At 44.1% G+C, this 60,227-nt stretch overlaps 1 protein-coding gene across 1 annotated transcript; it reads right to left on the minus strand.

The window, feature by feature from the left end:
* Window positions 1–8,395: 8,395 nt before the first annotated feature.
* On the minus strand, window positions 8,396–31,734 carry LOC117526337 (zinc finger protein GLIS2-like). Its single transcript, XM_034188405.1, has 6 exons — window positions 31,563–31,734; window positions 30,452–30,645; window positions 29,418–29,603; window positions 26,894–27,027; window positions 22,019–22,148; window positions 8,396–10,937 (listed from the first exon to the last, which is right to left on the minus strand). Exons 1-6 carry the CDS (start codon window positions 31,717–31,719, stop codon window positions 10,287–10,289), a joined length of 1,452 nt encoding a protein of 483 aa, XP_034044296.1. The 5' UTR covers window positions 31,720–31,734; the 3' UTR covers window positions 8,396–10,286.
* Window positions 31,735–60,227: the final 28,493 nt, after the last annotated feature.

Consider the following 60,227-nt stretch of genomic DNA (forward strand, 5'->3'; position numbering starts at 1 on the left):
ATTTTGAGGCTGAGTGTGTGATTTTCGTCTTTGAGGGTCCTTAAAGTTTCTTCCAAGTTGCTAACGCGGCTGTCCAGCTCCGTCATGTGTTCTTCCATAGTTTCCACCTTCTTGAGCATCTCAGCTTGAGAGCATTTCACAGCATCGAGTGTCTTCTCCAGCTTGTCGAATCTCTCATTAATATGTTTTAGACGATTCTCAGATACCTTCCCCCAAATAGGAGGCAGGTCATTCATGTCATCGCTTGTATCGTTGCCGGTAGCAAAGCTGCTAGCGCTGCCGATGCTAACATTAGCAGAGACAGTTCGATGTGACTCGGCGTGGTCAGGTTTCTTAGGCATGTCGTCTCTTAGAAAAAGCTCAGGTGAGACTCCAGAGAATTCGGGAGGTCAAGGAAGCATAAAAAAAATTACTTTAGACTGCCAAAATAATAATTTTCAAGAGCACCACAGAGGAGCCTCCAAAAAACTAGTATACTCCATGCACTGCTCAGTGGCGCCCCCACTCACGCACACTTTTAATATATACCTCAGTCTTAATCTTGATCCAGGACCATCTCAAACCCTGGCACTCTGATTCCTCATTCGGTTTCTCAAGTGCTGCAATCACAGCCTCCATTGACTCTGCAAAGATCACAGCATAGTTCGCAAAGTCAAGGTCAGTAAACCTTTTCTTGCCAACAAAAGCACCCAGGTCACTGGTTTCCACCACCCTACCCAACACCCAGTCCATGCAAACATTGAACAGCATTGGACCCAGAGTACATCTCTGATGAACACCAATTTTTACTGTAAAAAACTCAAAGGCTCTGCCTGCACTCCCTACAGTACTCACAGGCTGGCTAAGATGTTCACGGATCGAATTCTCAGGATGTCCCAGAGAGCAGTCCAATCAACTGAATTGCAAAGATCAACACAAGCTGCAAAGAAGCACCACCCACATTCGTGTTTGTGTCCTATGAGGACTTGCAGGGCTAGATTGCAATAAATGCTTGATTCGTGGGTGTGAAGTCGGACTGTTCCAGTGTCGCCGACTGAACAGTCCCCCCTAAAAGTCGGTCCACCCTGCCTTCACTGCACGTGCATCATCAGCTGTGGTTCACAGATTATCACCTCATTTCTGCTTAAAACTGACTTTAGAATAATTTAAGAGGTTTTATTTTGTCATCTGATGGTTATTAATCACATTAATCCATTTGATCGCTTTGGGTGAAGAGAGTCAGACTCAGATGGTCCTAAATGACGCATGCGCAGTGGAGGCAGGATGGCCCAATTTTTAGGTGCGGACCATTCGGTCTGCAACACCGGCTGCTGAGCAACAAGTAGCTCAAAGTGAATACTGTACTATATTCCCCACTCGTACCATAAATGTTGGGTGTGTGTGTGTGTGTGTGTGGTTTTTTTTATCTTTGATGTCTTTTTAATAGAATGCAGTGGGCCCCAAACCTGGGCTCTAAAGTTTCACCCTAGGCTCTGTACTTATAGTTATCCTAACCAGAGCTGGCATTGTAGCCAAGGACTCTCTTCAAGATGGCGATCGTTCCCTTAATTGCAGACAACTGCACCTCATGTGCGCTTGGGTGACCGGGGATTGCCTCAAGGTATTTCTTCAGGTTCTTCTTCATCAGGCCTGTTGCTCCCACCACAACTGTGCTCGCGCACGCGTGTTCAAGCTTTTTGACTGTTCAGGTCCAAATTGACAAGTGTTGTGTGTTGGGGGGTTTGGCTGGATGTTTTTGTGTTGTTTTCTTTTCTTTGCTCTCCAGGTGGTATGCAAACTGGTTTTTGTCTGTGGAGACGGTGCTGGCAGAAGAATCCTTCACCCTCATCAACATTATTGGCTGCACTTGTGGAGGATGTCCACGTGCAGGCCTAATGACTCGCAGCACCTGTGGATGATGCTCACATGCAGACTTAAGGACTTTCAGCTGAAGCAGATAATTAGATGGCGTTCTGCATTTAAGCCATGAGTGGTTCAAGCAGAATTGCCGGGAACTCGACCTTGTGATGTTCGTTTGTGAGACGCTGAAGACCGCGCCAGGGTTTGACACATCGTGCCTGTGAAGGAGGACGGGTGAGGGACACATGCTGTCAGCACACATCAGAGGTGATTGATTGTCTGAATGAGTGTTAATAGTAATTTGGTATTTTGTTACGCAGTATATTTGAACATTGATGAGAATTGTGCAGCTCGCTTCTCACGGCCGTGGCGTGCGGACTGATGATCCTCCACCTGTTGTGAGAAGCTGCTCATTTACATAAAGCTTAAATTCAGACCTGAATGTGTTGCTGATAGCGTGTGCCTTTGAAGGATATTAGTTGTAGCTGTTGACTTACCTCACCTCTTCTATCCTTCACAGAGTCAGTTTGTCGGATCCACCTGGGGGGTGTTTGGCGGTGAATGTGAGTCCAGAAGCGCCGGGCTTCAATCCCTTTGGGCGCTGGAGAGCGCGCCGTCCTTCACTCCGCCAGACAAACCCTATTTTATGTTGTACACCGAGTATTGCACAAGAGGGGAAAATAAAATTGTTTTGTTTTTGGAACCGCTTTCTGGTTATTTAGCGCTGGGTTCAGTCAGACGCAGGTCCGCTCCTCAACCCGTGTCGGCACATAACAGTAGTTCCCGGCCATTCTAAAATGGACCCAGCGGCAGAAGCGGTTTCGTTTGCCGAAAGAGTCCAAGAACACTTGGAGAAGATATGGGAGCAATTACAGCATCTCGCAAACCAAATTAAACAAACAGATGCCCGCGTTACGGAGCTTGCAGCGCAAGCCGTTCCGCTTCCTGCTGCTCCAGCTGCGGCACCATCGATACCGGTGCAGATAACTCGGTCACCCAGAGATTCGGCTTCCGAACCAATTATTTGTCATCCGGAGTCTTATGCGGGAAACGTTGAAGCTTGTGCTCCGTTTTTGATGCAATGTTCTCTGGTTTTTGCTCAGAGACCGGCTTCCTTCTCTTCTGATGGTAGCCGTGTCTCATATGTGACAAATTTGCTCCGAGGTGATGCCTTAGCTTGGGTCACTGCGTTGTGGAGTAGTAATTCTCCATTGTTAGGATCCTTTAAGGTTTTCTCCCGGGAGTTCCGATTGGTTTTTGACCATCCGGTGAAAACAAATACCGTTGCCCAACGGTTGCTGAATCTCAGGCAGGGGAGGCGGAGTGCGGCGGATTATTCCGTGGATTTCCGAATTTTTTCTGCTCAGTCCGGTTGGAATGCCGCAGCTTTAAGAGGAGTGTTTGTGGATGGTTTGAACGATTCATTAAAAGACGAGCTAGCAGTCCGTGACGAACCAAATGATTTAGATGAGCTAGTATCTTTGGTTATTCGTCTAGATGATCGGATAAAGGAGCGTGGATGCGAGAGAGGGCAGACATCAGAGCGGGTCTTTTCGTCTCGGGGCTTTCCCCGACACAGATCTGGGCTGCCTCTTCTTCGCCCCACTGAGACTCCTCCGACGGGACCTCTGGCTCCTCTTGCAGATGAGCCCATGCAGCTCGGACAAGCTGAAGCCGCCATATTGCCCCGGTCACATAAGCGTCAAGAAAGATAGTGATGATGTATCTCCAGGTGTTCTGGGACAGGCACAATAATGGACACACAAAAAAAAACCATAATTAGTTATGTGGGCTGTTTTTGTTTTTTTGTGAGGGGTTATAAATTGTTTGGGTGTTTAGAGGCGGTTCTGGTGGAGTGAACGACTGGCGGGTCGGAGCTCGGCTGGACTCAGCCAATCATCGGTTTTTATCATTTGAACTTAGGTATTTTCTGTTTGGGATTGGGTCGTTTTGTTTTGTTGTTTTTTATTTCCCTGCTTCCCTAACCCCAACCTCATTTGCCCTAAGACCGTTCGTCTTGTGGGTTGTGGGGTGGTGCAGGTTGGTCACGCTGAGTGTTTCTCAGAAGACCTCTGCACCTAGGGGGGGGGTTGTCAGGGGCGTATTTTTGGGTTTGGTTAGGGCCCGGTTCCTCTCCAGCCCCGGTGGGCCTTTGACCGTTCGTCATTGGTGTTACCGGGGTGTGGTGCAGCGGGAACATACCTCAGTCGGAGGGGTGGGCCGATCTGTTGCCGTTCGCCATTTCGGTAGTTCTGCCCCTCCCGATAGGCTGGTGGTATGGTCGGGTAGGGGCACCGGACGTATTTCCGGTTTTCCGCTGCGCTTCGGGGTTGGGACCGGGTTAGTTTTTCCTGTTTCTTTCCCCAGCTTAGTAATTTTGTGCCGTTCGCCAAAATGGAGCTAACGACTGGCTCTGGGAGTGATCTGGGGTCTTTCGGGGTGCTGGGGGAGGTAACAGGGTTTTCCAGTTGTTTTATTTGCCCCCGGGGTGTTTTAATGAAGTCCGCCGGGGGTTGGATTTTTGTGTTTTTATGCTTCCTTCCAGGTTCCACCTCCAGGGTTGATGGGACGGTCCTCTGGGGGGGGGGGGGGGGAATTGATTGTGGGGCCGACTCACCAAGTGTGGCCGGGTCTGGGGTTCCTGGGTTGTGGGGAGGGGGCCTCCTGGGGTTGATGGTACGGTCCTCTGGGGGGCGCTGCTCCTCCATGTACACCTGGGGACCTCTGTGGGATTCCGGTTTTGGTTGTCTCTACTAGAACTGGCGGTAAAGGTCTTCTGGGGGGGGTTGGGCTCTGCATATCGTTCTGGGGGGGGGGGGTTGGTTGTTTTTCTTTGTGCATTTGTGTTTGTATTGTGTTGTTGGGGCTGTGTTGGGTTTTTGCATTTGGGAGTTTTTCTTTTCTTCCCGGGGTTGGATGGGACGGTCCCCTGGGGAGGTTTTGGGTGGGTTTTGTGTTTTTCTTGTATGTTGGGTTGTATATGGGGCTTTTTTGGGGTTTTGTTGATGCCAGCCGGCCTTCCAGCCACGGTGCCCTGTCCTGCTGTCTGCTGTGGACCTTGGGAGTGTTACGCCGTCTGCTTGCTGTCATGGACCCCGGAGGGAGGTGCTGTTCTCGGGCCTGGTCTGTTCGGTCGCCGGGAGGCTTCCCATTGATGGGGGGTACTGTTGTGTGTTGGGGGGTTTGGCTGGATGTTTTTGGTGTTGTTTTCTTTTCTTTGCTCTCCAGGTGGTATGCAAACTGTTTTTTGTCTGTGGAGACGGTGCTGGCAGAAGAATCCTTCACCCTCATCAACATTATTGGCTGCACTTGTGGAGGATGTCCACGTGCAGGCCTAATGACTCGCAGCACCTGTGGATGATGCTCACGTGCAGACTTAAGGACTTTCAGCTGAAGCAGATAATTAGATGGCGTTCTGCATTTAAGCCATGAGTGGTTCAAGCAGAATTGCCAGGAACTCGACCTTGTGACGTTCGTTTGTGAGACGCTGAGGACCGCGCCTGGGTTTGACACATCGTGCCTGTGAAGGAGGACGGGTGAGGGACACATGCTGTCAGCACACATCAGAGGTGATTGATTGTCTGAATGAGTGTTAATAGTAATTTGGTATTTTGTTACGCAGTATATTTGAACATTGATGAGAATTGTGCAGTTCGCTTCTCACGGCCGTGGCGTGCGGACTGATGATCCTCCACCTGTTGTGAGAAGCTGCTCATTTACATAAAGCTTAAATTCAGACCTGAATGTGTTGCTGATAGCGTGTGCCTTTGAAGGATATTAGTTGTAGCTGTTGACTTACCTCACCTCTTCTATCCTTCACAGAGTCAGTTTGTCGTATCCACCTGGGGGGTGTTTGGCGGTGAATGTGAGTCCAGAAGCGCCGGGCTTCAATCCCTTTGGGCGCTGGAGAGCGCGCCGTCCTTCACTCCGCCACACAAGAGGGGAAAATAAAATTGTTTTGTTTTTGGAACCGCTTTCTGGTTATTTAGCGCTGGGTTCAGTCAGACGCAGGTCCGTTCCTCAACCCGCGTCGGCACATAACAACAAGGTGACATACGCAAAACAAAACGTAAAAAAGAAATGGACGTGTTTTTTCCATTCTTTCAATATGTTTATTGACTTTGAGTCAACGTCACAAACAGCATTATCTGTGAAAATGTTGCAGTGGCTCTGATGTACAAACATCTGTTGTCATTTTTAGTAAAAAGAAAAAAATCAACATTTTACAAAAGTAATGAAAAGTACATTTATTTATACATTTAATAATATTTTTTATATTGTGTCTATTATATATTTCACACAAGGCACTTAGACACCATTGGAATACTGATATAGACGACTGTGCAAACAAGAAAACAAGCTTAATCGACATGATACTGGCCACATGTGGCCATAGTCAAACATTTACCCCTTTGTACTTCTTTTTTTTTTTTTTTTTTTTTATTTAGTGCTAGAGAAAACGTACAATAAGTCCTGCACGTTTTTGTCCACATTGTTCCTACCAGAAGTTGGTCCTCGGTTGGTCGTGTCTGGTTTTTGTAAAAAATTAAAATATAGCAGATCTATTTCAGATCTTTGTCTTGGAATGATTAATAGGATGAGGCTAATTAAGATAAACTGCATGCAAACTTCATCATTGCAAAACTGCATTCAGTTACACCAATGGCCATTTTAGTGGCACTGCAACTTGGAGAAGATCACATGGTCAAACTGTGCATGAATATATCCTAGTTTCACATGTCATAATGGTTATAGTACCCACGATGTTGGGGTTTGGTTCTGTTCAGGTGTTTTTGTGTTCTTTTCTTGTGATTACTGTCCCCTGTCATGTTTGAGTTCCTGCATGTGGAAGTTGTCCTCATCATGTTTCTTTGGTGTGCGTGTGGTACAGTCATCTGTCTGTATGTTACGTTCGTCACACTTGTTTGTGGATGAATGTGGGAGTGAGTGTACGAGCATGTCCTCCTGTGTCGTGTGTGTGTGTGTGTGTGTGTGTGTGTGTGTGTGTGTGTGTGTGTGTGTGTGTGTGTGTGTGTGTGTGTGTGTGTGTGTGTGTGTGTGTGTGTGTGTGTGTGTGTGTGTGGTGAGCATGCCTGTCCCTCCCGTGTGTGTGTGTGTGGATGGGCCATGCACAGTTGCCATGGTTCTGCCTGACAGCTGTGCGTGGTGTTTATAAGTCAGCTGTGTGAGAGCTTTCATTCATCCCTCTGTTCTCCATGTCTAAGTGTTCCTGTCCCCTTGAGTCCCAGAGTGTGATCACCCATGTGATCTTGTCTTCATTTTGCCTCCCCGTGTTTTCTCCGTATCTGTTTCAGTTTTCCCGTAATTATTGCACTTGTGTCCATTATTAGTTTCTGGCTTGTGATGTTTTCTGTTATATTTTAGTTCCATGTTAGTTCCTGTAACAGTCGCACTTTATTTGTTGGTTTAATGTTTCATGATCCGGTTTTATTTTCCACTTGGGCTGTCCATTAATTTTTGTCATATCTGTGTACGCTTTGATTTTCCCCACGTCCCTGCTCTTCTGTTTGCCCTGGTCACACCTGCTGGTAAATATACTCAACAAAAATATAAACGCAACACTTTTGGTTTTGCTCCCATTTTGTATGAGATGAACTCAAAGATCTAAAACTTTTTCCACATACACAATATCACCATTTCACTCAAATATTTTTCACAAACCAGTCTAAATCTGTGATAGTGAGCACTTCTCCTTTGCTGAGATAATCCATCCCACCTCACAGGTGTGCCATATCAAGATGCTGATTAGACACCATGATTAGTGCACAGGTGTGCCTTAGACTGCCCACAATAAAAGGCCACTCTGAAAGGTGCAGTTTTATCACACAGCACAATGCCACAGATGTCGCAAGATTTGAGGGAGCGTGCAATTGGCATGCTGACAGCAGGAATGTCAACCAGAGCTGTTGCTCGTGTATTGAATGTTCATTTCTCTACCATAAGCCGTCTCCAAAGGCGTTTCAGAGAATTTGGCAGTACATCCAACCAGCCTCACAACTGCAGACCACGTGTAACCACACCAGCCCAGGACCTCCACATCCAGCATGTTCACCTCCAAGATCGTCTGAGACCAGCCACTCGGATAGCTGCTGAAACAATCGGTTTGCATAACCAAAGAATTTCTGCACAAACTGTCAGAAACCGTCTCAGGGAAGCTCATCTGCATGCTCGTCATCCTCATTGGGGTCTCGACCTGACTCCTGTTCGTCCTCGTAACCGACTTGAGTGGGCAAATGCTCATATTCGCTGGCGTTTGGCACGTTGGAGAGGTGTTCTCTTCACGGATGATGCGAAGGAGATGTGTTGCACTGCATGAGGCAAATGGTGGTCACACCAGATACTGACTGGTATCCCCCCCAATAAAACAAAACTGCACCTTTCAGAGTGGCCTTTTATTGTGGGCAGTCTAAGGCACACCTGTGCACTAATCATGGTGTCTAATCAGCATCTTGATATGGCACACCTGTGAGGTGGGATGGATTATCTCAGCAAAGGAGAAGTGCTCACTATCACAGATTTAGACTGGTTTGTGAACAATATTTGAGGGAAATGGTGATATTGTGTATGTGGAAAAAGTTTTAGATCTTTGAGTTCATCTCATACAAAATGGGAGCAAAACCAAAAGTGTTGCGTTTATATTTTTGTTGAGTATAGTTCAGTTTGTCTTTAAGTCCCACCTTTGTGTTTGCCATTTTGCCGGACTAACCTTCTGTTAGTCATCACCCCTTATGTCAGTCATCTCCCCTCGATTGGCTGTTTCTAAATTTGTCTCGCTGTCACCTTTATTGACAGTCACTTTTCGTTGTAGTTTAATCACCCTGTCTGTCCTTTTGTATTTTAGCCACATGGGATTTTTTTTTTCATGTCACTTTTATTGTGGACATTTGTTGTATTTTTGGAGTTTGGTCACATTTGTATTTTTCACTGCCACGTTAGTATTACACACTTGACCTTTTTGCACCTAATCTCCTGTGTCTGCTACCTGCATCCTGGGGTCCAATCCAGTCTCTTAGTGGTTCCAACCATGACACATGAGTCAAGAACATCTCTGCAAGTTCAAAGAAACAATGAGACAACTGGCAGCCATGCACAGATCACTTTTCAACTTATATATCAGTCAGATCACTATTTCACAAAACAAAACCCCCCAAAAAAAGACACCCTTTCTTGGAATTCAGTTTTCCTCTAATGAATTATTTGAGTTATCTGCCTTGGGCATGGATTCTAAAGTCACTTTCTACCAACTGGCAACCACCTGTCATGAAAAAGAAGCTCCAAAAGCAAGTAACTTCCAGATAGAAGACCATGTTAAAATCTCCAGATTCCCAGCAGAAATAAACATGTTTACAGCCTGGTACCAATAAGGTTTTGGTCCCTACAGCTAGTTTCATCATTCATGACAACTGTATTGGAGGTGAATTTTTTATATAACATTCATTTAAGCCTATTTAAAGCCATAAAGTTATGAATAATTTGGGGCGTGGTCACTTTGAGTGACAGCTAGTGTACTCGGTCAAATGGAGACAAACATGGTCTGGCCCACAGCAACTAGCAGGTTCTGCTATCTGCAGTGTCCTCAACCGTGTTTGTCCTATCTGGGTATTTTATTACATATATATATATATATATATATTATGGCTTGCTGTGGGGCTAATTGTACTAAAAGACTAAGAAGCCTGTGTTTTCATTAAGTGAAATTTTGGTTTGATTTAATTTGTGTGTTAGTGCAGTTAGCACATTGCTAGCTTAGGGAGATCAGCTATAGTCATAGGGCCATGGATATAGAGGTAATAAGTCAATCATAAATCGAAATACCTGCCCCTAAGCCACCACCCAGTGCACCAAACAAATATTGCATTTATCACCCTAGTAGCCTTAGCTAGCTTGGTAACTTCAAGATAAACATATGTAGCTCCATTTGTCCCGGTCACCACATGCTCTACGTCTTTACCCATTTGGCTGGGAATTAGGCAGTTTTCAGCTCATCAGAAAACCTATGGGTTTGTACGACAAAATAAAATCTTTGATTTTTATTTACCGTCTGTGAGTGTTGACACGACCTTTTGGGAACTGCTTTTTTCACGAGAATAAAGGTCGCAATAGAAGGAGACCCTCCATTATAAATGGCCGAGAAGACACGTGGCTCTTCTCTGTAGTTGTTTTCTTGACATAAATGAAACATTGTTGAAACAAAGACTCAAAAGCCGTGAAACCGCTGACATATGCAGGTTGTAAAATGTTTATGTTGCCCAACACTGACAGCTGTGCTTTAACAAAATAAAATTTCAATTAACTGGGCTTGAAGTCTTGTTTACGGCTCTGCAGGCAGCACTGATCCGTACGTCTGTGTGGGCATACACACAAACAGAAAAACATGACAACACACTCCCTGGATGTATGCACAGTGAGATGTCTCACTGTGCATCCTAGCTGACGACAGTCGGTTTGACGAGAAGAGCCCTGGAGGGAACCACCAACCATGAACAGGGGTCACTAGGTCTGAGGCCTGCTCCTGTAGAAGGGTTCAGCACCTCCTCTTTTTCTTCTTCCTCTTCATCTCCTACCTCTTTCTGCCCCACAGCTCCCAACCCCAACATCGATGCAGCTGAGAGTCCAAAGTGTACCAGGGGGGACTCTGAGAGGCCAAGCGGCCCCGCGGTCCTGCGGTGTCTTCCTCCAAGTGAGAACAGCTGAGCAAAGTAGGGACTCAATGCTCTGCCGTGGTAGAGCGCAGAGAGAGGCAAAGAGGTCCCCAGGCTTCCCAGGAGGGCTGCAGCAGCCCCAGGGATGATGATGTGACCTCCGCCTCCAGCATGCGGTTCACTGGCGGTCCGGTGCCCGTCCAGGGCCGGCCTCAATCCAGGCCTGCTGCGGGCACCTTGCTCTTGAGAAACAAAGTGCCCGTGAGCCTTGATGTGCTTGCGTAGCGAGCTGGGATCTGTGTAGCGCTTCATGCAGCCGACCATCTTGCAGTAGTACGGTTTGTCCACGTAATGGGTGCGCGTGTGCTTGAAGCGATCACTGGAGTTGGAGTAACGCTTGCTGCAGCCCTCATAGGGGCAGATATACGGTTTTTTCTCCTGGAAGAACGACAAAGCAAACAGAAGGTACATATTTAGGACAACTGAGGGAATGATGTGGTCACCGAATAATTTTGGACAAACCTTTGGAGTTGGGACAACTAGTCACAATAGTGTAGAATATATTGGTATTAGAGTTGTTTTTGCCAATATGACAACTTTTTTTGCTGAATAAACAACACAGAAAAAACACTTTGACTGCTGGAAATAGCGTCATTACATAGTTTGCCAGTTGTCTTTGTCATAAGGGTTTGATAACGAAATGTTAGGAATTACTGTCATTTTTTTTCAATGGATAAATCTGCAGATGTTTCTGTAGTGTAAATTTTACACCCTGGTATTGCCCCCAACCCCCCCAAAAATCCTGATCAGTTGGGTTCTACTATCTTTTACTCAGCAGTAGTGGAGCAGATAAGTGTAACAATTGTTCATTTCTGGAAACAAGCACCAAATTTGGCACAAATACATCTTAGACTTTACTCATTTGTAAAAGCACGTTAGCCACTTGAATTTTCAAAAGACAGTCAGGTGGAGGTCAAATGAAGAATTACACAGGGGTCAAAATTTAAAAATGCTCCAATCATATTGAAAACTATACCACATTATTTATCTGATCACAAAGATTGTATTCTGTTTTTATTTACATTTTACACAACGTCCCAACTTCATTGGAATTGGGGTTGTAGAATCCAATGGACGTTGATTTTGTTTGACCTTTACTTTGTTGACAAACATTCAACACAGTCAAAACTATTCCATTTATTAATCCTATTCGTTCAACCAATAATTTGCATCACTTTTTACCAAAATTATAGCAACTTTAACTTTTGACCCCTGTACAAACTGTACTACAAAACTACACTGTACTACTGTACTGACAAAATTTAAAGATTTATCACTCCTGATTACTTAACTTTGATCCCAATCGCTGGCCTTTCATTTTTGAACCACACTAAGGAGATTATGTTTTCACTGCACTGCCATTTTTGTGTGTCTTTCTTTGATCCTGTCATCAGCTCAAAGGAAACAAACTCTTGTGGAAAATTCTCATCTTTGATCTTCACTATCAAGTGAATAATGTTGAAGAAATGGATCTTGATGTTTGTTCCTGATCATTTAAGTCATCAGCAATTCTGATTATACAGTGTGAAAATAAAGACCAGAGACCAAAGGGCAAAAGCAACATGGAGATCAAAGAAATCAGGATCAAAGATTGGTGATCAAACACAAAATCCAGTCCTTGATCCCGACCCATAGCAAAATTTTTAATTTTTTAATTTTTCAATACACTTTGAACCTGCAGTGTTTACAAAACTCCTTCATGCTTAGCTGCATGATTTCACATAGGTGGAACTGGTTTGGCTTCACACCAAATGATAAAGAACAAAGAAATATCACATGCAAAGTTTGCAAGGAGAGCGTCAAGGCAGGTGATGGCAACACAATGAACTTATTCAGTCATCTGAAAAGAAGGCATCCTAAACAGTATAACGAGAGCCAGGCGGCTAAAGCTAAAAAGCCGACTGCGGCTGCAACAGCTGTGTCTAGTGCTTCTCCTAAGCAGCAAACACTAACAGATTAATTTATAAAACTCACTCCCTACAACGGAGGGAGTAAACAGTGGAACAGCGTAACAGATGCGGTGACTTTTAACTTGGTGAAAGATTTTATGTCCTGTATGAACTGTAGGAATGGGATTTAATAAAATGTTAAAAGTGTTGGATCCACGCTATGAGTTGCAGTACTTTTCAAACACTGCCATTCCATGTATGTACACTGAATGCAGAGAGAAAGTTGCACAAAAATTTAAAATGTGCAGTTCTTTGCCACCACAAGCAACCTCTGATCCAGCTGCACATCGGAGTCATATTTTAGCTTAACTATACACTACATCAACAACTGGGAGCTCTGTAATGCTACACTACAGACAACCTATTTTCTGGAAGACCACACGGGGGAGCATATCGCAGCGGGACTGAAACAGACTCTTGAAATGTGGGACATTGAAGAAGAAAAAATGACCTCAATGACAACAGACAGTGGATCTAACATGGTGAAAGCCCTGGATCTGAATGGCTGGACACGCCTGCAGTGCTTTGGCCACAGATTACATCTTGCAATTGTTGAGTTGATGATTAATAAATAATAATTCCAACCAACGCGTGGTGTAATTTATTTAGAAACAAACAGAACTTGTCTCCAAATCCTTAGCTCCTTTGCCCCGAGCAGTCACTGCTTAGCTCCACCCCTTTCCCTTCTGAGGCAGTCGTTTCTATGGATACTGTCAATCAGCAGTTTGTGCATAATCGAAGAAAAATGTACAAACTTTTAACCAACTATAGATAAGTAGATTAGGCTCTTGGGGTTTGGAAAATAAATTAAGCATAACAATTCAAAAATGGCTAAACTATAAACTACAGCTGTTATGTTTATGTTTGGGACTAAATGGACGGGATTCTATATTCTGATAAAATTAAGAACAAAAATAGGCTGTATTTCAGAGTTCTGTTAATGTACATCATAAATGTTTCACAGAAAGGTTGATTAAATGGGCTCAGCTCTGAAGAGAAAAAAAACAAACGTTTTCAGATTTGCATGTGTTGAGTTGACTTTTCTGGTCAGAGTAACAGTAAATTGTAGCTCTTTTTAAGAGGCATTTAATGTTTCATTGCACACTATTCATATTGTTTAATTTAATTAATTTAAATTTAATATAGTCTAATGTATCCGATTACTCAATCGATGAAAAAAAAATCAACACAATACTCTATTACTAGAATAATTGATAGCTGCAGCCTTAGCATGAATTTGTAAACATATGTTTGCATGTAGTTGCCAGAACTTCTTTATTTATTTTTTTTTTCAGCCGAATGGACAACAACATTTGTTTCAGAAAATGGTTCCAAAGATCTACAGATTGAAAGCGTAACTTCAGTTTGCAACAAAGTGGTCGGCACGTTTTCCTTTAGTTGGGAAAAAAAAACGAGGCCTTGTGGAAGCCCAAGCAAGGATGAATCTACCCCAGCTGAAGCTCAAAACAGAATCACCAACTCGATGGTGTTCCAGATTGGCGATGATCGAGAGAATACTTGAACAGGAAAAGGCCATCACCCATGTCCTCAAGTCAGACAAGAAAACAAAACATATGGCTCCCACCTGGCAAGACCTTGATGTCATGGACTCAATTAAAGAAGTCCTGGTTCCACTCCGAGACTTCACCGATGCACTTTCTGGGGAGGATTATGTGAGTGTGTTGTGTGGGCCGCTGAAGAGGAGGTACTGCTGGCCCACCACCACCAGATGGCGCCCTGCTTGGAGTGCGGGCTTCAAGCACGAGAGGGCGCCGGAGCCACTGGGAGTGACAGCTGTCACTCATCCTCAGCACTAGCTGTCACTCATTCATCTCATCACCATCACCATAAAGGCCGGACTGCAACTCCACCTCCTCGCCGAGAAATCAGCTACCATTCAGCAGTACCGGGTCTGACTGCTGAAGACAGCGGCCACCTGGGGCGCAGGGCTTGGCGGCTCCGGTGTTCTTCAGCTCCGTTGGTGGTGGAAGCTGTGTGGGGATCCGGCTCTTCTCTCGCCAGGCGTCTTCTATCGTCGAGCCTGCCCACACTTCACCTGGTGTATGATTGACAGTCCACCATATTGTTATTGTCTGTACGTCGTTGTGCGATTCACAACATTAAATTGTTACTTTTGGCTTATCCATTGTCCGTTCATTAACGCCCCCTGTTGTGGGTCCGTGTCACGACACTCTCACAACAGGATTTCTCGGCCAGCGTCATGGATCCCGAGGGGCGTCAACCATCGCTTGAACAGCCAATGGAAGAGCGAGGTGCACAGGCGCCAGCAGGAGGCGTGTTGGGTGAGCTGCAGCACATCTTAACCACCTTTACCGCTCGGTTGGACTTAGTTACCGAGCAGAGCAGTGTTCTCAATCATAGGATGGAGGCTCTCACCGCCCAGGTGGAAGCGCGTGCTCAGGGCGCTGCTGCAGCACCTCCTCCTGCTGACCGTGTGCCAGAAACAGACATTCCGCTGGTCGTTCGACGAACCCCCCCACCTTCCCCTGAAGCATACATAAGCCCTCCGGAGCCGTACGGAGGCTGTGTGGAGACGTGCGCGGACTTCTTGATGCAGTGCTCGCTCGTCTTTTCACAGCGTCCCGTCATGTACGCAGCAGACGCCAGCCGGGTGGCTTATGTGATCAGTTTGCTTCGAGGAGAGGCACGCGCCTGGGCTACGGCACTTTGGGAGCAGAATTCACGGCTCCTAACGGTTTATACTGAGTTTGTGAGGGAGTTCCGACAGGTGTTCCACCACCCTCATAGAGGCGAGACCGCTTCAAGTGTGCTGCTGTCGATACGGCAGGGGCGTCGGAGCGCAGCGAAGTATGCAGTCGACTTCCGCATCGCGGCAGCGCGAGCCGGCTGGAATGCTGTTGCACTCCGCGCCGCCTTTGTAAATGGACTGTCTCTGGTCCTTAAGGAGCACCTGGTGGCGAAGGACGAGCCGCGGGATTTAGATGGGCTTATCGACCTGGTTATACGGTTAGACAACCGATTAACGGAACATCGACGGGAGCGAAACGAGGGGCGTGGTCAGGTACAAGCCGTCCCTCTTCCTCCCGGGTCCGAAAGGAAGCCGACTTCCCCACGCTCCACTGCCAGGGCTCTCCACGTGACAACAGCTCCCCCTGCTGACGTTGCTATGGAAACGAGCAGGGCCAAAAAACGATCAGATCAGAGACAAAGGAGGCTGATCCGTGGAGAGTGTTTTCTCTGCAGCTCTACCGAGCACACACAGAGAGAATGCCCCAAACGGTCAAAACAGCAGCACTCGTCCTTAGAGACTGGGCTAAGGGTGGGTCACAACACCCACGTGGGGAAACCCCGATGATCTGCACGAATCCCAGTCACGATCCTGAGTGGGGATCTAACCCTTCACGCCCCAGCACTGGTGGACACGGGGTCGGAGGGGAATCTGCTGGATAGCAGATGGGCAAAGGAGGTTGGGCTCCCTCTAGTGGCCTTACCGTCACCATTGTCGGTGCGGGCGCTAGATGGCACCCTTCTTCCACTAATCACACACCAGACACAGCCAGTGACATTGGTGGTGTCTGGGAATCACAGGGAGGAGATTGTGTTTTATGTAACACCTTCTACCTCCCGAGTGATTCTGGGTTTTCCATGGGTGTTAAAACACAATCCCCGGATTGATTGGCCGTCTGGGGTTGTGGTTCAGTGGAGCAAAACCTGCCACCGGGAGTGTTTAGGATCCTCGGTTCCACCCGGTGTGACAGCTAAGGAGGAGGTTTTAGTCCCCCCCAATCTGGCGGCGGTGCCGGCCGAGTACCACGACCTTGCTGACGTCTTCAGCAAGGATCTGGCACTCACGCTGCCCCCGCACCGTCCGTACGATTGTGCCATTGATTTGATACCGGGCGCTGAGTACCCGTCCAGCAGGCTGTACAACCTCTCACGTCCGGAACGCGAATCAATGGAGACCTACATCCGGGACTCGTTAGCTGCCGGGTTGATCCGGAACTCCACCTCCCCGATGGGTGCTGGTTTCTTTTTTGTGGGCAAGAAGGACGGCGGACTCCGTCCATGCATTGATTACAGAGGGCTGAACGAGATCACGGTTCGCAACCGATACCCGTTACCTCTGTTGGATTCAGTGTTCACGCCCCTGCATGGAGCCCAAGTTTTCACGAAATTGGATCTTAGGAATGCTTATCACCTGGTTCGGATCTGGGAGGGAGACGAGTGGAAGATGCCATTTAACACCCCGTTAGGTCACTTTGAGTACCTGGTCATGCCGTTCGGCCTCACCAATGCGCCCGCGACGTTCCAAGCATTGGTTAATGATGTCTTGCGGGACTTCCTGCATCGGTTTGTCTTCGTATATCTAGACGATATACTCATCTTTTCTCCGGATCCTGAGACCCATGTCAAGCATGTACGTCAGGTCCTACAGCGGTTGTTGGAGAACCGGCTGTTTGTGAAGGGCGAGAAGTGTGAGTTCCACCGCACTTCTTTGTCCTTCTTGGGGTTCATAATCTCCTCCAACTCCGTCGCCCCTGATCCGGCCAAGGTTGCGGCGGTGAGAGATTGGCCCCAACCAACGAACCGTAGGAAACTACAACAGTTCCTCGGTTTTGCAAATTTCTACCGGAGGTTCATCAAGGGCTACAGTCAGGTAGTTAGCCCCCTGACAGCCATGACCTCCACAAAAGTCCCCTTCACCTGGTCGGATCGGTGCGAAGCCGCATTTAGGGAGTTGAAACGCCGGTTCTCGACTGCACCGGTTCTGGTGCAGCCCGATCCCAAGCACCAGTTTGTTGTTGAAGTGGATGCCTCTGACTCAGGGATAGGAGCCGTGCTGTCCCAGAGTGGGGAGTCCGACAAGGTTCTCCATCCAATGTGCCTACTTTTCCCGCAGGTTGACCCCAGCTGAACGGAACTATGACGTCGGCAATCGGGAACTTCTTGCGGTGAAGGAGGCTCTTGAGGAGTGGAGACACCTGTTGGAGGGAGCATCGGTACCATTCACAGTTTTCACGGACCATCGGAACCTGGAGTACATCCGGACCGCGAAGCGTCTGAACCCCAGGCAAGCCCGCTGGTCGCTGTTCTTCGGGCGTTTTGACTTCCGGATCACCTACCGCCCCGGGACAAAGAACCAACGATCTGACGCCCTGTCCCGGGTGCATGAAGAGGAGGTCAGGACCGAGCTGTCAGACCCCCCTGAAACCATCATCCCCGAGTCCACTGTCGTGGCCACCCTTACCTGGGATGTGGAGAAGACCGTCCGGGAGGCCCTGACACAGAGCCCAGACCCGGGGACAGGTCAGAAGGACAAACTGTACGTCCCACCAGAGGCCAGGGTTGCGGTCCTTGACTTCTGTCATGGTTCCAAGCTCTCCTGTCACCCAGGGGTGCGAAGGACCGTGGCAGTGGTCCAGCAGCGCTTCTGGTGGGCGTCTATGGAAGCTGACGTCCGGGAGTATGTCCAGGCCTGCACCACCTGTGCCAGGGGCAAAGCCGACCATCACAAGGCCCAAGGCCTCCTCCAGCCTCTGCCTGTGCCTCGTTGCCCCTGGTCTCATATCGGCCTGGACTTTGTCACGGGCCTCCCGCCGTCCCAGGGCAACACCACCATCTTAACGATAGTGGACCGGTTCTCCAAGGCGGCCCACTTCGTGGCCCTCCCGAAGCTCCCGACGGCCCAGGAGACTGCAGACCTCCTGGTCCACCACGTCGTGCGTCTGCATGGGATTCCAGCAGACATTGTCTCAGATCGTGGTCCTCAGTTCTCCTCCCAGGTCTGGAGGAGTTTCTGCAGGGAACTGGGGGCCACCGTCAGTCTCTCGTCTGGGTACCACCCCCAGACGAACGGGCAGGCAGAGCAGACGAACCAGGAACTGGAGCAGGCCCTCCGCTGCGTGACCTCCGCGCACCCGACGGCCTGGAGTGACCATCTGGCCTGGATCGAGTACGCTCATAATAGCCAAGTTTCATCTGCCACCGGCCTCTCCCCGTTTGAGGTGTGTTTGGGGTACCAGCCCCCATTGTTTCCGCTAGTGGAGGGAGAGGTCGGGGTGCCCTCGGTCCAGGCCCATCTGAGGAAGTGCCGTCGGGTGTGGCGTACCGCCCGCTCTGCCCTGCTCAGAGCCCGGACGAGGGCTAAGGCCCATGCAGACCGCCGGCGTTCCCCGGCCCCTGCATACCAGCCCGGGCAGACGGTTTGGTTATCCACAAAGGACATACCTCTGCAAACGGAATCCCAGAAGCTGAAGGACAGATTTATAGGACCCTTCACCATCGTGAAGGTCCTCAGTCCAGCCGCAGTGAAGCTGAAGCTGCCAGCTTCACTGTGGATACATCCAGTATTCCATGTCTCCAGACTCAAACCCTGCCACACCTCTCCCCTCTGTGCCCCCGGACCGGCGCCGCCACCTGCCCGGATCATCGACGGGGAGCCGGCTTGGACTGTGCGCCGACTCCTGGACGTTCGTCGAAAGGGCTGGGAGTTCCAGTATTTGGTGGACTGGGAAGGATATGGACCCGAAGAACGCTCCTGGGTGAAGAGGAGCTTCATCCTGGACCCGGCCCTCCTGGCCGAATTCTACGCCCGGCACACGGACAAGCCTGGTCGGGCGCCAGGAGGCGCCCGTTGAGGGGGGGGGTCCTGTTGTGTGGGCCACTGAAGAGGAGGTACTGCTGGCCCACCACCACCAGATGGCGCCCTGCTTGGAGTGCGGGCTTCAAGCACGAGAGGGCGCCGGAGCCACTGGTAGTGACAGCTGTCACTCATCCTCAGCACCAGCTGTCACTCATTCATCTCATCACCATCACCATAAAGGCCGGACTGCAACTCCACCTCCTCGCCGAGAAATCAGCTATCATTCAGCAGTACCGGGTCTGACTGCTGAAGACAGCGGCCACCTGGGGCGCAGGGCTTGGCGGCTCCGGTGTTCTTCAGCTCTGTTGGTGGTGGAAGCTGTGTGGATCCGGCTCTTTTCTCGCCAGGCGTCTTCTATTGTCGAGCCTGCCCACACGTCACCTGGTGTATGATTGACAGTCCACCATATTGTTATTGTCTGTACGTCGTTGTGCGATTCACAACATTAAATTGTTACTTTTGGCTTATCCATTGTCCGTTCATTAACGCCCCCTGTTGTGGGTCCGTGTCACGACACTCTCACAACAGAGTGTCTCCTATGTGAAGCCTGTCCTGCATCTTCTACATAACAATCTTCTGAAACCAGAGGACAATGAAACAGAGCTGACAACGGAAATAAAAACAACAATAGATAAGTACCTCACAGAAAAGTACCAGGATCCTGCTACTGATGTGCTGTTGGACATGGTATCATTTGTTGATCCCAGATTTAAAACCCAGTACATTAATGCCACAGAGAAAGAGCAAAGACTGAGCAGAGCTGTGACTGAGCTGACTCTTCTCTACCTTCAAAAGCCACCATCTGTGATGGTATGGGGGTGTGTTAGTGCCCATGGCATGGGCAACTTACACATCTGTGATGGCACCAACAATTCTGAAAGGTACATCCAGGTTTTGGAGCAACACATGCTGCCATCCAAGCAACGCCTTTTTCAGGGACGTCCCTTCTTATTTCAGCAACACAATGTCAAGCCATATTCTGCACGTGTTACAATGGCGTGGCTTCGTAGTAAAAGAGTGTGGGTACTAGACTGGCCTGCCTGCAGTCCAGACCTGTCGCCCATTGAAAATGTGTGGCACATTACATTAAATTTAAAGATTTATCACTCCTGATTACTTAACTTTGATCCCAATCGCTGGCCTTTCAGTTTTGAACCACACTAATGAGGTTATGTTTTCACTGCACTGCCATTTTTGTGTGTCTTTCTTTGACCCTGTCATCAGCTCAAAGAAAACAAAATCTTGTGAAAAATTCTCATCTTTGATCTTCACTATCAAATGAATAATGTTGAAGAAATGGATCTTGATGTTTGTTCCTGATCATTTAAGTCATCAGCAATCCTGATTATACAGTGTGAAAATAAAGACCAGAGACCAAAGGACAAAAGCAACATGGAGATCAAAGAAATCAGGATCAAAGATTGGTGATCAAACACAAAATCCAGTCCTTGATCCCGACCCATAGCAAAATTTTATTAGTTCACTTTGACCCCTTTTCAATACAGTTTGAACCTGCAGTGTTTACTGATAAGTGTATTAGTTCCATTAAAACTCCTTCATGCTTCACAGCTGCATGATTTCACATAGGTGGATAATAAAGAGACACATTACAAAACTCCTCTGTGTGTGTGGGGTGGGGGAGGGATCTCCGCCTCACTGCAAATATCCTGACTCAGATTTTGTTACAGCAAACAGTGTTTTCCTGTCCGACAACACTTTTTGCATCATGTCCGTGTGTGATCTACCAGATGGTAAATATGCCGTAATTCATGGTGTTTCCATAGAAGTCCAGTCATATTGGAACAGAGCTGTGAAGCAGCCATCCTCCAGGACAAATCTGTTGACACTGATACTGCAGAGTACCTTCACTGTCACAACTGTATATTTGTGTTTGTGAATTTACGAAAAGTTGTCCACTTATGCACATAGACAAGAAAAACTAATCGTAGGACAGTGACTGAGGACCATCTGGCACAGAAGCAAATAATGCACGTAGATACAATGACTGTAACGCGCTTTGTAACTTTGTGACAACACAACAAGGAGAATGTATTTGTATTACACTCGAGCACAAACACATCATCAGGACGTGACGGTAAAACCTGCTTTCTTCTCCTTCAGTGCTCAGCCCTGTCAATTTTTATTTGTTTTATTATGACATCAAATTTAAAAAACTAATTCAGGCTTCTTCTTTTTTTACTTTCTAAATGAATCTTGTTGAATCACACAGTGAAAACAAATCTCTACATGATCTAAATAAAACAAACACAAAATGGCATTAAGACTGCACATGAATACAGATTTCTTTTTTTTATTATTTGAAGGAAGACATAAAAGAAGTTAAGGTAAATTAATAACATTAAATTAATGAATGATAATCAATTTATTGTGTTTAATTTATGAGTCGATACATTAGGGAGTGTAAAGAGTGTATGAAACACACACGCACACACACCTGAGTTCATCATCCATCGCCATGTTTTACTGCAGACATCATGATTTTGCAAATCAGCACACTTCATCCAACCCGACTTTTACACTGTAGTTTGCTTTTTTTTTCCACCTGAAGAAAGGTTGATTCACGTCAAGTGACACCTGCACACAGTCTAATCTGCATACACCCCAGGGCTAGAATCAAGGTTTCGAACCCATTCAGGTTAAAGGTCCACCAAAATGTAATAAATCCTGCAGTTGTTTATTGTCCAACACTTATCAAGAGAGGTGATTACAAACTTGGACAAAGTCCCAAGTGTCAAGCCACAGCACAACGATGACGATGCCTTAAAGAATGTTCCCGTCTGCTCTGACACTCATCGTGTGTTTGAGTTTTGCCTTCTGTTTGCTGTTGAGCTCATTGCAGTAGCTCTGTCTGACTTTTGCACTGTGTACCCACCTGTGTGTGAGCGAGTGTGTATCTTCAGGTTCTCCAGACGTGAGAAGCTCTTGTTACAAGTGGAGCAGTGGTGTGGTTTCTCGTTGGTATGCGTGCGAATATGAATCAGCATTTTATACCTGTAATGCACAAAATATATTCACATTAAACAGAACACGTACACACAAGTATTTCAAAATGTAAGCTTCATGACTGTGGATTCAAATTTCGCTTCTCTGCCATTGATTCTCAGAATCAGAATCCAATTTATCAAAAAGAAAGTTCGCACACACAAGGAATGTAATCTGGTGTCATTGTTGCATAAACAACAATAAACAGAAAAGGGGAACAAAATACTTCTCTAAGAAATAATAGGTGCATAAACAACAATGGAAAGAACAGGAAAAAAAACACTTCTGTAAGAAGTAATAGGTGCATAAACAACAATGAAAAGAAAAGGGAAAAAATACTTCTGTTAGAAGTAATAGGTGCATAAACAACAATAAAAAGAAAAGGAAAACATTCTATAAGAAGTAATAGGTGCATAAACAACAATGAAAAGAAACGGAAAAAAATACTGTAAGAAGTAATAGGTGCATAAACAACAATGAAAAGAAAAGGAAAAAATTCTATAAGAAGTAATAGGTGCATAAACAATAAAAAGAAAAGGAAAAAATACTTCTGTAAGAAGTAATAGGTGCATAAACAACAATAAAAAGAAAAGGAAAAAACAATTCTGTAAGAAGTAATAGGTGCATAAACAACAATGAAAAGAAAAGGAAAAAATACTGTAAGAAGTAATAGGTGCATAAACAACAATGAAAAGGGAAAAATACTTCTGTAAGAAGTAATAGGTGCATAAACAATGAAAAGAAAAGGAAAACATACTTCTGTAAGAAGTAATAGGTGCATAAACAACAATGAAAAGGGAAAAAATACTTCTGTAAGAAGTAATAGGTGCATAAACAATGAAAAGAAAAGGAAAAATACTTCTGTAAGAAGTAATAGGTGCATAAACAATGAAAAGAAAAGGAAAAATACTTCTGTAAGAAGTAATAGGTGCATAAACAATGAAAAGAAAAGGAAAACATACTTCTGTAAGAAGTAATAGGTGCATAAACAACAATGAAAAGAAAAGGAAAAAATACTGTAAGAAGTAATAGGTGCATAAACAACAATGAAAAGGGAAAAAATACTTCTGTAAGAAGTAATAGGTGCATAAACAATGAAAAGGAAAAATACTTCTGTAAGAAGTAATAGGTGCATAAACAATGAAAAGAAAAGGAAAAATACTTCTGTAAGAAGTAATAGGTGCATAAACAATGAAAACAAAAGGAAAAAATACTTCTGTAAGAAGTAATAAGTGCATAAACAACAATAAAAAGAAAAGGGAAAAACACTTCTGTAAGAAGTAATAGGTGCATAAACAACAATAAAAAGAAAAGGAAAAAACAATTCTATGAGAAGTAATAGGTGCATAAACAACAATGAAAAGAAAGATGATGAATGAACTAATTGACGGTGCTAATTCTTCTAACACACACACAAAACAAATCCACTACGCCTTAAGCCATATGAAGGCATGAAGAGCTGTTAGGATGCAAACCTGGACAAATTTCTGATGCGATTTTTCGCTGGACTATGGAGTCCTTTATTTATTTATTTATTTATTTATTTATTTGGAAGTATCACAGACTAACTGTTTTTCCAAGTTGACTGAGAATAATTTTGGACTCCTCTTTAAAGTTTGTGTTGGACTGTTGACGTCAAACCACCACACCAAAATGTAAGTTCCTTTTCTGCTGTTTATAAATGAATATATGACAAGCATCTATTTTAGCTCTTATATAAAACAAATAATGAATGTCTTTACATTCTTTCAATGCAACGAATACTTCATTCGGTGAAAGCTGTAATGATTCAACTCAAATATTCATTATTTGTGTACAGTCTTGTCATTTTGCGTAGTCCTTTCTACTGGTATAGAATTTCATCTTTATCCACTAGTATCTGCTTGTTCTCTGTATCAGAAAGAGAAATATAAATTGTTAAATCCTTGTCATTACGTCATTTTTGGATGTGCAATATTGGTTAGTGCACTTGGTTTCAGTGCGGAAGGTTCCTGGCTCAAACCCCACCCATGCCACATTTCTCCATGTAATGTGGAGTTGCATCAGGAAGGGTATCCGACGTAAAAACTGTGCCAAATCAACATGTAGATCCACCTTGGATCTGCTGTGGTGACCCCGAGTGTAAACAAGGGAGCAGCCAAAGGGGCTTCGTATTTGTATAATAACAGCTGGTTGGCACATGAATGCAGTATAACGTAGTAATAAATCATATTTAATCAGTAGTTGCAGATATAATAGTGGATACACAAATAAATGAGCAATAAGTTGGTTATTTTAAAAGGTAATTGTGCTCTTTTGGTTCATTGTCGGGTTATAAGGTGAATATGTGGAAATCTATTGCTACACCATTAGGAAATCAAACTATGATAGCGAACCTTCCATTTACTTGGTCTGTGTCTGGGTTCACATATTTAGGGATAAATATCTCACCAAATATCAAAAGCATTCTCAAAAGTAACATTGATGCTGTTCATAAGAACATAAAAAAAAGATCTCCCCTGATGGATGGATCTTCCAGTTTCACGGATGGGTAGAGTTAGTTTAATTAAGATGAATGTGTTGCCCCGTGTTCTCTCCGCTCTGCAAATGCTCCCAATATTCCTTACTAGTTGAGTTTTAAAACATTATAATTTCCTAAGGATGGGGAGCTTGCTCTTACTAACTTTTTGCATCATAATTGGTCCTGTCACAGTAAAATAATACACGAGTGGTTTCATGCACATCTTAAAGGGGGATGAATCCTTCAGAGTCTTGGGTTTGTGCCCCATTTACATTATTGAGTGAACTTATGGGTAGAAAGAACAAATTACACTTTAATTTATTGGTGAAAAATTCTATAAAAATCTGGAGGAATGTAAACAAATATGCTGCTAGTAATTACAATCTGAGTTATTTAACACCACTTATCAACAGCCGAAATTTCACCCCTGGTCTTAACAGTCCAGTATTTCAAAGGTGGTACATCAGAGGAATAAAAGTCGTCTGCGATTTATTTGAAGATAATGCACTAATGTCATTCACACAGATCCAGAACAAATATGGAATTCCACAGACGGAATTTTTTGCTTATTTGCAGGACCGTCATTTTATTGGTGTAAACTTTGATGCCACCCATGGGACAATGCAGTTGAGCCCCGTTGAGAAAATTATTATGGATTTGAATACAAAGAAAAGTTTGACCAAACAATTTTATTCAAGGTTACAGGAATATAATCAACATAATATTGAAAAATTGATCAAACGTTGGGAGAAAGAGCTCCAATGTCATTATTATAAGGAGCATGGTTGGAAAGAATGTATCCGGTCCGCCCACTCATTATTCCTCAATAACAAATTTAAAGAAATTCAATTTAAGATTTTACATAGACAACATAGAACACCAGTCTTTTTGAATTAGATTGACTCAAGAAGATCACCTTTGTGTCTTAAATGTAAGACAAGTGATGGAACCTATCTGCACTGCTTCTAGACCTGCCCAAAGATGTCCAAATTCTGGTTTTGTATAATTAAGGAAATAAGCTGTATTTTGAAAAGTAAAATTTGTAAAGATCCGGGTCAGTTCTTGTTGTGGCTTCACCCCAAAACAAACTTCAGGGTAAAAATGAATCTAAATTGTTGAGGAAATTATTTTTCATGCCACGAAAATGTGTACTATTCAATTGGATAAATGAGAAACCACCAACTGTCACGCAGTAGTATAAAGAAATTTTCACAGTTCTCCCCATGGAAAGACTCAGTGCAAAATTAAAAGGCAGTGATGAAGTCTTTCTTGACATATGGAGGCCCCTGCTTGATTACCTACCTGAAGATCTGAGTAGCGTTATAGAGAGAGGTGCAGGCTCGCTGCAGTGGCGTGCCTTACGTTCACCCCAATCAGTGTGTGACGACTTGTCAGATGATGTATATGTGTGTGCAATGTGCTTTGTGCTCAGACTGCTCTGTTCTGTTATGTTTTTGTACCTTATATTTAACTGTTAAAATCTAATAAAATATGTTTTTTTTTAAAAAAGGTAATTGTGCTTAGCCAGTCTTAATGCCCATTATGTTTCTGAACTACTAATGTAAAATCAAAATATAATGAGGGAATAACCCTGTTGTGTCTGATGATTTGCAGTAAAACAGATATTTGCGACCGTAATCCAGCATGAACATCCACAAATCATCAGACACAAAGGTGTTATTCCCATTCTAATCAAATTCCATTGTTTGCATGGTTTATTTTTCTGTAGGTCATTCGGTTGGCGAGGCTTACCGTCGAGGTAGCGTCGCTCCAACAGCGGTCAGGGCGCAGAGTAATCCATCAAATGTGAAAATCCATCAAATGTGAAACAGTAATTCTGTATCAGAATCCACATCAATATCACCCATTTCCGCATCGCGCGACTTTCTCTCGCTCTAAGCTGACACTGCCATTATTGACATCTGCGTAGCAGCGCGCACCGTCGGGGCACGGAGTAATACATCCAAATGTAAAACTGTCAAATATTTTGCCACCCTACACCCGATATTATATGGTCTGAAATCTCACACGACTAACCAATGAGATTTGCGGAAAAAATGTAATTGGATTAGAATCTTGGTTATAGTTGCTCAAAGATAACACATCGCAAATGTTCATGATTAAACATAGTTTCTTTCAAAGGTTTCACAGGTTGGTTAAATCAGATGTACAAATAAAGTCATTTTGCATCTGTTCCCTGCAGGATCTTTGCACCTGCTGTTGTTTTAGCTGTAATACTGTTTCACCAGTCTACCTTGCATTGAAGCCCCTCCCATTCCGAGCACAGCCCTCCCATTGGCAGCGGTACCCACAATCCTTTTCAGGCTTGACGTGCTGGTCGTTGATGTGCTCCACCAGATCTTGCAGCGAGTCGAACAGCAGGTGGCACTGTAGGACAAGGGGGAGATCAAACACTGTTTCACTTCACTGAATGAAACTGGATTAACTCCAAAGAGCCGCTTTTGTTTAAGTTTTTGGTGGGTTTTTATGTAGAATTTACATAACATTAAGATCAAGAGTTTATGTGTAAATGTTGCCACTCAGTAAAGGTTTGACGTTTTCTGCCTTTTCAACATGATCACTGAATCATGTCAGATATCAGACTGAATGAACCTTTACTTGTAGAGTTTTCCTGAAGCCACCCAACAGTCAAAATATTCACTTTTTTATTGCCAAATTTGGTCATTAAAGCAACTTTCATCACATAGGGGCATGACTAGGATAAAAGGGACATTATCATAGCAAAGCATTTACCTTGAAATAGTAAGTTGATAATGACACATATGACACACACACAAACCTATTGATATTTTTGGAAATGATCACTATGGTAACATATGTTGCCAGCTGCATCTGGCAACATATGTATTGGTCCCAGCCAAATGAGAAATGATCTGTAGAAATTTGACATCATAATGGCAACATTAAATAATAAACACCTTTTACTCCACTTTCTGTGACTGGGAAAGAAGCTAGTCACACACAGAAAATATAAAAACAATTTTAAAAATCATTATAGTGATTAAAAACTGGAACCCAACAACTGACTGTTGTTGGGTCCCAAGAAGCCATTCTGCTCTGCACTTTCTACCAGACTCTCACCATCCACTCTATGGATTGTATGAAAGGAAAAGGGGATGGTGATATTCTTAAGTTTATATATTATAAAACATTCAACATTAGGTGTGTTTTGGAGGTGCAGCTGACAGCAAGAGAGACAGATAATAAATAATGATAATAAAATGAGCTCCGTATGTCCACAGACACACACACACAAAAGGCCAAATTAAATGCACTCACAGAAGAAACTCATAGAAGATAAGAGAGTGTGGAATAAAACATAAATATATAGGGCTGAAGTGCAGACAATCCCACAAGCAACTGCTGAATGATGGCAGCAGGTGTGCACTCACTAAAATAAAATTTAAAAATGTAAAAAAGAAAGACAGGAAAAACTCGCCTTCCTTTTTACTTCTGGTCTGGACAAAAGAATTGTGATCAGTTGTAGGATTATATTTGTTATTGATGCAGACATTGCATCCGCACCAATGTGACAACACAGTGATGCTATTTCCAGACCGTCAGCTGTATTAATGCAATCGGCCTTGTTGCAAAGGCAGTCTAGATGGATTTTAGGGGCAACAATGACCCAAATATAGATAAACAGATTTTTTCTAACTAATGCTACTTTGATAAATTTTCTGGAGTATTTAATAGTAAATATCCCCTCCAAAAATGTATGTATTAAAAAGTAAATAATCCAAAGGTCATCATCACCGGATGCCTGAACCACCTCCGCTGACTCCTATCGATGTGAAGAAGCAGTGGCTGTGCGCCATCTTTTTCCCAGATATTCCAACGTTTCATTGTGTCCCTGAGTGTAAGCATGAACACCCTACAAAGGAAGCTCAACTTCCACCACTTGTGTCTGAAACCTTCTTCTTTGAGTCACTACCTAAAGCTCGTTAGCATTGGGGTGTAGATCAGCTGACTCAGCTCTTATCTTTTTGTTGTTTCACCACAGTGGTTCAGTACAGTATCTGCAGGACCTCGGAAGCATTATTATTATTATTACCACCAGGGGGCGCTACCAGGGATTTTGGGCCCCATGGAAAGAAATCATACTGGGCCACCGCCATATTATTTTGTCAGTAATATAGTTGGATGGGAGACCTCTTTGGAACACCAGCGGCTGTGTGCGTTTCTCCAGGTAAAACGAGTTGTGTCAGGAAGGGCATCCGGTTGTAACCGCTATGGTGACCCCAAACGAAACCGGGAGCAGCCGAATGAACAACAATAGTTGTATCAAGGGCCTCTCTGGGCCCCTGTCAGTCATGGGTCCCTAGAATCCTTCTCCTTATTCTCCCCTTTTCGGCACCCCTGGTTACCACATAATATTACCACATTGCAATAATAATAATAATAATAATAATAATATGATGCACCCTGATCTGGTGTAAAAGTTGTGCCAAATCAACATGTGGATCCATATCAGATCTGCTGTGGTGACGCCATGTGAAAGTTATGGTGAAAGTTATTATTATTATTCCACCAATATGTGTATCTTGAGTTGTTTCTCTTCTTTCATTTTCTCTTTTTTGTTTGTTTGTTTGTTTTGTTTTGTTTGTTTGGTTTTTTTTTTTTTTTTTGGAAGACATGTTTAGTTGCATTGAAATTTTTCAAACATCTGAAGCTGTATTTTATGATTTCCTACAGCGTAAAGTTCCACTGTTGGTGTGTGTACGTGTATTAATGAGTGCCGCTGTAGGTTGTTTTACCTTTGTCCAATGGCAAGCCAGCTGACCATCCAATGACAGCTCTGGAGAGTCTCGCTTCTGCCTGTTCTGACCAATAAACACAGAGGAGGGAAAGCCGTACCCCCCATGGGAGCTTCCGATTGGCAGATAAAACTGGTAACCCTGCGGTGAAGCTCCGCCCTCGACACCTCGCTGATATGCTGCTTCCTGAATGAGACAAAGGGGTCAAGAGGTCACAAAAATCAACGAACATTTAAATAGAGGTAAACCTGCGCTAAAGGACATGCGCGTAAATTGTTAGTTTTCAATTATGTTGTTCCTTGCCTTTTTTTTTCACACCAGCATAACAACTACTAGTGAAGAAATTTGTGTGAATGCTTGGCGCATCACCAAGAAAGTGGATTTTGGGTTTAAGTTACTCCCAAAATATTCCAAACTAGCTTTTTAAACCGCTGAACAGAACAAACCAATTGATTGTGCCTTGAAATGCTTAAAAACACAACAAGAAACTTGAGTAATTGCATAAATTGATTCACTGATTTGAAACATGACATGTTATTCTGGTGACATCTAGTGGACAGTTGATGTTGCCATCACAGTGTGTCATGTTGGCCACACAATCTTATCATCTTTTGAGTGCCCCTGGTTGCTCAGAGTCATTCAAGTAGATGCAGAACAGGATCCGCATTGGGATTTTACTTTTTTTTTTTTTTTTTTTTTACCATTTGCCATTCCTAGCAAAAGCCCAGTTCTACATGGAGAAACACACTCGCAGATCCTGGTGATCTCAAGCGGTCTTCCATCCAAGTTCTAATCAGGACCACCTCTGCTTCACTTCTGAGATCTGACGGTATCAGGTGTGCTCAGAGTGGTGTAGCTCATATCGGATGTAAATATCAGTATGCTCCAAACCCGGAAAATCTATCATTTTTAGAAATATTAATCTCAGATCTCCATGTTCACCAAGAAAAGAAGTTTCTTCTGCAGATGTTGGAAAAGTCCAAATAGACTTCACGGTGTGATTGACGCCTCAGGGTGCCACCTGCTGGACTCACCTGTGCGAAGAGGTACGGCTGAGGGCTGCTGCTGCTGTGAGACGACTCCAGGGGTGAGGACGGCGAAGTGGAAGAGGGGGAGGAAGGAGATGGGGAGACAGAGGAGGCGTGGCGGGAAGAGGGGGACAAGCTGAGGTCCATAGCTGGTGGAGAGAAGCAGGACCCGGGTGACTCATGAGGAGAGAACTGTGAATCTGGAACAGAGTTTAGATGTGTTGTTAGCACATAGGCTTGATCTTGATCTCCTGAAGTAATTTATGATTTTAAACAAAATCATTCTAGCAATACCCAAGAATTCTCCAAAGAAATCCTTTTTTATGATCAATGATTAGCATCTAGGTATCAATACTAGTACAAGACTGGAACCTCTAAAACTCTTGAAGCTTTGTCTTTCTTCAGAAGACAGGGAGCTGTTCCCAGGCATCTTTTGCCCTCAAAAGCTGAGTTCTCAGGGACTTCAATGTCACGGATGAAGAAAATTAATCTTTTTACAGGTTTTTCGCTTTCCTAACATTTCGACACACATCTGAAAGCTGAGCCCAAGAATTCATTGAAGCTTTAGGTCTTGGTCTTACTACAGAACACTCACAAGCTTAAACAGCCCAAGACTTCACAGAGTGTCTTCAACACTGCAACCAGGACATCCACTGATAAATCACAGCATCATCTGCCAAGTGATGGACTCCATGACCTTAAACAAGTCTTTTTAAGTCTTTTTTTTTAATTTCTTAGATATCAGTTTTTGCAGTGTGATGACCAAGAAATTTTTTAACTCTACCATGAGACGAAGTAGAAGAACTATGTCCCATATAGGCCCTAAGGCCTATATGGTGCTGGTGCTTATTCCTGGATTTTGTAGCATGAAGGGGGTGAAAGTCTATGATTCCCCTTGGATAGGATGCCAGTCTGACACAGGTTATTTCCCCAAAGGCCAGTACCCATCCACAGTTGGGGGCACCAAGTCATCGTAGATGAAGTGTCTTGTCTAAGGACACAGACGTGTAGTGTGACTGGGAATCAAACCTAGGTTTACATATTGGTTGCCCAACTCCTTATCCCACTGTTTACACGAGAAGGATGTCAAAACCTTTGAACTTCTATTTCGGTTTACCTGGGGAAGACGGCGGTGATGGAAAGCTAGTGCATAGCAGGCGTGGCCTTGTGGCACTGATGGGAGTGTAGATGGAGGAGGAACAGATCCTCTTTCCTAATCTCACTGGTCCATCTGAACGAAGCTTCAAGTCCAAAGGTTCATCCATTGACAACATGACTGCTGTGTCCTCCTGCCCACCTGGAGAGACAATAAGGTGCTGATGAATTATATATGTTTTATACCCATTTGGATGTTAAATGTGTGTGAAACAAAACAAACTGTGCACAACATTCCTAAATCAAGCCATTTGCAGTACAGACAGTTAACCGCTGGAGAGGTTCTCGCTCTTGATAGAATATTAGAATCTTTGATGCTGCTCAGGTCTTTGAGAGATCTTTTCATAAGTGTTCTCCCGCTGTGATGCTACGGTTGAAGAATGAAACAAACAGCTGCCCGAGTCTGTGACTCAGTTCATGAGTACTTGTTAGGTTGAATGACTCATAAGCCCCGTAGATCCACTTCAAAGGAATCTCACAGGAGGACACTGAGCCTGGAAAACCCTGCCAGCTGTGAACGTGGGCCAAAGAGGTGGCCAGCTTTCAGCCACTACTTTGTGGATTTCCTTCATATTTGGTATGATGCTGATATTTACTAGTGCCTTTATGTGCATCATTAATAACCATAAACCATTCAAATTTCATACAGTAAAATTTTGTTGTGGTTTACTTTTAGTCATTTTGGCAGTGTTGGATCAGGTCCACAGTTTTCCAATTTTTACAGTCATGAGGTTGCTGGACAAAGGCATTTTTGATCCCAATACCATTGAGGACGACGGTCCAAGTCTTCCTGGTCCTGGTGCTTTCTGCTGTACTGTATGGTTATGAGACCTGGACGCTAACCGGTGACCTAACCAGTGTCTTTGGTACTAACTCAGCCACATGGGGTGTGCAGCCAGTACATTCTGAGTGCCGGTCCCAAGCCCGGATAAATGAGGAGGGTTGCGTCAGGAAGGGCATCCGGCATAAAACAAGCCAACCCAACTATGCAGACTCAGAATCGAATTCCCATACCGGATCGGTCGCGGCCCAGGTTAACAACGTCCCCCACCGATGCTATTGCCCAACAGGGTGCCGGTGGAAATTGGGCTACTGCTGGGCGAAGACGACGACGAAGAAGAGGAGGAAAACGTTGCCACGAACAGCGGGAGAAGAAGAAAACTAGGAGGGTGGAAATGAGAGTGGGGACTTTGAATGTTGGTAGTGTGACTGGTAAAGGGAGAGAGCTGGCTGATATGATGGAGAGGAGAAAGGTAGACATATTGTGTGTGCAAGAGACCAAGTGGAAGGGAAGTAAGAGCAGGAGCATCGGCGGTGGGTACAAGTTGTTGTACCATGGTGAGGACAGAAAGAGAAATGGTGTTGGGGTCATTTTAAAGGAAGAGTATGTTAAAAGTGTGTTGGAGGTTAAGCGAGTGTCTGACAGGGTGATGAGTGTGAAGTTGGAAATTGAAGGGGTGATGATGAATATCATCAGTGCATATGCCCCACAGGTAGGTTGTGAGATGAAGGAGAAAGAAGATTTCTGGAGTGTATTAGATGAGGTGGTGGAGAGTGTGCCCAAGCATGAAAGAGTGTTGATAGGAGCAGACTTCAATGGGCAGGTTGGTGAAGGGAACAGAGATGATGAGGAAGTAATGGGTAGATATGGTATCAAGGACAGGAATGGGGAAGGACAGATGGTAGTTGATTTTGCAAAAAGGATGGAAATGGCTGTGGTGAATACCTACTTTAAGAAAAGGGAGGAGCACAGGGTAACATATAAAAGTGGAGGAAGGTGCACACAGGTGGACTACATTCTTTATAGGAGATGCAAGCTAAAAGAAATCACAGACTGTAAGGTGGTAGCAGGAGAGAGTGTCACTAGACAGCATAGGATGGTTGTTTGTAGGATGACTTTAGAGGTAAAGAAGAAGAAGAGAGTGAGAGCTCAACAAAGGATCAGATGGTGGAAGCTGAAGGAGGAAGACTGGTGTGTGAAATTTAGCGAGCAGGTGAGAGAAGCACTAGTTGGAGGGGAAGCAATTTTGGACAATTGGAAGAGTACTGCAGATGTGGTGAGGGAGACAGCTAGGGCAGTACTGGGTATGACATCTGGACAGTGGAAGGAAGACAAGGAGACTTGGTGGTGGAATGAAGAGGTCCAGGAAAGCATAAGGAGAAAGAGGTTGGCGAAAAAGTTTTGGGATAGTCGGAGAGATGAAGAAAGTAGACAGGAGTACAAGGAGATGTGGCGTAAGGCGAGAAGAGAAGTGGCAAAAGCAAAGGAAAAGGCATATTGCGAGCTGTACAAGAAGTTGAATAGTAAGGAAGGAGAAAAGGACTTGTACCGATTGGCCAGACAAAGGGACAGAGCTGGAAAGGATGTGCAGCAGGTTAGGGTGGTAAAAGATGCACATGGTAATGTGCTGACAAGTGAGGAGTGTGTGCTGAGAAGGTGGAGGGAATATTTCTAAGAGTTGATGAATAAAGAAAATGAGCGAGAGAAAAGGCTGGATGATGTGGTGAGAGTAAATCAGGAAGTAAAAGAGATTAGCAAGGAAGAAGTGAGGGCTGCTATGAAGAGGATGAAGAGTGGAAAGGCAGTTGGTCCAGATGACATTCCAATGGAGGCATGGAAATGTCTAGGAGAGATGGCAGTAGAGTTTCTAACCAGGTTGTTTAATAAAATCTTGGAAAGTGAGAGGATGCCTGAGGAGTGGAGATGACGTGTGCTGGTTCCTATTTTCAAGAACAAGGGTGATGTGCAGAGCTGCAGTAACTACAGAGGCATAAAGCTGATCAGCCACAGCATGAAGTTATGGGAAAGAGTAGTAGAAGCTAGGCTTAGAAAACAGGTGAAGATCTGTGAGCAGCAATATGGTTTCATGCCGAGAAAGAGCACTACAGATGCAATGTTTGCTCTGAGAATACTGTTGGAAAAGTACAGAGAAGGACAGAAAGAGTTACATTGTGTGTTTGTGGACTTAGAAAAAGCTTATGATAGGGTGCCAAGAGAAGAGTTGTGGCATTGTATGAGGAAGTCTGGAGTGGCAGAGAAGTATGTTAGGGTAGTACAGGACATGTACAAGAATAGTGTGACAGCGGTGAGATGCGCAGTCGGAATGACAGACTCATTCAAGGTGCAGGTGGGATTACACCAAGGATCAGCTCTGAGTCCTTTCTTGTTTGCAGTGGTGATGGACAGGTTGACAGATGAGATCAGACAGGAGTCCCCGTGGACTATGATTTTTGCAGATGACATTGTGATCTGTAGTGAGAGTAGAGAGCAAGTTGAGTCTAGTCTGGAGAAGTGGAGATATGCTTTGGAGAGAAGGGGAATGAAAGTCAGTAGAAGCAAGACTGAGTAATGTGTGTGAATGAGAGGGAGCCCAGTGGAATAGTGCAGTTACAAGGAGTAGAAGTGGTGAAAGTAGATGAGTTTAAATATTTGGGGTCAACTGTTCAAAGTAATGGAGAGTGTGGTAGAGAGGTGAAGAAGAGAGTGCAGGCAGGGTGGAATGGGTGGAGAAAGGTGGCAGAAGTGATTTGTGACCGAAGAATATCAGCAAGAGTGAAGGGGAAAGTTTACAAAACAGTAGTGAGACCAGCTATGTTGTATGGTTTAGAGACAGTGGCACTAACAAAAAGACAGGAGGCAGAGCTGGAGGTGGCAGAGCTGAAGATGTTGAGATTCTCTTTGGGAGTGACAAGAATGGACAAGATTAGGAATGAACATATCAGAGGGACAGCTCAGGTGGGACGGTTTGGAGACAAAGTCAGAGAGGCAAGATTGAGATGGTTTGGACATGTGCAGAGGAGGGACCCAGGGTATATAGGGAGAAGGATGCTGAGGATGGAGCCACCAGGCAGGAGGAGAAGAGGGAGACCAAAGAGGAGGTTCATGGATGTGCTGAGAGAGGACATGCAGCTGGTTGGTGTGACAGAGGAAGATACAGAGGACAGGGTGAGATGGAAACGATTGATCTGCTGTGGCGACCCCTAACGGGAACAGCCGAAAGACAAAGAAGAAGATCCTTGGATATCACTGGAATGACTGTGTCAAACGAACAGTTACTTAGTTAGACTTAGATGAGATGTACTCTTGCATTGTGAGAGAACGTCAACTGGCATTTTGGTGAAAAGGTGCACAGCATGCGAGTGCCTCAGTGTTCAGGATGTCAGCAGCTACAGACGGCCAAAGTGACCCCCAAAGTGAAAAGCTGGATGTCCAGCAATTTCTTACTTTTAAACTCTGACAAGACCGAAATGATGGTTCTTGGTCCAGCGAGACATCGGCATCAGTTTGATCAGCTAATGCTTGTCCTAGGCTCATGTGTCATACAAGTGACAAAGTGACAAAGTGAGGAACCCAAGTGCAGGACCAGTATGATCGTCACTGTCTGACGCTGACTCATCTTCATCAATAGAGATATTTTCATCCTCACTCTGGGCATCAAGAATCTGTAAATCTTGCTAGTTCAGTTGGCTTCCCTGCAAAACAGTAACATATAATTTTTAGCGTTGCCCAATTACAATACCATCTGAAGCTATAATGTCGAAAATCTCATGTAGATCTCCTAGGGGTCATAAGTGACCCCGTACAATTTTGGATTATAGTTGCCGCACGGATCAGCCGATCCTTGCAAAATTTTATGAGCACATGCAGGACAAATAGACAGACAAATTCATGGTAGGAAACCTTTTTCTGATTTGAATTGGAGGAATGGTGCATAAACATATAATGCCTGGGGTTGTAAATGACCCCTCTTGGTTGCTTGAGGGTTAAAAGTATTTTTAACTTTCATTTACAGTGATACATCCACAGCAGAAACTTATTTTTAGATACCTATCATATATTTAGTCAGTATTTACAGATTCTTCTGGATGGCGCCAGTCTCGTGGTCTGCACGGTCGTTTGTGACGAAACTGGAAAACCTCAACAGGGTAACTCTTTAATGACAACCGGCAGAAAGTACATTTTTAATTTGATTTCACTAAATGCATTTTCTTGACTGTCTGGGGTTGTTGAAGTGGCAAGCGTCCAGGTTCGTGCACACCTTTTTAGCATCTCCACTCGCTGTCACCACAAACCCATCCACGATCACCACCAGCATCCCCCGACATAATGTGAGGCAGAGGCTAAACCACAATGGAGTCAGTGTTTGGGACTTTGTGCCGGGTCCACACTGCTGTTCACATTCCGCAGTGACCGCACTGACTCCTCTCAGACACAAACGCTGCTATTTTGGAGGTATTGTGACGGCACGCACGCTGGGCCATATGCATTTAGTCACGCAGAAAGACGGAAAACAAACCAGCAGGCGTGACCATAAGTGCATGTGACTCATAAGTGCATGTGAGGCCCCGCCTCCTCCGGCTCCACCCGTTTTTCCCCTCAGTGACCTGAGTTTGGGCACCATGCCCAGACCCTCTTATAGATCCCCTATTGCTGAGCAAAACACACACACACGTATATACCTTCAGGCTTCACTCGCACCCTGATCTGGCCTCTTCCTCGCCCTCTTTTTACTCCCCTCTTCCTACCTCCCTCCATCACACTGTTTCCTGTCTTTTCCCCTCTCAGTCCTCCCACTCCTTTTCTTCTCTCCCATCTCCCCCCTTCCCCCGTGTTAAAAACTCCCTCTTTCACATCATTCTGTCAGTGGCGGCCATAGATCATTTCAACGGGGTGGAACCACTTTAATCTCAAAATTAATTTCAGTGGATTTATTTTGTTATTAACATTAAAATACAGCATTTTAAATGTGTTTGCAATGTTGTGTGTTTGGTAATTTTATGGTTTATTGCAAATTAACCTGTTTGTCTCCTTCAGCACTTCCAATCCGTCTGCACGTATCAATCTAGTATGAGTCACGGTTGACTCATACCATTAATAATACAGTTTTATCATTATGCCAGTATTTTGGTGCCCCAGTTTTTCCCCACTCACTTTAAGAGAATAATACACAAACAAACAAGAGCAATCAAAGATTTATGACATCTGCCAGTCTGGATCCAGGTCACCTCCAAAATTTGGTAGTCTTCTTTGCCCGAATATGTATCTGTGGTGCAAATTTCGTCAAAATCCATGCAGTAGTTTTGACGTAATCTTGCTAACAGACAGACAAATAAATAAATGCAGATGATTTTATTTACATCCTTGGCCGACATATTAAACATATGAGACAAACAATGAAAATAACAGTGACAACGAAAAATGATGACAAAAACAATATCTAAAGCCAACAACACAGGTGACAACAATAATGTTGTTGTTGTTGTTGTTGGGGTTTCCCCACAATGTAAATGGGGATTCACTGAATGTTTTCTTCCTCCCTGCACAGGGAACAGTTGGGGCCGAAACATTTTCTCCCAATTTACACAAAGTAAGTCATTTATCAGTTGAGGTACCGTCATCAGATGTGACGAGCACCACCCGGAGCTGTGCAAAATTCAAAACTGACTTGAGCATCACTCTTGAATTTGAATTTAATTTTGAACTGAGGTAAAAAAAAAAAAAAAAAAGATGCAGAACTGCAATTCTAAATTTCTCAATTTTGCACAAATCTGGTAACTTCTACTCAGCAGAATATCACATCCCACTGGAAAAACTATCCTGAAAAAAAGAAATCTGTATATATCTATATATCGAAATATTTCTGACGATTGGACCGAAGGTTGTTTTGAATGAAGGGGAAAAGGGGCAGACACCGTTGATCAGGTTCCATCCTTTTATCGTTCTCTCCTGCGTCCTTATAAGGTATTATGCAATGCTACTGCAAGAGCGGAGATGATGGGAGGCTTTGTTTTTGTGACACAGAGACAGGAGGAGGGAGGCCGCCAGGGCCGAGATGCCTGGGAATCAGCTGAAATCGGACACCTGGTTGGACCGCCGAGCAAAGGGAGCGTTTTGGTGGACAAAGACATGAAGGCTTGTGTTGAGGAGAAAATGCTGTTAGAAAGGAGAGGAGGACAGGCTGTCCTGTGGAGGGAGTATATCCCTCAAATTAGGAAATATATGAGTGAGAGTGCGATACCAGACGATGCAGATCATAACTAGACAGGTACTCTGTGGAGTTCATGCCACCGCCAAGTCAAAACGCACCGTTAAAGAGCCGCTGTCATCGATCATCGTCCAGTTTTTTTAGCCGTGGACATTCATGTGGGGCAGAAATACACCAGCACAAAAACAAGCAAGCGAAGTGATCTCCAAAAGGTTAAAGACGCACCATTTGTCCAGAGGGTTGGAGATTTAATCCCCTGACCTGATGGACCTAAATCTGTTGAATTTGAAGGTCCTTAATCCCCACTTTGACAGTGATGTGTGGGTGTTTTTTGGGCAGCACGGTGGTGTAGTGGTTAGCACTGTTGCCTCACAGCAAGAAGGTCATGGGATCGATTCCCACCTGTGGCCTTTCTGTGTGGAGTTTGCATGTTCTCCCCGTGTTTGCGTGGGTTTCCTCCAGGTGCTACGGTTTTCTCCCACATTTAAAGACATGCAGGTTATGTGGATTGGAAACTTTATAACTGTCCAGGTCTCCCTTGCAAAAGAGATCTCGATCTCAGTGGGACTAACCTTGAATAAAGGTTAAATTAAAATTAAGTTGTAAAGTCATTATGACACTTCAATTGATATAAAATCAGCATGTGGCATTCCAGCCAATCAAAAAACAGCAGATGCTCCTCACTGCATCCTGGTACTTAGAACACTAGTGTATTGTTCTACGTGCAAAGTCCAGTAACATTGTTTGAGACTGGGGTGAAAACATTCTACATTCAGCCAGGTCAGGTCTGGGAGTATGCACTGATGGTGCCATATCCACCACACCACACCCTGGATGGCAACCACCCAGGCAGACAACTGGTCCATCCCCACCTCTTGAAAGTAACCTTCTATCAGGTGAAACATGGACATGTCCTTGGTCTTCTTCAGCCTTAGTGTTTCTGTAGCAACTGTCCATATTAAGGCGCCTTGACGCTTGCACAAATTTGATCCGCGCGCTTGCACTCAATGTGCCATGCAGGAGAGTCAACCTCATAAACCTTTGTAAATTGTGCACGACTTTGTGCAAGTGTGCAGAGAAAATTTTGAAATGTTCAAAATCTCTGTCATGCATTAATTATGTGAACTTCACATGAACATTGCACCAACAATTAAAAAAACACTGCATGTGAGTGCGAGTAATCGCATCAGCATAACTCAGCACAACGCATCACAGCGCAGCTCATCAGAACAATTATAACGAGATATTAAATCTATCAAAAACATAATTTTACACATGGAACTGTTTTACCAAGCCATTACAATATAAACATTACAAATAATTTCCTTTTCGATGGCTCCAAATGTGTTCTCATGAAGCACAGGAGAGAGAGAGAGAGAGAGAGAGAGTTGCAGCTGTATCGGTCCTCTCTGATTCCGGGAGCGATTACAGGTGTTTTCATCAGCCAAACTCTGACAGAAAATTATTAAACCGCTATGAAATAATTATTTTATATACGCGGTGCCCAGTGCCACAAAGCATGGCATCCAGTTGGGAACACAGCGAGTGGCATTATCATTACAAACTGCGCGGAAGTGCAGAGCCAAAATGCGTGCAAGTGTCAAGGTGCCTTTATATGGGCAGTTACTACAGATTCACTAAAAATGTATGTTAAACATTTTGGTGGGACTTGAGGGTTCTTGCTGAAGAAATATCTACGAGGTCTGTTAGAAAAATATTGGACCTTTTTATTTTTTTCAAAAACCTGATGGATTTGAATCACGTGTGCTTACATGAGCAAACCTTGAACCTTCGTGCGCATGCGTGAACTTTTTCATGCCTGTCGATTCCATCATTTTCTGGTAAGCAGCCTTTGTGTGGGACATGTGTAGTGCGCTCGGCGGATTTTCATTTCAAGGAAAAAGATGGAACGACTGGAGCAGCACCGCATCAAATTTTGCCAGAAACTGGGCGACAGCCAGGTGGAAACCATTCGAATGATTCAGACGGCTTTCGGTGACTTTTCAGTCGTGTGACTATCTGAGAAATTGTGGAAGAGGTGGGCATGTCCTGTGAGACTTCAACACAGAGGCGCTTTTGCTCCGCCGTCAGCAGCAGCATGAATTTCACCACCAATCTTTTCATGGCCAAATCTTCTGTCACAGTGGACTGTACCAAAAAAGTGCTGATGTCCACCTCTTCCGCAATTTCTCGGATAGTCACACGACAGTCCCGCATCACCACAGCGTTCACTTTGGAAATGATCTGGTCATTTCAGCATGTTGATGGCCGACCGGAGCGTGGCTCGCTCTCCACCGTTGTGCGGCCGTCTTTAAACCGGTTGTACCGCTCCTTAATCTGTGTGATGCCCATAGCATCATCACTGAAAGCCGTCTGAATCATCCGAATGGTTTCCACCTGGCTGTCGCCCAGTTTCTGGCTAAATTTGATGCGGCGTTGCTCCAGTCGTTCCGTCTTTTTCCTTGAAATGAAAATCCACCGAGTGCACTGCACAAGGCCCACACAAAGGCTGCTTACCAGGAAATGACGCAATCGACAGGCGTGAAAAAGTTCACGCATGCACATGAAGGTTCAAGGTTTGCTCATGCAAGCACACGTGATTCAAATCCATCAGGTTTTTGAAAAAATAAAAAGGTCCGATACTTTTCTAACACACCTCGTACTTTTCAAGGTCTTTTCCATGCCATTGATAACCACAGGGCAGTAAATCAACACCATGTAGCACAGTCTAGATCACTGATGCTCCCAAGCTATTAGCTCATTCTTAAACTCATCAAGGAGCAGAGTACGCCATTCAGCTGGATAGGAGTTGGACTACCAAGATGTAGGCTGGGGTTTGATTCCCAGTAGCACTATCTGTGTTTCCTTCCTTGGACAAGACGTTTCACTCTGTATTGCTCCAGTCCACCAATTTATCAATGGGTCCTGCTCTTTGTTGGGGATGTAACTTGAGTCAGAAAGATGTCCCATCCAATTACTTCTAATTCTTAAACTCATCTGTTCTTCCTTTAATTCAGAATCACTAAATAATTACCTTTTCATAAATTAGCAAAAACAAAAATGGATGGAAACATTTAGTGAAATTATTTCAAAATAAAGTGTCCTTTTGGTACAACATTGGAATGGCCTTGTATTCTTTAGAACCCCTGAGTAACAGTGTGGTTGAAAAGACATTAAAAATTGCAAATTAATATTTTGTTTTGTTTTATTGAAGATTTTGCGAGCAAAGTTGACAAAAAAAAAAAAAAAAAAAAAGAAAACCATTTCCTGGACTTTCCCCAAAATCTGGATCCATGCCCAGATTTAATGGGTTCTTTCTCAGACCGTGTCTCATATTTCCACCAAGTTTCATGAAAACGAGTCCAAAGGTTTTTGAGTAATTGTGGCCAGCAGTAAATAAATAAATAAATCGACCAGCAGACATGGGTGAAAACACTCCTGAGAAAATGAAATCATCGTCAACATCTTTAGGTGCTTTTTGCTACAATTACACTAAAGGAAAACTTAGTCTCAATGTTCTCGGCCCGGATTTAGTATTTTCTCACTTGGAAAAATGCTTTATTTAAGAAAAAAAGAAAAAAGTGGAATATAGTCTTTAAGTGAGCTGCTTTGAAAACAGCAAGGAGGAAGGCGAAATGGGTGGAGGGAAATCAGAAACCGTGGACTCCCTCCCATTCCTCTCCTCACACTTTTCCCACTGCTAGTCACAGTATTATCCTCCCTGTTCATTCTCGCCGCTCCTCTCAGCTCCGAGTGATGCAACTCTTTGGCCATGGTCTGCAACAGCCACCCCGAGAGTCTGCAGGGGACGAGCAGGGGGGGTCACCTGTCCTGACTGGCATTATGCAATCGTTAGTTATAATTTAGTCTCCGGTGTGAGGTGGACATGCTTGTGGAGGCTCTTTTGCAATACTCTCCAAAAGAGTAGGTGGCAGTAAAGAATAGAATAGAATAGAGCCTTTATTGTCATTGTACATAAATACAATGAAATTTGTGTGAAGTGTATGAATCTGAAGTGAAAGCAGCTGGCAGTTAGACAGTAAACACACTTGCGGAAGAACCTCAACTAGTCCTGCGTCACAGATTCTCAAATCCGACTGGGTTTGTTGTTAGCTAGTGTTTGTGTTGGGGAAAGTGAGGAACACGGACCCACAACAGGGGGCGCAAATGAACGGACAATGAAGAAAGTCAAATAACAAAGCTTTACTGTTGTGAACACGCACAACAAACACAACAGATCACAATTGTGGAAATAAACCAATTCTAATGGTGTCGTGTGGGCAGGCTCGACGATAGGAGACGTCTGTCCGAGTCGAACCGGAACCACCCGATTTCCTCTGCCACCGAACCCCGGGAATACTGGAGCCGCCAAGTCCCGAACTCCCAGGTGGCCACTGCCTCCGCTCGTCGGATCCGGTACTGCTGGCGAGGAACAGAGACAGTCAGATGTGGGTGCGGCTGCACCCAGCAACACGTAGGGTGGAAAAACCACCTCCACCTCTCGTCAGAAAAACACTGGTTAGTGCAGGAATGTGTGTACTTATCAATAAGGTCCAATACAGTCTCCTGCTGTTCACTCGCTATCTGCGCAAAAGTAACAAGGTATTATGTCAAGAAGACAACACAATTGGCTGAGTATATTACCTCCTTGGTAGAGCGATATCTCGGCAATGAGGTGGAGATGCCGTCCAGCTGATATACCCCTCCGCTGATGGATGTCAGCTGTCTCAGTTGATAGGTGACGGCTGTCACCTTGGCTGCTCCTATGAGGCGGCAGCGCCCTCTGGTGCCTGGAGCCCGCACTCCAGGCAGGACGCCCTCTGGTGGTGGTGGGCCAGCAGTACCTCCTCTTCAGTGGCCCACACAACAGTTTGGACAACCTATTTAGAGTTTATTCAAAATTACGTACACGACGTGAACATGACTGAGTCAAGCAAGATTGGCGATATAAAAACTCACAAACAAATGGACATTGCAACTTTTAATTTTGCATGGAGGTGCATATTAATATGAAAATGAAGTGATTGGAATTTGTCAGATTACATCTCACATAATCATGAGATATTGATGCTGGTTACCATTGATGACTGTTGTTCCTCAGACATGTGATCCCATGCTGCCACCTATTGGGAGGCAGAATAAATGCATACAAACAATGCAATGGTACGAATGTTTCATGAGGTGAAAGCCTCGTTGAATGGTATGTTCCAGCTTGCACCAAATTAAATATTCATTCAATTGAACGAATGTAAAAACATTCATTATTTGTTTTATATAACGGCTAAAATAGACCCGTCTCATTTGATATTTTATTAATTTATACAACAGAAAAGGGACTTACATTTTGATGTGCATCACTGCTGCTTAACAGTCCAACACAAGCTTTAAATCAGTCCAGAGTTGTTCCCAGTCAACTTGGAAAAAGTTGCATAGTTCAAAAATAACTGAAACGAAATAGTCCATGATGCCATGAACTGACTTTGTGTGCTTCCAAAAAAACAAAAAGACTTTGTGCACTTCCTCAGTCCAGTGAAAAATCACGTCAGAAATTAGTCCAGCTTTTCATCCTAACTTCATCCTCTTAGCACCATCAATTAGCTCCTTCAAATTGTCGCCCGTCAGCAAAACAAACTCTGCCATGTTTAGCTAAACGCAGCCCCCACTAGTGGGCTGTGGTTGCAGCGTGCAATGGTACAAAACGTATGGAACCAAATTTGCACCGTAAATGGAACCAAATTGCATGCAAAATGCAACGCAACACAAATGGAACGAATAATCCATGTCACGTGACATACAAAGTACCAATCAAATGATAAGGATCCACTTAGCTGTTATATAATAAATAACAATTATTTTGCGAGAAAGGACCCAGTGGTTTTCAGGGGGTAGTAAGAAATTAGCTGGAGAACTGACCTGAAGTCAGAAAACATGGTCCTGTTCTGTTCTATTGTTGGTAACAATATGACAGCTGTTTTCTTTAGTGTCAATGGATTTCTATGTTATGGGGAAAATGCAGGTACTTAAACGTTCTGGAAATATTCCAGTCTGAGTTGAAGACTGATTATAAATGTTGAATCAAACATTTGTCCCAGTACATACAGGAATCCAAGATTCCTAATACAGGGAGCACAGAATATCCTTTTGGCGCGTCAACCTTACTTATAAGATGCGGCGCGGCATTTGTTTCATGTCTTCTTTTCATTTTGTTTTTTTTTTTGGTGGGGGGGGAGTCATGTGACTGCTATAAACACGATGGGATCAGATACATAAATGTGAACCACCAAAACCATGTGATCTCCTAAAAATTTTATTTCAGGTCACTTCACCCTCTAATGAACACCGCGTCACTCTCCATAAACTGTGTTCATTTTCCTCATTCATCTGAGGGAATCTGTCATTTTCATCTTTATTTCTCTCTCTCTCTTGCTCTCCATTTTTCCACCAACCCTTTACATCACTTATAACTCCCACCCATAATCCCTTGCATCAAGTCCACCATCCCTGTTTGGCAGCATGACAAGGTCAACACAGAACTCTTTAAATGTCTCTCATCTCCCATCAGAGGAGCAGCAGCCATCTCTCCAGTCCTTTCTTCTCTCTGTCTGCAGAGAAAATGAAGAGGAAAGAAGAGGACAAGGTTTGTGCTTCAACTGGACGGGGACTGGATGGGGAGCGTGAGGAGTCTCTTGCAGTTGTTCCATGTGAGGAGCGAGCGCTTGGTCGGTTGTGTTCCGTGCCACCAATGTGGAGGGTTGATTGAGTGACAAAAATACTCCCTAATTAGTCAAACGAAGGGGGAGGACGTGAAAGTGAAAACAATGACCTACTGTGACAACACGTAAGAAAGTCCCCGAAGCCGAGTTGGTTTAACGCACAGTTCAATTTCAATTTTCAATTTCAATTTATTTTCATTTATATAGCACGAAATCGCAACAAGGTTGCCTCAAGGCGCTTCAGACAAGTTGTGATGCACAGGCGTCGGAAGGTTCCCGGTTCAAACCCCACCCCTGCCACATTTCTCCATGTAATTTGGAGTTGCATCAGGAAGGGCATCCGGTGTAAAAATTGTGCCAAATCAACATGCAGATCCACTTCGGATTTGCTGTGGCGACCCCGAGTGCAAACAAGGGAGCAGCCGAAGGGACTTACGTGATGCACAGGTGTCACGAAAAGAAAGCCAGTCAGCTGTGTTTGCACCACCCTCAGAAGAAACGAGACATCCACCCTCAGTATGAGACGCCACCACACTGATGCTTTTGACAACTCGTCACCATTGGACGATGAAGGTAGCCCCCCTGTCTATGTGCAGAAATGTCTGCAGAACCTTCACCCCATGGGTCACCAAACCTTCTGGAGATCACCTGCCCTGCATGCTTTCCCATTCCCGCTGCTCCACCCACTATCAGGTGTGCTCAGCCAATCAGGAGCAAGAGACACCGGGCATGCTGTGGACAGCATGCAGGACAGGTCTCCAGGAGCAAGGTTGGTGACCCCTACTTCACCCTAACAATAAAAACATGAAATGTATGATTCACTGAGGCCACCCCATTGAGGAAGGGTTGGGCCAAAGGTGAGACAGTTGGGTTGGCAATCACAACATTGATCTGTCTGAACACATGACCCTCTGATCACTGAGCAGGTAATTTCATGGGCTGATGCAGCATCCACCACACTATGGAACCACATTGAGTACTGGATGGCAACCACACAGACAGACAACCTGGTCCATCCCCACTTCTTGAAAGTAACTACCTGTATCTGCTGCAACCAGGCGAAGTGTGGGCATCACCATGGCCTTCTCCGACCAGCGGAATCCTCAACACTGAGGCACCTGTGAGCTGAATCATGCCCAGAGAAATGCTCCACATGGCCAAAATGTCAAAGCTGATGCCAACTTACAATGCAACTGATGCTCCTCATCTTCTTCTCATTAAGCAACTACATGACACAAAGTCATTCCAGCGGAACCGTAGGATCCTCTGAAGAGACCTAGCAGCAATAATATCTACTAGTTGTCAGCTTAGGTCACTGTTTAGCACCATACACTACGACACGAGGTCAGGGCTCTAAAGACTTGGACCTGCACAGGTATGAACATCACCAGTGACCTCTGTTCAGCGACCTCTTGACTTCCGAGGCTTCTTTCTCTCTCAAAGACACTGGGCCCGAACAGCCAGACATCACTTCCGAGGTCACTGTAATTGAGTTCAATATCACTTGACCTGGAGCAAAGTCCTTAATCCCCAAGGTGTGCAACTGAGTGCCTTGCATGCCAGCCCCCTGTGTGTCTGTGTGTGTTTGCGTGTGTGTGTGTGTGTGTGTGTGCACGTGTCAGGCATTATTGTTAAAGCACATTGAGTGACTGTGTTGGGGAAGAAAATGTTCCCCATCCTGTTGAACACGGTGAAATAAACACTTTAAGTCTCCCGATGGTCTTTTGGTAATTTATTCAAGTGCTTGTTGCATTTATTTCAGTGGTGCATTTATCAAAGCAAGCTAGTTTGAGTGCTATTTCCAGGCCAGAAAATCATCTGTGGGTCTTTGATAGGCTGACGTGTGGATGGAATGAGTTGGATCATAACCACAAGACCATACGTATGGACAAGTTTGGTATTTTCATCGTTGTTGTGATCCATTTTGCATTGTGCTATTTTTGTATCCCCTTTCGGAATGACATGAATATTTATGGACAGAGACCTGGATCCCCACAGCTCGCAACCATCAACCAACACGCAAGACGAACCTGACTAATCTTGTGTCAAAGTCAGAAAGCGAGATGTTTTGCTGAATACTTTTTGTTCCCGTATTTGCACTGAAACAGGGGGTTTGGGATCTTTTTGTTAGTCTGGTGACCCTTCACCCTGACGCTCCACCCGAACCTCGCCATAACCAAAACAATTAACAGTGACGGGAGAAAACGAAAAATGGAGACGCCAGGGACAGCATCCAAAACCTTCAAAATGTCAAACGTCTCATCAGCTTCCCAACGTTCAGTCGCCAACAGAATGAAAGTGAGCAGGAAGGTTTGGAAATTAAAGACAGAGGGAGGAAGACGTGGAGAAAAACAGGGCGAGGAGAAAAAGGCCTTCGCTGTCACGCGTTCGCTCCTCGACACGGAGCAAAGCCAACAAACCGTCTGCATCTCTCATTCTTCTCTTCGCTTTCACTCTCATTCCTTCGGTTCTGTCATCCAGACCTAAAACACACAAACACATGCGCCTCACATTCCTTTGTGAGGAGCAGATTCACCCAATTTGTTTCCAGTGTGTGTGTGTGTGTGTGTACGTGTGTGTGTGCCAAGCCAGTAAATAATAACCGATCCCAGCTGCAGCGTCGGCCGTTCCTCTCATTCTTACAGAGAAACAAAGCGGCAGAGAAAGAAAGATGGAACATATCAGAGCGGAATAACGAGCTGGAAAACAAAAGTCAGCAGAGAGTTTAAGCAGGAAGAATTAAAGTTTTCACGCCAACAGACACTATGACTCCCTCAGATGTGACTGGTGCATGAACAGAATTTTGCTTTTCTCCTGCTTCAGACCTGCCTGAGTGCTTTCTGTGAGTGCTGAGCTGTGAGGATAAATAATTTCCAGTGTATTTGGAATGTGCAAGTGTTTTTGTGCATGCTTTGTGTGAATTTGCAGCATGTTATCAAATGAAATTGTTACATGTGCAACAATTTAAATTGGTTTTGTTTGTGAGATATTTTTTGATGCAGCTACCAAAGTGTCTCCTGCATTTGTCAGTGTAATCTTAAACTGGAGGTGTTGTGGCCTCTCTCAGCCACCAAATAACGGTATAAGTGTAATTTAACTATCTGAATGCATTATTTTAACTCAGCCAGTGGGCTCAGTTAGAAATGAGAAAAATAAGATGCAGACAGCTCTGAAAGAATTATAGGCTTCTGTGGATGTGAGCGGACAAACTGGGAATTGTGCAACCTTTTCCTGTTGCGTCTCCGTTCACAGCTTCATGTTGGAGTGGAGCACAGAAGCACTGTAAAACAGGAAAGCAAGTCAACTCCAGGCTCGAGTTTCCCATGTGCGTTCTGGCACACAGGGGTGTGTTCTGGTTCCACAGGGGTCTGTTTTAGGGGTTCATCTTTTCTCCATTTATATAGCATCCCTTGGGCACATACTGCAGTGTTTTGGGATTACCTTTCATTGCTATGCTGAGGACACTCAGTTGTACATGCTGATAACTGCTGCTAATCTAATACACATAAAATCCTTAGAGGATTGCCTTACATCAGTCAAAAGCTGGATGTCCAGCAATTTCTTACATTTAAACTCAGACAAGACTGAAATGATGGTTCCTGGTCCAGCGAGACATCGGCATCAGTTTGACCAGTTAACGCTTAGCCTAGGCTCATGTGTCATATCACACTGACAAAGTGAGGAACCTTGGGGTAATTTTTGATTCTACGTTGTCCTTTGACCTCCACATTAGAGATATTATGAGGACTGCTTTCTTCCACCTGCAAAACATAGCGAAGATTCGTCCCATCCTGTCAATGGCTGATGCTGAGACCCTGATCCATGCATTTGTCTCTTCTAGATTGGACTACTGCAATGTTCTATTTTCTGGTTTACCGCAGTCTAGCATTATGGGTCTCCATTTGGTTCACAATGCTGCTTCCAGAATCTTGACAGGAAGCAGAAAGTTTGACCACATTACACCTATTTTGACATCTCTTTACTGGCTTCCTGTCCCTGGGAGATCAGATTTTAAGGTTCTGCTATTAACCTATAAAATTATTCACAGACTGGCACCTCCCTACTTAGCTGACCTAATTAAACCCTTTGTACCGGCCCGGGCTCTGTATTCTCAGGGCACAGAACTCCTTTGTGTCCCTTTTATGTTCCTTTAGTTCCAATGGTTCTCATGTGTCCTTGTCACTTCCTGTCCATTTTTAGTTTCACCTCTTATTCATCTATGTTACTGCATTTAAGTCACTCCTGTTTTGTCTTTCCTTTGTGGTCAAGTAACAAACATTACATTTCACTCTTGTAATGTCCCTCTGTTGTAAGTACCCTGGCTGGTTATTTTCACTCTTTATTGTCAACTGCTTTTGGTTAAATCCTCCCCATCGCACCTCCTGGTTTTAGTCCGCCCTGAGTTAGTCTTGGACCCTTTATTTAGTTGGGACTTCCCTGCTTGTGCTTATTTTTGCTCACCCATGTGGATTAATAAAACACAGAGTTTTTGTAACACATCCCTTTGTGTCCTGGCTGTCTGCTACTGGGGTTCAATTTGATCTAACTCCAAACATAACATTACCATACAGTACCATTTGTACTTTATTAATGATTGATGTAAATGAAGACCAAGCTATAATCAGTGTCTTGGAAATGGTCATGCATCCATCCCATGACGTTTCTCAAGAAAACTGGCTGGAAAGGTGATGACTTAATCCTTACATTTTAGGATACCCGGTCCCTTTTGTTTTTTCTTTTATTTTTGTTTATTTATTTGGAATGTGTCTCAGGCCTTAAGTGCAGGAATGGGTGTATATTAACAAATGAAATGAAGTTGACCACAGAAAACATGGAATATGTTGGGTTCATGCAATGATATATAAGACAAAGCAAATGGTAAAATCACTGCTTTTTTTCTATTCTTTGATCTTTCATCTTCCATATCGTGCCCGTGTCCATATCCAATTTTGTCAGACTTTAAAATGCATTCTTTGTACATTTATTAGAAGCTATTTTGGCCACAACAAGCCCCAGAAATAAACTGGAGCCGCCACTGCACCTGATTTCTGACCTCCCTGTCAGAATCACCTCTTTTCCAAAACTGAATTTATTCAACCATTTATTCATTTTCTAACCCTCAGCATCTGTTTCTGCTGAAAGCCTCGTGCCTCTTTCATATATCACCTTAAAAGAAAGAGGGAGCGAGTCGGGGTGGGGGGGTGGAGTGCTAAGGGGTGTGATGGAGTGGGATTCAGGGTGGGGTTTGTGGAATTTGGTCTCTGTTTGGTTTGGAAGCGACCACGCCGTCACTGAGCTCTCAGGAGGATCATGGAAAAGAAAGGGAGAAGAAAGGTTTTTCACGGATGTGTGTGCAGGTGGTTGGCACGCACTGACAGGGGGCCTTTTTGGTGCACGTGTGTTTGTAGTGTGTTGGCACGCAGGTGGCCTTAAAGCTTCGTGTGGATGGTGCGCGTTTGTGTATTTGCAGATGTTGGCACTAAAGTCTGTGCGCTTTGGCATGTAAGAATTCTAAAAGAGAGTGAGGGAGAAGGAGGGAGGAAGGGAGGAGGTGCATAAGACATTCCTGGGAATGGGTTGGGGGGGTGCAGGGGGGAGGGGGTGCAGGATGCAGGGAGCCAGTGGTTAGTTAGTGGTTAGAAACTAAGAGGAGAAAAATGAATGCCTGGTCCAGGGTTGGGCCCAAGAGAGATACCACAACCAAACCAACGGGAACGGACAGGAAAGAAGAAAAGAGAGTGGAAGAGGAGAACCAGAGGAGGCCTCCATGTTAACCTCCCATATGAGGCCAGCTTAGTCCCGCCACTGCTGCAGGGGAGAACGGGGGGGGAGTGCTGCTTTCATAGCCAGGCTGAACCCACTGAACCCTTCATGTACAAACATCAGGGAGACAACAGAGAAACGGCGCCGGCGGCAAGTTTCAGGGAGCACAGGGGGGCACCGGCAGGGTGGAGCATGGATGGATGTTCTGACATATAAACCCGGGGGGGTAGAAAGTCATCGCAGGTCTTCCTCCTGTTTATCGGCCTTCATCAGTGATGTTCAGGAGTCACAAACCACAAGGTTGAGACTTTGATTGAACTTGAGTCGGTCCACTGAAGCTTTACAGAGATATGAAACTTCAGTTTCATTTGAGAACCATCTGACTCAAAAACATCCAGAGCACCACACTCATAGAGCGCAAACCTCTGCCAACACTAGTTTCCAATCCACAAATTTTTACCTTGGAAAAATGTTTTCAAGGTCAAAGGCCTGTTAGAAGTGGCTTTTATAAGCTAAAATATAATACAAAATATAGATGAAAAGGGCTTTTCAATGTTAAAAAGAATCAAAAATCCGCTAAATCTGTAATGCAGGTCAAACTTAGTCGGTTCATTGAGAGTGCCAGTTTGCACCTCATTGTCACAAATGAGAGTGACTGAGGCACTTTTGATTGAGATATAATGCAAAATGTACACCAGATAGACTTTTCAATATTAAATTCAAACTAGCATGTTACCCGTGGAGATCCACGGGCTCTGAGTTGGAAAGTGTTTATAAAATAGGTGACTGACATTTTTCAATAGTGGTGATAAATTGCACAAAGTTCCTATAATGAGTTGGAATGGTGTGTGACTCCAGAATGTTTTTAGAATCTTAGACCTCAATAGTTTTTTGAAGAACCTTTTTGTTGCGTAGGCCGCTGAAGAGGAGGTACTGCTGGCCCACTACCACCAGATGGCGCCCTGCTTGGAGTGTGGGCTTCAAGCACGAGAGGGCGTCGGAACTACTGGGAGTGACAGCTGTCACACATCATCAACACCAGCTGTCACTCATCAACCACATCTTCCATAAAAGCCGGACTGCAACTCCACCTCCCCGCCGAGAAATCAGCTACCATTCAGGTAACTTCTCTGCTGCATCCTAAATAAACAAAGTCTGATCTCATTTACAGCCGTTTTCCTGCGACGTGTCCTTGTCTGCTGCATTGGCGTTTGGTGTGGACTGCGACGGCTTCGCCTCACACTCCAACCAGACAAGTGGTTTTCCAGGAGCTGTACGAGTGTGTGTTACTGGAGGTGGAGGTTTTCCCTCCTGGAGGAATTAAGCACTGTAAGATTGCTGGGTGTGTATTCACACACCCACCATTAACTGTTTCTGTTTCTGCCAGCAGTACCGGGTCTGACTGCTGAAGACAGTGGTCACCTGGGGTGCAGGGCTTGGCGGCTCCGGTGTTCTTCAGATCCGTTGGCGGTGGAAACTGTGTGGGATCCGGTTCTTGTCTTGCCAGACGTCTTCTATCTTCGAGCCTGCCCACACGTCACCTTGTGTATGATTGACGATCCACATTCTCTGTCATTGTCTGTATTTCGTTGTGCGATTTACAACATTAAATTGTTACTTTTTGGCTTATCCATTGTCCGTTCATTAACGCCCCCTGTTGTGGGTCCGTGTCACGACACCTTCCCAACACTTTTCTTTTAATTACATACTTTTTAATGTTAATTTACTCTCTTAATGTTTTTATACATTGTTTAGGTTCTTGTTAACATATATACACTATTATCATCATTATTATTATTACTATAAGTATTGTTATTATTATAATTTATTTTTACTTCTATTTTGTCATTTGAGTTTTAAATGGACTACAATGGAAATAAGTGTTTTCACGTTTTGTGTCATCCATGTATTTTTTATGTATTTATAATTATATTATGTACTTACATTGAACTTACTAAATAAAATCACTCACACTTTTGATATATAGATGATTTACCACCCCCTGCTGCAATGGCATGTGAGTCCAGAATGTAAATATCAGTGTCCATTGTTCAGTGTTGTTGGCTAAAATATGTAGCTTCTCTCAAAGTATTAGTCCTATCAACGTTCGATTTTTGCAGTGTTCATCCTTGACCAAAAATACATAAACCCACTAATCGGCAAATGTCAGCTCTCCCCAGTTTGTGCGTGATTAAAACTGCACACACGCATGCACAGCTGTTTGTCTTTTCTGCATTTTGCTGTACACAGGTGCTTTTGATTTGACAAATAGAGATGGTGACAGAAGACATTAAAAGCATGACACATTTCACTTGTGGTGCCAACATGACACTTAACTCACTCATGGTAACAGCAACATAACACTTAACTAAACTGACTAAACCAAATGAACTTTAAAAAAACACAATAAATCAATAACGCCAATAACACTGTTAAACCAACATGAACCACAGTAACATTTAAAATCCCAAACTCCCATGTTGCATTGCAACACAACGTTCAATGTTTATTGGTTAGCTAAAACTACTAATTTCTCCAAAAATATTTGTCCATTTTCACAGCGTTCATCCTTGACCCCAAATACATAAGTATACCAAATGGCAAATGTCAGCTATCCCCGGTTTTAGTGCTCAAATGCCCAGTGCATGGTCAAAGCCATACACACGCACGCACACATGCACACATGCACACAAAGGCCTCCTGGCTATTATAATACAGATGTCCACAAAATCTGCAAACTGGATCAGATCTGAATAAAACTTTGTCAGGTGATGGTGTGTGCCAGTCTGCACCTCACTTTCAAATATGAGAGAGACTGGAGCATGTTTGATTGAGATATAATGTAAATATACATTAAATGGGGTTTCAATGTTAAATTTAAGTGGCTGCAAAATCTGTAATCTGGATCAGATCCGGATTAATCTTTGTCAGTCAATAAAGGATACCATCCTACATAACATTCTCAAATATGAAAGAAATTAGATTGTTTTTGACAGAGTTATGAATTTTTGAAAATTTGTTCATTGTTAAAGACAGGGGTTTTTCCTGTTCCCCAAGATTTTTCCAGACTTTGCCCTTTGACCTGTGACCTTGAAAATTTAATCACTTCTTGCGATTCAGAATATGAATCGTCATTAAAAATTTCATAACGATATATGAAAAATTGTGGGCTCTAAGCTGTTCATAGACAGACAGACAAACAAACAGACAAACCAGGGCAACAACATAAAAAACTCTCTGGATTATCTTCATCTTTGTTTTTCTTTCTTTCTTTCCTCACTGTATTTCACGCCTTAATTCATTGCTTCTGTCATTGTCTTTTTTCTTTGCTTTCCTTATTTTATTTATTTCTTTTTGCAGAAAAAAAAGATCAAGAAGGCTCCAGGACCTGATGGTGTCTCTCCATCATATCTGAGAGTCTTTGCTGATCACCTGGCTCCCATATTCACCCAGATATTCAACAGATATCTGGAGCTGTGCAAGGTCCTGTCCTGCTTCAAATGCTCCACTATTATCCCATTCCCAAACAAACCCTCCATAACAGGACTAAATGACTACAGGCTTCATGAAGTCCTCATGAAGTCTTCAGAATGGCTGGTGTTGAGCCACTTGAAGGATATCACAGGACCACTGCTGGACCCCCTGCAGTTTGCCTACTGGGCAAACAGGTCAGTTGAGTCAACATGGGACTGCAGTATATCCTGGAGCACCTGGACTCTGGAGAGATGTACATGGGGATCCTGTTTGTGGACTTTAGCTCGACATTCATCATCCAACACCATCATCCAACATTCTCCACCAAAAACTCTCCAACCTCTCTGTGCCAGCTCTCACCTGTCAGTGGATCTCCAGCTTCCTGATGGACAGGATGCAGCAGGTGAGGCTGGGGATCATCGCATCCAGCACACAGACAATCAGCACTGGCGCCCCTCAGGGGTGTGTGCTCTCCTCACTGCTCTTTTCCCTCTATACGAATGACTACACCTCAGGGGACCCCTTTGTTAAACTCCTGAAGTTTGTGGACGACACCACCATCATTAGACTCATCCAGGATGGTGATTAGGCTGCATACAGACAGGAGGTGGAACAGTTGGTCCTCTGGTGTGCTCAGAAGAACCTGGAGCTGAACCTGCTCAAGACTGTGGAGATGATAGTGGACTTCAGGAGGAACCCCCCATCACTTCCCCCTTCCCCTCCCCATCCTCAACAACACTGTGCCTACTGTGAACACTTTCCGGTTCCTGGGATCCGTCATCTCCCAGGATCTGAAGTGGACCTCCCACATAGACTCCAACAGGAAAAGGCACAGCAGAGGATGTCCTTCATCAGAAAGCTCAAGAAGTTGAACCTGCCCCAGGAACTGCTCATCATCTTCTACACATCCATCATCCAGTTTGTCCTGTGCATCTCCATCTCTGTTTGGTTTCCCTCTGCCTCCAAACATGACAGACACAGAATCAACCTTCAGGTCTGCAGAAAAAAATCATCGGAGCCAGCCTGCCCTCCATCCTGGACTTATACCGGTCCAGGACCAGGAGGTGAGCTGGCCACATCTCTGCAGACCCCTCACACCCTTGGCGCACACTGTTTAAACTCCTCCCCTCTGGTCGACGTTATAGAGCTCTGTACGCCAAAACAACCAGACACAGGAACAGTTTCTTTCCACTGGCCATCACACTGATGAACAATTTAACCTTCCAAAAAACTCACTCATTCATACCCTTCATGTACAACTTCAATCTGTTTGTCTGTTTCTCCTTTGCACACAATTTTTTAATGTATGTTTTATTTGCACATTTTTTTATTGTGAATTATTTCTTGATTAGTGTGTATTTATACATGCTTAGAGCGAGTACAGTTCAAACCAGAGTCAAATTCCTTGTATTCTTGTAGATACTTGGCAACTAAAAGCTATTCTGATTCTGATTCTTTGCTTCCTTTCTGTTTTGCCTCAGTTGTCTTCAGTCTTTCTTTCTTTCTTTCTTTCTTTCTTTCTTTCTTTCACTGATTCTTTTACTTCGTCCATTGCTACTTTCTTTCTTTTTGTTGCTACCTTTATTCTCTTTCCTTTCATAATTTCTTTCCTTTCATCTTCCTGTCTTTCTTTCCTCTGCTTTTTCATTCTTTCATCTTATATCTTGTTTCCTTTCTTCCTTCCTTCTTCCATCTTTCTTTGCTTCCTTTGCTTTTTTCCTTTACTTGCATCTTCTTACCTTCCTACCATTTTTCTTCCCTTTTATTCTTTCTTTCTTTTCTTCTTTCTGACTTTCTTTCTCCTTTTCCCTTTTTTCAAATAACTATCTTTCTTTGCTTACTTTTTTCTATGCTTTATTCCGTGTTCCTTTGCTCACTTGTTTCTTGCCTTCCTTCTTTTTTCTTCATTTACTTCTATCTTTCCTTGCTCCCTTTACTTCTTTCTTTGTTTTTCTTCTACATTTGCTTAATTTCCTTCTTGCCATGAATCTTTTCATCATTGCCTAACTTTCATCTTTTATGCTTTCCTATCTTATTTTACTTACTCCCTTGCTCCCTTTTCTTCTAGTTCTTCATCCTTGACTTTGATATTGAGCGTTTTACACTAGCAGTACTTTGTTTTCATTCTTCTTTCCTCCATTCCTGAGTGTATACACACTTTCTAAACAACCAGAGAGAGAGTGAGAGACTAATTCGTGTCATGAGAGCACTCCCCTGCAGTAGACAGAGTGGGTGGATGGGGGCTGTAAGACAGACGCACCCAACAACAGGAAAGGAGTTTGCTTGGCTGTGGTCGTCTTCTAAAATCCATCCATGAGAGCGTCTGTCCAAACCTTTAGAGAACAGCATGATGCAACAAGTCTGCAACCTCGATATCACTTCCATGAAATTAAAACCACATATATGCTCTGCACGTCACAGAAAATATATAAAAAGGGATTTGAGTAGAGCGCGCGCACACCCATGGGTCACTTGCCCAAATTTCCCTGTCTATAGGCAGGCTTTTGTGACATCATAGTGCTTCAGTTTCATTAATAAAAGAAAAACACAGTGCAGTCTAAAGATGGTTATGGGCCATGGTTACCAACCTGAGGTCCATGCACCCCTCAAGGGCATATCAAAGATCCCAGGGTGCACCAGGTTTTAAAGTGTGCTCTGACACTGTCAAAATTAGATGTGTCCATGTTAAACTAGCAGCAACGGCCTCCGTAGCTACCAGAACCCTCAAAAGCAACTTGATAAGTCCATCTGTTTTTTATTTTATGTTTTAGTCAGTATTTCAGCAGCAACATTCTTGTCTCCAGATCCTTGGTGTTTGTGATCCAAAGATGCCTGGGGCTTATGGAGCTTATGGAGTCACGATATCACTGGACAGAGACATTTATTGATGTCAATACCTTCTGCAGGAGCACGAAGGTCAAAGTGTTTAGGATCCTGATTCTTTCCGTCTTACGTTATGATTCTGAAACTTAGATAACCACTGATATTAGGTGATGACTGGATGTCTTCGGAACTATGTCTCTTCAGTGGATCCTTGCATACTGCTGGAAAGGCTTTGTGTCAAACAAATGGCTACTGAGAGAGACACCTGCGGTGTGAGGGAATGTCTGTTATGACATTTTGGCCATGTGATGCATTTCTCTGAGCATGATCCAGCACACAAGTGCCTCAGTGTTGAGGATGCATTGGTTGGAGAAGGCCAAGGGAATGCTCACGCTTCACCTCGTTGCAGTAGGCAAATGGTTACTTTCAAGAGGTGGGCATGGACCTGTTGTCTGCCTGGGTGGTGGCCATTCAGGACCCAAGGTAGTTCCATAGTGTGACAGATTTTGTGATGTGTGCACCCCAGGACATACTCCCAGACCTGACCTGACCTGACCTGATTGGACATATTAAAAGATTAGATAGATAGAATTTTATTAATCCCTTGGGAAGACTCCCTCTGGGAAATTGAGGTTCCAGCAGCATTGTATAGCAGCACACAGGGTAAGAAGCACAGGGAGTATCAAAAGTGCAAGTAAATTTGCAAATATAAATACCAGAAATACTGCTTGCTACCAGTTTACTGGCTACTACTGTTCCTCTCCTTCCTGTTCCCTGTCTTCCTGTTAGTCCTCCTCCCCCTGAGTAAGGAGTTGTACAGTCTGATGGTCTGAGGGACAAACGAGTTTTTCAGTCTATTGGTCCTGCACTTGGGAAGGAGCAGTCTGTGACTGAAGAGGCTCCTCTGGTTGCTGATGACGATGACTGGCATGTCACCATGTCCCAAAACAGGAGGTTCACTGGTCCTTAATTGAATCAATCGGAAACCAAAATTTCAGACTTGAATATACAGTAATTTGTACAGTTATTTCAGGAACTTTTGCAAACCCACAACCTGACTGACTGACTCCTTTAAAATTATGATCAACCTGCTTATCCCAGAGAATAAAACCATAATGTCACACTTACTGGATAATCAAAAGTTTTGATTACCTAGTCTGAATGACAGATCCAAATAACTAATCACCATCTTGACCTTCTTAAGAAAGGTCCAAACATTGGATCTTTGCCAGCTCATAAGCCTTTGAAATGTACAAATCCTGAAATTATAAGAAGACCAACGTTTCCTCCATAAATGCCAGTTCTGTGAAATGCAAACTGTTGCAGCTGTGATAGATACAAAAATTTACAAGGAGTCAAAATAAAATAAATCAAGCAATAAAAAAAGTTATGTGAGACTCGAAATTGAAATTGAAAAAATTGAAATTGAAATTATGTAAGACTTACCCTTTTGATGTGCCTGTTGCTTTAAATGTAAAGGAGCTGCTGCTGGCCACACCCCCTCTCCATTCACATTGGGAGCATCTGTTAAGGTCTCGTCACATTAATGTGGTTTTGTTCTCTTCATGCTGCATTGACCCGTACAGAGCTTTCACTTGCTTCATTTCCATTGCTGAACATTGCTAGCATTAGCCATGTCACTAGGTAGAACAACATTAACTGCACTTATTTTGAATTTTAAACTTTTGAGATGGTGTGATTGCACAGTAATGAAGGAGATGTGTTCAAAAATATGTTTTGCTGTGATAATGTGAACACACAGTTTGACGGTGTGTGTGTGTGTGTGTGTGTGTGTGTGTGTGTGTGTCACAGTGCAAGCAACTATCCAAATATGGATTTCTGTACATATGTCACAGAAGTCTAAATCTAGGTGTCTTAGTTTTAAAAATTTAAATTTTGGGCAAGTTTCTACAGGCACAATCACTAAATAGTGGGACTTTGAGTATCTTTCACAACAAACTTCAAACATATTCATCTGAAACATAGCTTACAAACAGATTTTGCACAATCGGACCCCTTTAATGACTGCAGGAAAAAACAAATATGTGATGGAGAAATGCCTTAGCAACTACAAGCACCCTTAGTTTCGATGAACTCATGACTCACTGACACTTTATAAGCAGTAACAGATAAAAACAGAAAACTGATGTTTTAGACAATTCAGGGGTTTTGGGGTTTTACCTTAATACAGTTGGCAGAGAGTGAGACGGCCTCCGAAACAGTTCACCAGCCTTCAACTGAGCACTAAAGTTGCCCAAATCAAGCAACTTAGTCCATGTTGGATAAAGCTGTCAACCAAAGCAAAATCCTCCCACACGGGGATCATTCAGTGTCCGGAGCAAAAGAGAAAAAGATTGTCAGTTTTCAGATGAAAACTCTGTCCTGGGAAGTTTGTTCTAAGATGTAGGTTCAAGGTCAATGCCAATTAGATGTGAGGCAGCCCTGCTGAAGGTGCATCGCTCAGTTGCGACGCTGGTCAACTGAATTGAGCAACAAGGAAGCGTCAGAGAGGGAGAGAGAGAGAGAGAAAAAAGAGGGAGACATGGAGGAAGAATGAGCAGGAGGGTGGAGAGAAAGCTGTCAGATCCAACCTCCTGACGCTCACGACAGGAATCTGAACTATGCTGTGTGTGTGTGTGTGTGTGTGTGTGTGTGTGTGTGTGTGTGTGTGTGTGTGTGTGTGTGTGTGTGTGTGTGTGTGTGTGTGTGTGTGTGTGTGTGTGTGTGTGTGTGTGTGTGTGTGTGTGTGTGTGTGTTCCTCCATCTTCACTAACTGATGTTGCAGATGTGTGGTAAAGAATCATTCAGGCCGTTTTAGTTGCTCGAACCAAAAGATGAAGAAAGAAGACTTTTCCAAACGTTGAACCA

The sequence above is a fragment of the Thalassophryne amazonica genome, chromosome 15 (genome assembly GCF_902500255.1).
Source record: "Thalassophryne amazonica chromosome 15, fThaAma1.1, whole genome shotgun sequence".
Taxonomy (NCBI): domain Eukaryota; kingdom Metazoa; phylum Chordata; class Actinopteri; order Batrachoidiformes; family Batrachoididae; genus Thalassophryne; species Thalassophryne amazonica.

Coding starts and splice junctions, on each gene's coding strand:
- LOC117526337 (XM_034188405.1), bottom strand. CDS start 31,719: ATGTTGTCAATGGATGAACCTTTGGACTTGAAGCTTCGTTCAGATGGA. Junction 27,028..29,417: donor TGGCTTGCCATTGGACAAAG/GTAAAACAACCT, acceptor CTTGTCCTACAG/TGCCACCTGCTGTTCGACTC. Junction 22,149..26,893: donor GGGAGGGGCTTCAATGCAAG/GTAGACTGGTGA, acceptor TGTGCATTACAG/GTATAAAATGCTGATTCATA.